Source organism: Triticum aestivum, chromosome 7D, assembly GCF_018294505.1.
Source record: "Triticum aestivum cultivar Chinese Spring chromosome 7D, IWGSC CS RefSeq v2.1, whole genome shotgun sequence".
Lineage (NCBI taxonomy): Eukaryota > Viridiplantae > Streptophyta > Magnoliopsida > Poales > Poaceae > Triticum > Triticum aestivum.
The window spans coordinates 198,892,950-198,965,038 of record NC_057814.1 but is presented as its reverse complement, the minus strand read 5'-3'; the positions used below and the strand labels follow the sequence as shown (position 1 = coordinate 198,965,038).

General features: G+C 45.5%; 2 protein-coding genes across 4 annotated transcripts; one reads left to right on the top strand and one right to left on the bottom strand.

The window, feature by feature from the left end:
* The first annotated feature begins 43,580 nt into the window (after positions 1 to 43,580).
* Positions 43,581 to 45,043, top strand: LOC123169940 (peroxidase 5). The gene is made up of 2 exons (XM_044587788.1): positions 43,581 to 43,919; positions 44,015 to 45,043. Exons 1-2 carry the CDS (start codon positions 43,686 to 43,688, stop codon positions 44,900 to 44,902), a joined length of 1,122 nt encoding a protein of 373 aa, XP_044443723.1. The 5' UTR covers positions 43,581 to 43,685; the 3' UTR covers positions 44,903 to 45,043.
* Positions 45,044 to 45,197: 154 nt separating this feature from the next.
* Positions 45,198 to 49,612, bottom strand: LOC123169939 (protein POOR HOMOLOGOUS SYNAPSIS 1). Of its 3 annotated transcripts, none has more exons than XM_044587785.1 (10): positions 49,214 to 49,612; positions 48,131 to 48,247; positions 47,848 to 47,913; positions 46,889 to 46,995; positions 46,618 to 46,793; positions 46,346 to 46,536; positions 46,168 to 46,195; positions 45,975 to 46,096; positions 45,849 to 45,876; positions 45,198 to 45,642 (listed from the first exon to the last, which is right to left on the bottom strand). In XM_044587785.1, the coding sequence occupies exons 1-10, from the start codon at positions 49,517 to 49,519 to the stop codon at positions 45,578 to 45,580; spliced, it is 1,206 nt and encodes a 401-aa protein (XP_044443720.1). In that variant the 5' UTR covers positions 49,520 to 49,612; the 3' UTR covers positions 45,198 to 45,577. The 3 variants fall into 3 exon arrangements, with proteins under 3 accessions (XP_044443720.1, XP_044443721.1, XP_044443722.1); XM_044587786.1 differs by having other exon boundaries at positions 45,975 to 46,078; XM_044587787.1 differs by having other exon boundaries at positions 46,346 to 46,515.
* Between the last annotated feature and the right edge of the window lie 22,477 nt (positions 49,613 to 72,089).

Below are 72,089 nucleotides of genomic sequence, written 5' to 3'. Positions count from 1 at the left end.
TTGAACCCACTGAGCCTTCTCGCTTCGTTGGAGGATCTTTCGTTGCCTTCTCTATGAAATCTGGTCCCAGCGGTTGTACCGCGGACACCAGCGGTAGTACCGCTCAAGAGCTACAAGCGGCAGTACCGCCTGGAGCTCTCAGCCGTAGTACCGCTGCTGTTCGGCGCTCCTACCGCCTCGACTCGGGAGTGTCGCCTCTCGTGTCGGGTTTTGCGGCACTGGCAGCGGCAGTAGAGGCGGTAGTACCGCTCGTAAGCGGTAGTACCGCCCTTACCACCGCTGTTAGTACCGCCCTGGGTCCTGATCCTACTCCGCCTCTGGCATTCCTCAGTCTGCGCGGTAGTACCGTGAGGGGGAGCGGTAGTACCGCTGACCACAGCAGTAGTACTGCTGCCCCCAGCGGTAGTACCGCTCTGTGCGGGGCTGAGCGGGGGTAACGGTTGGATTGTTTCCCTCCTTATAAAAGGAGGTCTTCTTCTCCAAGTTGACTTACCTCTTTCCCCCAAGCTCCATTGTTGCTCCAAAGCTCATTTTCGCCCGATCTCTCTCCCTAGCCAATCAAACTTGTTGATTCTTTGGGAATTGGTTGAGAAGGCCCAGATCTACACTTCCACCAAGAGAAATTTGATTCCCCCACTAATCCCTTGCGGATCTTGTTACTCTTGGGTGTTTGAGCACCCTAGACGGTTGAGGTCACCTCGAAGCCATATTCCATTGTGGTGAAGCTCCGTGGTTTCGTTGGGAGCCTCCAATTCAGTTGTGGAAAGAGCCCCAACCTTGTTTGTAAAGGTCCGGTCGCCGCCTCCAAGGGCACCAATAGTGGAATCACGGCATCTCACATTGTGTGAGGGCGTGAGGAGAATATGGTGGCCCTAGTGGCTTCTTGGGGAGCATTGTGCCTCCACACCGCTCCAACGGAGATGTACTTCCCCTCAAAAGGAAGGAACTTCGGTAACACATCCTCGTCTTCACCGGCTCCACTCTTGGTTATCTCGTACCTTTACTTGTGCAAGCTTATTGTGTTGCATCTCTTGCTTGCTTGTGTGCTTGTTGTTGTTGCATCATATAGGTTGCTCACCTAGTTGCATATCTAGACAACCTACTTTGATGCAAAGTTTAAATTGGTAAAGAAAAGCTAAAAATTGTTAGTTGCCTATTCAGCCCCCCTCTAGTCAACTATATCGATCCTTTTAGTTGGGCATATCCGTTGAGGAGGATGACTAGGTGGATGAAGAGGCCAACAATAAACCGAATGGGAACAATATTGCAAACGAGAGAAATAGGAGAAATGCATTCGGTGGCACATACAAAGAAGAACTTGTGACCATAATTGAGGCCAAGAAGGTGTTGGCGGTCGAACACAAAGAAGACAAGACGACAAGGTGTAATGAGCTCAAGATGCTAGAGGACAAGAAATCAAAGTCCAAGTTGGCGGCCGAAGAGAGAAAGTTGAAGGCAGAGGAGCGTAGACTTGCACTTGAGGAGGAGAAGCTTCGGGATGCCAAGTCAAAGATCGTGCTATCATGTTCATGAACCCAACCACAATGTATGAAATCGCATGAAAGTATTGGGAGCTCACTGGTGGGGAGATCTTGACCGAAACGGAGGTCTCTCTTTAGAATGGTGGCGGTCGTGAGGATGGTGGTGGTCGTGGTTATGTGAGCAGAGAGGATGGTGGTGGTGATGATGGTGGGCATGTATATGGTGGTGGTGGTGATTTCTTCGGCAAGGATGGTGTTTGAGTTTGTGCTCGTGCTCGTGCATGTCAATGGTTGGCCTCAATCCACAATATAAAACATGCTATCTTGTGGTGTTTGGATCAAACTTGACCGATGAAGTGATGCCTTTTGGATGAATTATGCAGGTTTTAATTTGAATATCTCGATCCGTGAAACAATATGTCTATGAATGGTTAATATGTTATGCATGATTATTTTCAAAATTTTGAATGCTTAATGATATATTGTGTAAGTGTTTGAAGTTCATGTGGCTAGGATAAAAACCTTATGCTTTTTTTACTCCGCCAAGTTTAGGGGATCGACTACGTCTGACCACCTATAGAGGAGTAAAATATTACTCCACTAACTTTACTCGGCGGTTTACTCCTCTATTTTTGAAGGGATCGTCTAGAGGTGTAAGTGCATCTAGTGCCCCTTAGTGATTTTGGTGTATTGAAGACTTATAGGTTAAGGGACTAATGCGTTTGTGAGTGTACACAGATCTATAAGTCTATGAGGAGTTTGATAATTACAGAGAAAGTCGACCCCTAAAAATGAAGTTCTTCAACTGAAGACTTTGGATTTCTGAAGACTTTCTGAAGACTTTGAAAGTGAAGAAATTGGTGTGACCTTGAAGACTTGGTATTCATTTGAGGATTATATGAAGCGTGAAGACTTTTGTTTTCGTAGTTTCATTTTCTCTTTCTTGAGTCATAGGAAACACCGTACTGTTAAAGGGGGTCGAGGAAATACTAAGGAAAATTTTCCATGTGATGCTCAACTCAAAATCCTACACCTACCAATCCCTTCGAGTGAAGCCATTAGAAATCTCATACAGTTCAGTCATATTCTTCAGTGACAGAGACGAAGTTCTTCTGGTCTCTGAGGAATTTGTTCTGAATGAGGAGTTAGGAATTCGCCAGTGCGGATTGCCTACACAGTGAGGAACATGATAGCCCTGAGGAATTTGAACCTCAAATTTCTGACCGTTGCTGTGCTATGCGCCAGCTGTCCCAAAATATCTACCCACCTAACGGTCATATCATTGAAGGGCATTTATGTCTTATCGTGCGGGCTGCTCCCTAGGCTATAAATAGCCGCCCCCTACAACCACTAGCTGGTTGGCTGCTCCGAGAGAAACTGACACTTGTCATTTGAGAGCGTCCCATCCTCCGAGGACTTTGAGCGAAAATCATCAAGTGGGGAAAAACCCCAAACCCAAACACCTACAAACCCAAAGTGATTGAGCATCACTAAAGAGATTGATCCTGTGTGGATCCGACGCTTGTTACCTTTGAAGACTGTGCTTCTTCCAGACGGTTAGGCGTGATGGTCTAGAGCATCCAAGAGGAAATTGTGGATCGCCCAGTGACCGAGTTTGTGAAGGTTTGGAAGTCACCTGAAGACTTACCACGAGTGATTGGACGAGGTTTGTGTGACCTTAGTTCGAGGAGAATACGGTGATGACTGTGTGTCCGGGACTGGGTGTCCTCAGGTTTAAATACCTAGCCGCTCCAACCAGACGTACAACTGAGACAGCAGTTGGAACTGGTCTACCAAATCATTGTCTTCACCAAGCCAACTGGTTCCATTTCCTCAACTTTTTCATTTCCTCAATCCTGTGTTGTGCAATTGTTCATATCTGCGTTTGAAGACTTTGACTGAAGACTTTCTCAATTTCCTCAGTTCAATTTCCTCAGTCTGTTTGTCTTCATCCTGTGTTATCCTGTGCTTACGCTTTCTGTACTCTGTGCTTGTTTTCATTTCATCATGATGAATATTCTTGTGCTTTGCTATGCATACTTGTGAGTACTTATTCCGCTGCAAGTAGTTCTTCGCTAAGGAATTTCCTCACCCACAAATTCCTCAGTGAAGAATTTATAAAAATCGCCTATTCACCCCCCTCTAGTCAATATAACACACTTTCAATTGGTATCAGAGCAAGGTACTCCCTTGTTCTGTGTGATTTTGGTTTAACCGCTTGGAGTTTTAGTTATGTCGACCGCAGGTATGATCAAGGTCTCTGCTGGGTGTCCTACCTTCGATGGGACGGACTACCCCTACTGGAAGAATAAGATGCGAATGCATCTTGAGGCAATTGATAATGATCTCTGGTATGTTGTGGAAAAATGTGTTCCCTCTGTCTCACCCTCACTGAACGCTGCCGATGTGAAGAGATTCAAGCAACTCGATTCTCAAGCGAAGAATATTATATGTGGCCATCTGAGCAAAGGACAGTATGGAAGAGTGAGTGCTTTGGAAACTGCTAAGCTTATCTGGGATAGGTTGTCCAAAGTAAATGAAGGAGTCTCAACACAGCGTGACTCTCGAGTTGATGTTCTTCGCAATCTCTTCAACCGCTTCAAAAGACTCGACAATGAGAATGTTCAACAAACCTTCGATCGCCTCACTGACATCTCAAATGAGCTTCAAGCACTTGGTGCCACTGACATCACCGACCACGAGGTGGTGAAGAAATTGCTGAGATCGCTTGATTCCTCATTTGATACTCTGGCCTTGATGATACAAGAGAGTGCTGATTACAAGTCACTTGATCCCGCTGATATCCTCGAAAGGCTAAACACTCATGAGTTCCAGCTTGCTGAAAAGAGAGATCTCTATGGTTCGAGCTATGGCAGATCACGTGCACTGAAGGCCAAGGCAGTTTCTGAGTCTGAAGATGAAGACTCTGAAAGCAGTCTTGGTGATCCTGAAGAACTGAGCCATGATCTAGCATTGCTTGTGAAGAAATTCCAGAAGCTCTCAAGACATGGTCGCTTTGGAAGACCCTCAAGGAGCAATGATTCCTCATCCAGTGACTACAAGAAGAGGCTTTGTCACAAATGCAAGAAACCAGGACACTACATTCAAGACTGTCCCCAGTGGGAAAAGGAATCAAAGAAGAAGAAATACAAGGATTACAGTTCTGATGATACGAAGAAAAAGAAGAAATCCTCAAAATCTTCATCATCAAAATCCTCAAAGTCTTCATCTCACAAGAAGAGTAGCTCCAAGAAGGCTCGAGCATTCATTGGCAAGGAAATGGACTCTGAGGCTGAATCTGAAGAAAATCAGGAAGAGGAGGCATCTGAGGATTCCGAATCCGGTGTGGCAAGCCTAGCCCTCGCTACTGCATTCGTCAGCAAGTCTATCTTCAACTCTGAAGAAAATGACCTCACCAACAAGGCTGATGAAGGCAATGATGACTACGCTCCCACCTATTGCTTCATGGCAAAGGGTGCCAAGGTACTCAAATATGCCTCATCTGAATCAAGTGAAAATGAATCTGATGAAAACCTTAAGCCTAGCTATTCTAAACTTGCTAAGATTGCTGTGAAACAACAAAGGGCCCTTGAAAAGGTTCAAAACATGCTAGACAAGAGTGATGATATGTTGGGTGAAGAAATGGATCACACTAAAACCTTGACTGAAAATCTTCAGAGACTTCAGACTAGGTATGACAACCTTCAAGGTCATCATAACACTCTTATCTGATCATGAGAAGCTTTCTTATGAATTTCTTCAAAGAAAGCAAGATCTTGAGAAACTAAGAATGAGTTATGAAGATCTTCAGAAGGAGCGCGATTCATTACTTGCTCAACAAATCAGCGCTGCTCAGGAAGAATTTGTTCCTCCATGTTTGAAATGCATTGAACGTGAATCTGCTAATTCTTCACCTGAATGTTCAAATGCTTCTAATGCTACAAATTCTTCAACTGTCTCTGCTATCACTAATTCCTCATCTGAGGACATTGCTAGTATCACTGACGATGCAGGGCTGAAGGAATTGTACATGACAGGCATGTACAAAAGCCTCAAAGGGCATCAGACTCTTTGTGATGTGCTTAAAAAGCAGATCCTCAACAGGAACCCTAGAAAAGAGGGTATTGCCTTTGAGAGGAAACTCAATGCTGATGGTACATATTGGAAGCTTGAGCAGTACCCCAAAACCTCATGGGTTGCTGCAAAGGGACCTCTAGTTGATCCATCTAATTTATCTGGCTTTACATGTGAATCTTCTCATTCTTCTGATGAGTCATTTGACTCCAACTATAAACTGTTCAAAAATCAGAATGGTGAAGTATTTGCTAGATATGTTGGCACTAACTGCAGGAACGGTTCCCCTATGAAGAAAATCTGGGTTCCTAAAAGGTGCCTTGAAAGTCTTCAGGTGAATGTCCTCATGACACCACCTGTGAGGAATAGGAACCCCAGATCAAATTCTTCATATGGACCAAATTCTTCATATGGATCCAAGTCCTCATACGACCAAATTCCTCACATGGATCAAATTCCTCAAAAGGATCAAAGTCCTCATATGAACATCATTGTGATAACAACTCTGTTTCGCAGGGAAGAGCCAAGGGCTATGAATATGAGCATTATTCTTCTAATCATTATGTTCATAAGTCCTCGAAGAATTTCTCTGCTTATTCATATACTTACCCTAACTCCTATTATGTGAAACAAAATGGATTGGCTTCTATGCCACCTTTCTCTTACGGAGCTCGCAGAGTGATGAACTCTTTGCCACCCCTTCAGATGTGGGTGGTGAAGAAAAAGAACTAATCTCTTATGCAGGGTCAGGTCTCCAGACGTACTTTAACGTCTGAAGAATTTGCTGGGGACCTAACAAAGTGCCTGAAAGGACGCAGGCTAATCATGAAGAAATGAACTTTCATTTCTCACGTCCTCATACTGCTTTATCTTTTCTATTGCTTGATTAAATTGATCTGATGAATTGATGTCACATTCTTCACTGATGAAGTATATGAAGTTCGTAAGCTGCACTAATTCATCTGCAGGATGATCAACCCAAAGCCACTGAGTGGGTCCTCGATAGTGGATGTACAAATCACATGACTGGTGACAAGAATCTATTAATTGATGCTCCCTTATCACCATCGCATCTGAAGCATATCATCTTCGTTGACAAAGGCAAAAGACAGGTATTGGGTCTAGGTAAGGTTGCTATCACAAAGGATCAACACATGGACAAAGTCATGCTTGTCGAGTCCTTAGGATACAACCCATGTCTGTCTCAATGCTTTGTGATCTTGATATGGTAGTTGTCTTTGGCAAGTATTGTTGTGTTGTGGTTACGGAAGCTGACAATTCCAAAGTCTTCGAAGGCTTTAGGAGAGGAGACTTGTATATTGTTGATTTCTCTACAGGACCGCAACCAGCCGTGTGCCTACATGCAAAAGCTTCAGAAGGATGGCTATGGCATTGACGACTTGGTCATGTAGCCATGAGGAATTTGCACACGCTTGCGAAGAAGAAGCATGTCATTGGCATTGAAAATGTCAAATTCCTCAAGGATCACCTATGTGGAGCTTGTGAAGCTGGAAAGATGACCAAGGCTAAGCATCCAGCAAAGACTATCATGACCACTACTCGACCATTCGAATTGCTTCACATGGATCTCTTCGGTCCAAACCATTACCCAGCTGTCACAAATGATGAATCTCTCTATGGGCTTGTTATTGTTGATGATTACTCTCGTTAGAGATGGGAACACATTGTTACTTACAAACATGAAGTGCAGGAAGTCTTCAAACGATTTTCCTCAAGGGCTTCAACCAACTTTGGTGTGAAGATCAAGCACATCAGAATTGACAATGGAACTGAGTTCAAGAATTCTGGTCTTGATGACTATCTTGATGAACTTGGTATTACTCATGAGTTATCTGCTCCTTATACTCCTCAGCAGAATGGCGTCGTGGAGCGCAAGAACAGAACTCTTGTTGAGATGGCTCGCACTATGCTTGATGAGTATAAGACGCCTCGTCACTTCTGGATTGAGGCAATTTATACTGCGTGCCACATCATCAACATGGTATATCTTCACAAATTCTTCAAGAAGACTGCCTATGAACTCCTCACTGACAAGAAACCTAATGTGAGTTATTTCAAAGTCTTCGGTGCTAAACGTTGGATTAGAGATCCTCATCACAATGCTTAATTTGCACCGAAAGCACATGAAGGTTTTATGCTTGGTTACGGAAAGGACTCGCACACCTACAGAGTCTTCAAACACCGTTCTTCACAAGGTTGTTGAAACTATAGATGTGTGGTTCGAGGAAACTAATGGCTCGCAAAGAGAGCACCTACCCTCTGTGATAGATGAACCAGCACCTGAGGAAACTATCAAGTTCAAGGCTACTGAGGATGTCATTCCTACCGAAGAATCTGCTGAAGAATTCATTCCAGAACATGAAGAGCGTCAAGCTAATGCACCGGAAGTAATTGCTGAAGAAAATGCTGCTGAAGAAAATGCTGATCAAATTCAACGACGACAACCTACTCATCCTCGCGTTGCAAAAGAAGTGCAAGTTGAGAAGATCATCAATGACATTGAAGCACCAGGTCCTCTCACACGCTCAAAAGCTTCACATTTATCTAACTTTTGTGGGCACTATACTTTTGTCTCTACTCAGAGCCCACTAAGGTAGATGAAGCATTTCTGGAGCCTGAATGGATTCAGGCCATGCAAGAAGAATTACATTAGTTCAAGCTCAACAACGTTTGGGAACTGGTCAATCGTCCAGATCCTCGCAAACACAATATCATTGGCACAAAGTGGATCTACCGTAACAAGCAAGATGAAAATGGCCTTGTGGTGAGGAATAAGGCACGGCTAGTAGCTCAAGGCTACACACAGGTTGAAGGAATTGATTTCGATGAAACTTTTGCACCTGTTGCTAGACTTGAAGCTATTCGCATATTACTTGCTTATGTTAACCATCATGATATCACCTTATATCAAATGGATGTGAAAGTGCATTCCTCAATGGTAAGCTTGAGGAAGAAGTATATGTTGCTCAACCCCCAGGTTTTGAAGATCGTAAGCATCCTGACAAAGTCTTCAGACTAAATAAGGCCCTCTATGGCCTCAAGCAGGCCCCTCGGGCGTGGTATGATACTTTGAAGGAATTCCTCATGAAGAAAGGTTTCAAACCCGGTTCGCTCGACCCTACTCTTTTCACTAAATCATATGATGATGAATTTTTTGTATGCCAAATATATGTTGATGACATCATCTTTGGCTGTATTGACCAACGTTATAGTGATGAATTTGCCTATATGATGAGTGAAGAATATCAAATGTCTATGATGGGAGAGTTGAAATTCTTCTTAGGTCTTCAAATTCGTCAACAACGCAATGGCATATTCATATCTCAGGAGAAATGCCTCAAGGATGTACTGAGGAAATTCGGCATGCAAGATTGCAAAGGCGTCAAAATTCCTATGCCCACAAATGGCCATCTATGCACTGATGAAAATGGTATTGACTTTGATCAAAAGGTATACCGCTCCATGATTGGTTCTTTATTGTACTTATGTGCATCTAGGCCAGATATTATGCTCAGTGTTTGCATGTGTGCCCGATTTCAAGCTACACCGAAGGAATCACACCATAAGGCTGTGAAGCATATTCTTCGATATCTAGCTCACACACCAACACTAGGATTATGGTACCCCAAGGGCTCGGCTTTTGATCTCGTTGGATATTCTGACTCTGACTATGCTCGTGATCGTGTGGATCGCAAGTCAACATCTGGTACATGTCATTTCCTCGGACGATCTTTGGTCTGTTGGTCCTCGAAGAAACAGAACGGCGTATCAGTGTCTACTGCTGAAGCTGAATACATTGCTGCTGGTTCTTGTTGTGCTCAATTGTTGTGGATGAAGCAAACCCTCAAGGACTACCGCATCAACGTGAAGAATGTGCCTCTCTTCTGTGACAATGAGAGTGCCATCAAGATTGCTCACAACCCAGTTCAGCACTCGAAGACAAAGCACATTCAGATTCGTCATCATTTTCTTCGCGATCATGTGTTGAAGGGCGAAATTTCTATTGAGCATGTGAATACTGAAGAATAGCTAGCCGATATCTTTACAAAGCCCTTGGATGAGAAGAGATTTAGCAAGTTGCGGTGTGAGCTAAATATCTTAGAATCTTCGAATGTTCTTGGAAAAGGACACTCATCCTAACACTTATGCAAAATTGATGACTTAGATGTGCAACACATGAAGAAACGTTTTTCTTCAATCAATGAAGAATAACACTCTAAGTGTGAAGAAATTAATGAAGAATTTGATTCTCAGAACCCTACGACAATTGTATGCGGTGTCTGAAATCATCATTCTTATACGGTGGGTCACGCCACCACAAAAGTTGAAAATCTTCAACTTGAGTTTTTCCTCAGTTTTGAAATTCCTCAGTTGTTCATATTCTTCAACTTTGCAAAATCTTCACTGTTTCCGTCGTTTCTCTTCATTGGCTATATAGATATATATGAGTTTATGTCCTCAACAGCATTCACTTATGGCTAATTCTTCAAGTTGCTATTTCTGCTAAGTGAATGTGATCGGACCCTTCCCCCTCTATGCTATACTCTACCCAATCTATTCACAAATTCTTCATGTGCGTTCTATTTGAAACTCATTCAAAATCTTCACTGTGTCCTTGTCAGTTGAAGAATTTGCGAACGGAACTTTGAACTTATCTTATCCAAATTTTCGGCTTTGCCGCTCAAACCGTTCCGCTTCCCACGATATACTTATCTATTCACCCACGATCTAACACGATCTCCACCTCTCAGTACGTGGGTGACACATGTCATGCGAATGAGAAGGGTCAGGGGCACGTTCGTCCAATTTCTTCGGGCGAACCGTTTTTCACCGTGGCTATAAATACCCCCTCTCCCCTTCCTCACTTCTTTTACTCCGCTCGACCTCTCTCCAGCTCGAGCTTCTCAAACCCTAGCGCCGCCGCTACATCATCATCGCCGGTGAGGAAGAGCTTCACTGCCTCGACCTCGTCGCCGCCGTACTCACGCCGGCCGCGGAAATCTTCACTCCGCCACCGCCGTAGCCGTCTTCCTCTGCCAAGTTAGGGCGTGGAAGATCTGCACAGACGAGCTTCACTTCTCCACATCCCAGTTCGTCGTGTTCTTCGTTCAGGGTAATTAAAAGTTACTTTTACTGCCCACATTGATTCAAATGTTTACTACAAAATCTTCAAAGGTGTTTTTTCTTCAAATCCTCACACACTAAACACCTCACATGTCATCTGCTCTTGATTCATTTCTCTAAGCATCACTTTTCTTCAAGATTCCTTAATTGTGTGGATCTTCGATCTATACAACTCTGAAACCTAAGACAAAGAACGCTTAGTGAAATTCTTCAAGACTCATCTGGTCAAATTCCTCAATCTTGTTCTTATTGAAAAACCTTCTGAGAACGCATATGACCTCTCCAAATTTCTCGCAACTATACTTTGTTCACAGGTACTCATGTCCGCTGCTGAATCACTAGGTTCTCATCAACTTAACTCATTTGCAGCGTTGCTTGAAGAAAAGTTGCATACTTCATCAGAGAGTTCAATTGTTCAAATTCCTCAGCTGAAGAAAATGGCTACTAAAAAGAGGCCACAGAAAGGAGGAAAGAAGCCTGAGGTCAATACTGCCTTTGAAATCCCTGAGGACATTTATGCTGGGTACTGCACACCCCCTGAGGAAGATAAAAATCAGCGCAAGGTGCACATTCAGAGGATAGAAAGGAGATGGGCAAAAGAGTGGAGGGAGTACAGGTATGTGACTCCAAAATACATGAAGAAATTCGCTGTTACTCCTCCATGTTCAAGACCTCCATTGGCACCTGGCCAAGAGGCAGATCCCACTAGCATCAAGCGCGGTGAGGATTTTCCTGAAGAATGGGCCAAGCGCCAAGCCAAGTTGGCCAAACAGGCAAAAGATGCAGTGAAGAAATTCAACGAAGATTCCACTGCTGCTGCTGCTGAGGCCTCTGTACGGCCGAAGAAATCCATGGCAAAGAAGCCTGCGCACAAGCCAAGTGCCTCTTCGTCTCAGCCCTCACGGCCAATTCCTCAAGCCGCTCCTGCTCCTCCAAAGTCCTCAGCTGCTCCGACAAAATCCTCAGCACCTGTGCATCTTGCCACGTGCCAAAGGACTACTGGCATCTCTATTGCCTCAGGAGCTTCAGCTAGTTCGTCAGCTGCACCAAAGTCTTCAACAGGACCCTCTCTGCTGAAGACAAAGACAACTGCTGGACGAGGCTCTCGCCCAAGTCCTCAGAAGAAGCAGGTCGCCTTCCAAGTACCGTCTGATGAAGACGAAGCTGATGATGAAGAACTTGCTGAAATCATCAGAGACAGGCAAGTCAGGGCCGCTAGAGCCAAGGGCACAGAAGTGCCACTGCTTTTGGATCCAAAGCTGATCCTCGACTATATTGATCTCTGGCACAAGGTCCCAAACACTCCTATGCCTGATTTCAAGTTGACACCTGGCCAAAGTCACATGCTGACCCATTTCATCAGCGAAGAAAAATGGAAATACGAGAAGGCCAGGCAACTCAAGAAAGCACAGTACAGGAAGGAGAAGTTCCTGAAGAACAACGTTGTCTCTATGACAACTGATGAACTTGTAAAGCTCCAGTCTGAAATCAAAGTCCTCGGCAATGATTTCAACGCTTACTATGCTGATTGGAAAGGAGCCAAGGTCAGGTTCGTCAATCTGACGAAGACACTCACTTCAAGTGCCGCTTCTCCTGTGCATATTGAAGTCACTCAGGCTGAAGCATCTGCTCAGCAAACTGAAGAACATGCCAGCACCACTGATGACAATCAGGCTGCTGAAGATAATGTGAGTTCCAGGGCACCCACTAGCGGTGCACCTGAAGAAAATGAAGAGGTCAGGGCAACTGCATCAGTTGTGCCTGAAGAAACCGAACCAAATTCCTCTGCTCCTCCTGCGCCTACCCCAACTCCGATCCTTCCATCTGCATCAGATGTGAAGAAGACCAAGGCTGCAGAGCGTGCAACAGTGAAGAAAAGGAAAGCATCAGCTTCTTCAGATTCTTGTGCTCCGAAGAAAATGAAGCCTATGACCAGCTCTTTTGAAAACCCGATTGATGCTGTTCCAATCTCAACCATGCCATCAAAGGACCTTGTTCCTTTTGGTGAAGAATATGTGATCCCTAGCGGATCTGATGAAGAAACTCCTTCTTCTGCTACGTCAGAGCAGATGGATGAAGAAATTGAAGTGGATGAAATCTCTTCAACCCCAGTGGTTTCCTCGCCTGTGCCTCATTTTACTGCTGAAGAGGCTGGCGTTGAAGAAATTGAAGATGAAGATGTGGACATTGGCTGTACCACACCTGTGATGAATGATGACTTTTGGGAAAGTCAGCACCCCAATTCTCCACTCTTCACTCCACTACAGCAAATTCCTTAGTCCCCAGTCACTACAGTTCAAATGGGATCTGATGAAGCTCATGAAGACATTCCAACCGCTAGTGCTGAAGAAACTGAAAATGAAGAATTCAAGAACCAGGCTGCCACTGAAGAGGAAGCAGAAATTCCTCAGCCTGAAGAACCTGAGATTGTGATTCCTGAGGTTGTGATGCAACTCACTGACACTCCTCTGCCCAAACCAAAGGATCCTTTCTCCAGGAAGCAAAAATTCAAGACTGATGCCTTCTTTGGCGAGCATGTATTCTTCACTGATTACAACCCCTATGACTCTGCTCGCATAAGGAAGAGGCGTTTCTGGACTGCCAGCCAGGCAAATTTCTATTCCTCAGTGCTGTTCGACAAAGACAAAGTCTTCGATCATGAGCACATTCCTCACGTGGACATGGAATCTCTGCCGTGCTTCGTGCCAGTCCTCAGTGTTCTTCACGACGCTGGACTGTTAAATTTCTGCACTGACATCTGTGATTGGAATGAAGAACTTATTCTTCAATTCTATGCAACACTGCACATCACCGGCAACTTTGAAGATGTGAATTCATGGGTGCTGGACTGGATGTCTGAAAACACTCACTACAAGGCACCAGCTACTGAATTGCTTCATGCCTTACCTCTCAGTCCGCCCCTTGAAGTTGCTTGTTGCGTCTACAATGAATCTGAGCTAACCGATCACTACATGCAAGTGCTGATGAAGCCTTTGAAGCCAGGTCAGACCTCAAGAACAAAATTCCTTGTGGAGGAATTGTTGTATGTGCCTCGGACTGTCTATCGCATTCTGATGAAGACATTGAGTCCAATCAAGGGCCACGACTCAAATGAAGAAGAAGTCGTTGGCATCATGAAGAATCTGCTTTTCAATATCATTCATGGCATTCCCATCAACTTCCATGATTTCTTCATGAGGACTCTGGCTAATGTCGCCATGTCACCATTTGCGTTGAAGCCTTATGCACCATGGATTATGAGATTCATCAGGACAAGGTCTTCACTCAACTATAAAGCTGATACACTGAACCATTGCAGCTACTTGCCCCCAATTGAAGTCCTCAAACGGACTTTTTCCTCAGCTGATGAAAAGGGCAAGGCTACTGCTGTAATTGATGAAGGCAGTCGTCCATTGGATGGACAATTTCGCAAGGTTGCATCCTACTCCACCAATGATGACTCTGCCACCCATGACTCTGCCGCCAACGCACCCAAGCAAAATCCTCAAGCCACAACACCCTGGGTGATGACTGACCGTGAGCTACTCCTCAGTCTTCACCAGAAGGTTGATCGCAATCATAAATGGGTCAAGCGTCAGTTTGGTTCAATTCTTCACAACCTGACTGCTACCTACAATGCAGTGAAGAAAACCACTACTACCTTCATGAAATCCTCAACCGCACCTGGGCTGTTCTGTCTCAAGTCTATAGTGAAGAAGATCTGAAGAAAATGGGTCTCAAGGACGATCTTGACTGGGCTGCACCTCCTCCGAAGAAGTACAAGAAGGTCAAGGTTCCTCCCTTGCTGGCCAGCTCCTATTCTTCATCACGTGACACTGATGAAAATGAAGATTTGGATGACACTGCGGCAGGCCCTACTCCAACAACCGACCCCAACAACGCTGACGCTCCTTCATCACCTTGATATTCTTCAGGGGCGTTAGTCCTCATTTTCGACCCTTTTGGTCATTTGATGACAAAGGGGGAGAAAATTGAGTTAGTCTTCAAGCGGGTCTATTATATCGGCGTTTTTTTCTAAGTTGCAACTCTCGTTCTTTTGAAGACTTTGCTGGATCGACTTGTAAACTTAAACTCTATGGTGACCTGATACTTTTGTTGTTTCTTCTGCATGCTTATTCCTCATTAATGTTATCTCATGCATGCTGAATTACATCAATCACCATATTTCATCATGCATTTCAAATTCTCCATATATTATGTCAAATGCGTGTATGAATTACAAGATATAGCGGGAGATCTCCATGATTCAACTCTTCAAGTGTGCATTGCTTCAAAAGCAAATTCCTCACTATGCACATCTTCAGGGGGGGTTCTTCTATATCTTGCAATCAAATTCCTCAATATCAGTATTTACACTTCATATGTTTATCCCCGTTGAAAACTTAACCTATATTGTCATCAATCACCAAAAAGGGGGAGATTGTAAGTGCATCTAGTGCCCCTTTGTGATTTTGGTGTATTGAAGACTTATAGGTTAAGGGACTAATGCGTTTGTGAGTGTACACAGATCTATAAGTCTATGAGGAGTTTGATAATTAAAGAGAAAGTCAACCCCTAAAAATGAAGTTCTTCGACTGAAGACTTTGGATTTCTGAAGACTTTCTGAAGACTTTGAAAGTGAAGAAATTGGTGTGACCTTGAAGACTTGGTATTCATTTGAGGAATATGAAGCGTGAAGACTTTTATTTTTTTAGTTTCATTTTCTCTTTCTTGAGTCATAGGAAACACCGTACTGTTAAAGGGGGTCGAGGAAATACTAAGGAAAAAATTTCCATGTGATGCTCAACTCAAAATCCTACACCTACCAATCCCTTCGAGTGAAGCCATTGGAAATCTCATACAGTTCAGTCATATTCTTCAGTGACAGAGACGAAGTTCTTCTGGTCTCTGAGGAATTTGTTCTGACTGAGGAGTTAGGAATTCGCCAGTGCGGATTGCCTACACAGTGAGGAACATGATAGCCCTGAGGAATTTGAACCTCAAATTTCCGACCGTTGCTGTGCTATGTGCCAGCTGTCCCGAAATATCTACCCACCTAACGGTCAAATCATTGAAGGGCATTTATGTCTTATCATGCGGCTGCTCCCTAGGCTATAAATAGCCGCCCCCTACAACCACTAGCTGGTTGGCTGCTCCGAGAGAAACTGACACTTGTCATTTGAGAGCGTCCCATCCTCTGAGGACTTTGAGCGAAAATCATCAAGTGAGGAAAAACCCCAAACCCAAACACCTACAAACCCAAAGTGATTGAGCATCACTGAAGAGATTGATCCTACTTGGATCCGACGCTTGTTACCTTTGAAGACTGTGCTTCTTCCAGACGGTTAGGCGTCATGGTCTAGAGCATCCAAGAGGAAATTGTGGATCGCCGACTGACCGAATTTGTGAAGGTTTCGAAGTCACCTGAAGACTTACCACGAGTGATTGGACGAGGTCTGTGTGACCTTAGTTCAATGAGAATATGGTGAGGACTGTGTGTCCGGGACTGGGTGTCCTCAGGTTTAAATACCTAGCCGCTCCAACTAGACGTACAACTGAGACAATAGTTGGAACTGGTCTACCAAATCATTGTCTTCACCAAGCCAACTGGTTCCATTTCCTCAACTTTTTCATTTCCTCAGTCCTGTGTTGTGCAATTGTTCATATCTGTGTTTGAAGACTTTGACTGAAGACTTTCTCAATTTCCTCAGTCTGTCTGTCTTCATCCTGTGTTATCCTGTGTTTACGCTTTCTGTACTCTATGCTTGTTTCCATTTCATCATGATGACTATGCTTGTGCTCTGCTATGCATACTTGTGAGTACTTATTCCGCTACAAGTAGTTCTTCGCTAAGGAATTTCCTCACCCACAAATTCCTCGGTGAAGAATTTATAAAAATCGCCTATTCACCCCCCTCTAGTCGATATAACGCACTTTCAAGAGGTGCTCTTAGACATGTACTGACATGTCAATCCTCGGTACTAATACTGGTTCCACGCATATCCCATGCTCTTCGATCATCCATCCACAACTTTTACGCTTGGTCATCCATTTACAACTGCAGAAGTTCAAATTTCCTATAAGGGATTGATCCTCACTAACTAATTTTGTTGCGCACGTAGCTCTCCATGTTATTTTTTTTGAAGAAATAATAATTTTTGTTGCCGATTCTAGATCTATGGTTTCATTTCTACTCTATGAACCTGTCACCTATTTGCTCAATTGCGCATCCCTCTACCATCCCATGTGCTTCCACTTCTGGTAAATGACTCCACTCCACTTATTCCAAACTCTCCTTTGCTCATCGTCTTCTTACTCCAAATTCTTCACCTTCCATGTCATCCACAACTCAATGCCATTGGCCACACTTCCCTACCTATGCATCTACTACTTTGAGCAAGAAATTCAGAGGAGCAACAATGCGTAAATCCATCAACAAGAAGTCGAGGTTTCGTCACATCTCTTCCTTGCTCTCTAGCGCCATAGGTGTCACATTCTTATCCTCACCTGCTTGCTGCATGAAGAATATATATGTACCCTGGTAGTCAGGTGATACATCTCTAACATATCTATAATTTATGAAGTATCCATGCTATATTTACATGAGTTCTACATGGTTTTGATGCACTTCTATACTATTTTTATGGACTAACATTTTAATCTAGTGCCTAGTGCCAGTTCTTGTTTTTGGTTTTTACAGAAAAACCATATCAAACGAAGTCCAAATACGACAAAACTTTTTGACCTTTTTTTGTAACATCAGAGACCCCGGAAGCTTCGAGGAACGACCAGAAGACCCACGAGGTGGCGACAAGTTCACATGGCGCGCCCTATGAGGACGGGAGTGCCACCTGAGCTTGTGGGTCCCTCATAACTCCTTTTGGCCTGATTCCGACGCTGAAAAATCCTATAAATTGAGAAACCCCCAGAAAGATACCTAGAACTTTTACTCTGCCGCTACAAGCCTCTGTTTTGAAGCGATCTCATCTAGAGGCCTTTTTAGGCACACTGTCGGAGGGGGAAGCCACCATGGAGGCCATCTTCATCATCCTTGATGCCTCCATGGATGATGCATGCATGAGTACTTCATCCTCAGGGCTGAGGGTTTGTACTAGTAGCTATATATGTGTTTGATCTCTCTCTCTCTCTAGTGTTCTTGATTTGGCACGATCTTGATGTATCATGAGTTTTATCAATATAGTTGGATCACATGATGTTCACCTCCCTCTCTTATATTCGTGATGAATTGAGTCTTACTCTTTGAGGTTTCTTTATGTTGGATTGAATATTTTGTATTTGAGATCACATGGTGCACGTCTCACTCGCAGATACTTGTGGTGATATTGGGCTACCTAGTTGACATTAGAGTTGATTGATGTGTATCATATGGTGTTGTCGTAGTATGATCTCTAGAACTATTCATGACACTTTGGGCGGTAAGGGAGTCCTGGATAAGGGGGTCCTCGGGCATCCGGGCTATGTGACATGGGACGGACTGATGGGCCGTGAAGATACAAGATAGAAGGCTTTCCCCCGTGTCCGGATGGGACTCTCCGTTGCGTGGATAGCAGGCTTGGCGGCCAGATGTGTAGTTTCCTTTCTCTGTAAACCGACTTTGTACAACCCTAGCCCCCTCCGGTGTCTATATAAACCGGAGGGGTTAGTCCGTAGAGGCTATCACAAATCCTAAAGGCTAGACATCTAGGGTTTAGCCATTACGATCTCGAGGTAGATCAACTCTTGTAACCCCGATACTCATGAAAGTCAATCAAGCAGGATGTAAGTGCATCTAGTGCCCCTTAGTGATTTTGGTGTATTGGAGACTTATAGGTTAAGGAACTAATGCGTTTGTGAGTGTACACAGGACTATAAGTCTATGAGGAGTTTGATATTTACAGAGAAAGTCGACCCCTAAAAATGAAGTTCTTCGACCGAAGACTTTGGATTTCTGAAGACTTTCTGAAGACTTTGAAAGTGAAGAAATTGGTGTGACCTTGAAGACTAGGTATCCATTCGAGGAACATGAAGCGTGAAGACTTTTGTTTTCGTAGTTTCATTTTCTCTTTCTTGAGTCATAGGAAACACCGTACTGTTAAAGGGGGTCGAGGAAATACTAAGGAAAATTTTCCATGTGATGCTCAACTCAAAATCCTACACCTACCAACCCCTTCGAGTGAAGCCATTGGAAATCTCATACAGTTCAGTCATATTCTTCAGTGACAAAGACGAAGTTCTTCTGGTCTCTGAGGAATTTGTTCTGACTGAGGAGTTAGGAATTCGCCAGTGCGGATTGCCTACACAGTGAGGAACATGATAGCCCTGAGGAATTTGAGCCACAAATATCCGACCGTTGCTGTGCTACGCGCCAGCTGTCCCAAAATATCTACCCACCTAACGGTCATATCATTGAAGGGCATTTATGTCTTATCATGTCGGGCTGCTCCCTAGGCTATAAATAGCCGCCCCCTACAACCACTAGCTGGTTGGATGCTCCGAGAAAAAACTGACACTTGTCATTTGAGAGCATCCCATCCTCCGAGGACTTTGAGCGAAAATCATCGAGTGAGGAAAACCCAAACCCAAACACCTACAAACCCAAAGTGATGGAGCATCACTGAAGAGATTGATCCTGCGTGGATCCGACGCTTGTTACCTTTGAAGACTGTGCTTCTTCCAGACGGTTAGACGTCATGGTCTAGAGCATCCAAGAGGAATTGTGGATCGCCGAGTGACCGAGTTTGTGAAGGTTTGGAAGTCACCTGAAGACTTACCACGAGTGATTGGGTGAGGTCTGTGTGACCTTAGCTCAAGGAGAATACGGTGAGGACTGTGTGTCCGGGACTGTGTGTCCTCAGGTTTAAATACCTGGCCGCTCCAACCAGACGTACAACTGAGAGAGCAGTTGGAACTGGTCTACCAAATCATTGTCTTCACCAAGCTTACTGGTTCTATTTCCTCAACTCTTTCATTTCCTCATAACTGTGTTGTGTGCTTGTTCATATCTGTTTGAAGACTTTGACTAAAGACTTTCTCAATTTTCTCAGTTCAATTTCTTCAGTCTGTTTGTCTTCATCCTGTGCTATCATGTGTTTACGCTTTCTGTACTCTGTGCTTGTCTTCATTTCATCATGATGACCATGCTTGTGTTCTGCTATGTTTACTTTTGAGTACTTATTCCGCTGCAAGTAGTTCTTCGCTAAGGAATTTCCTCACCCACAAATTCCTTAGTGAAGAATTCATAAAAATCGCCTATTCACCCCACTCTAGTCGATATAACGCACTTTCAATTGGTATCAGAGCAAGGTACTCCCTTGTTCTGTGTGATTTTGGTTTAACCGCCTGGAGTTTTAGTTATGTCGACCACAGGAATGAAGACTGTGTCATGCCCCATCTTCGACGGTCACGAGTATCCCAAGTGGAAGGCCGTGATGAAGAAGCGCCTCATGGCGATGAACAGCGAGCTGTGGACCGTCACTGAGATTGGTCTGACCGATCTGTGCAAGATGGCGGAAGCTGATGACATTCGCAAGTACACTCTTCTCAACCTCACGGCGAAGGACGTCATCTGCTCCTGTCTGTCTCAAAATCAGTTCAGGAATATCATGCATCTCGATCATGCGAAGCTTATCTGGGACCGTCTCTCTAAGGTCTATGAAGGTCATCGAACCCATCATGATCCTTGGTTCGAGGACTTCAAGGATTCTCTCAAAGCAATGACATTCGAACCAGAATCATCATCTTATACACCATGCCTTATGGCAAAAGATGCAAAGGTAACTGAATGCTATCTATCTGAATCCAGTGATGATGAATCTGGTGATGAATTTGGACCCAGCTATGTCAAACTTGCTTCCCTTGCCACTAAACAACAAAGAGCTTTGGAAAAAGTTCAATACATGCTAAATAAGAGTGATGATATGTTGGGTGAAGAAATGGATCAGTCGAAAGCTTTGGCTGAGAGTCTTCAGAGACTTCAGTCTAAGTTTGACACCCTTCAAGGTCATCATAACACTCTCTTATCTGATCGTGAGAAGCTTTCTTATGAATTTCTTCAAAGAAAGTAAGAACTTGAAAAGCTAAGAGTGAGTTATGAAGATCTTCAGAAGGAGCGCGATTCATTACTTGCTCAACAAATCAGCGCTGCTCAGGAAGAATTTGTTCCTCCATGTTTGAAATGCATTGAACGTGAATCTGCTAATTCTTCACCTGAATGTTCAAATGCTTCTAATGCTACAAATTCTTCAACTGTATCTGCTATTACTAGTTCCTCATCTGAGGACATTGCTCGTATCACTGATGATGCAGGGCTGAAGGAATTGTACATGACAGGCATGTACAAAAGCCTCAAAGGGCATCAGACTCTATGTGAAGTGCTTAAAAAGCAGATCCTCAACAGGAACCCTAGGAAATAGGGTATTGCCTTTGAGAGGAAACTCAATGCTGATGGTACATATTGGAAGCCTGAGCAGTACCCCAAAACCTCATGGGTTGCTGCAAAGGGACCTCCAGTAGATCCATCTAATCTATCTGGCTTTACATGTGATTCTCCTCATTCTTTTGATGAGTCAATTGACTCCAACTATAAACTATTCAAAAATCAGAGTGGTGAAGTATTTGCTAGACATGTTGGTACTAACTGCAGGAACGGTTCCCCTATGAAGAAAATCTGGGTTCCCGAAAGGTGCCTTGAAAGTCTTCAGGTGAATGTCCTCATGACTCCACCTGTGAAGAATAGGAACCCCAGATCAAACTCTTCATATGGACCAAACTCTTCATATGGATCCAAGTCCTCATACGGACCAAATTCCTCACGTGGATCATATTCCTCAAAAGGATCAAAGTCCTCATATGATTATCATCCTGCTAACAACTCTGTTTCGCAGGGAAGAGCTAAGGGCTATGAATATGAGCATTATTCTTCTAACCATTATGTTCATAAGTCCTCGAAGAATTTCTCTGCTTATTCATATGCTTATCCTAACTCCTCTTATGTGAAACGAAATGGATTAGCTTCTATGCCACCTTTCTCATATGGAGCTCACAGAGTGATGAACTCTTTGCCACCCCTTCATATGTGGGTGGTGAAGAAAAAGAATTAATCTCTTCTGCAGGGTCAGGTCTCCAGACGTGCGTAAACGTCTGAAGAATTTGCTGGAGACCTGAGATTGCTGAAAGGACGCAGGCTAATCATGAAGAAATGAACTTTCATTTCTCACATCCTCATACTGCTTTATCTGTTTTGTTGCTTGATGAAATTGATCTGATGAATTGATGTCATATCCTTCACTGATGAAGTATATGAAGTTCGTAAGTTGCACTAATTCATCTGCAGGATGATCAACCCAAAGCCAATGAGTGGGTCCTCGATAGTGGATGTACAAATCACATGACTGGTGACAAGAATCTATTGATTGATGCTCCCTTATCTCCATCACATCTGAAGCATATCATCTTCGCTGACAATGGCAAAAGTCAGGTATTGGGTCTAGGTAAGGTTGCGATCTCAAAGGATCGACACATGGACAAAGTCATGCTTGTCGAGTCCTTAGGATACAACCTCATGTCTGTCTCAATGCTTTGTGATCTTGATATGGTTGTTGTCTTTGGCAAGTATCGTTGTGTTGTGATCATGGAAGCTGACAATTCCAAAGTCTTCGAAGGCTTTAGGAGAGGAGACTTGTATATTGTTGATTTCTCTACAGGACCACAACCAGCCGTATGCCTACTTGCAAAAGCTTCAGAAGGCTGGCTATGGCATCGACGACTTGGTCATGCAGGCATGAGGAATTTGCACACGCTTGCGAAGAAGAAGCATGTCATTGGCATTGAGAATGTCAAATTCCTCAAGGATCACTTATGCGGAGCCTGTGAAGCTGGAAAGATGACCAAGGCCAAGCATCCAACGAAGACTATCATGACTACTACTTGACCATTTGAATTGCTTCACATGGATCTTTTTGGTCCTAATCATTATTCTGTAGTTTCAATTGAAGCATCTCAATATGGCTTTGTTATTGTTGATGATTATTCTCGTTACACATGGGTACACATTGTTACTTACAAACATGAAGTGCAGGAAGTCTTCAAACGATTTTCCTCAAGGGCTTCAACCAACTTTGGTGTGAAGATCAAGCACATCGGAAGTGACAACGGAACTGAGTTCAAGAATTCTGGTCTTGATGACTATCTTGATGAACTTGGTATTACTCATGAGTTATCTGCTCCTTATACTCCTCAGCAAAATGGCGTCGTGGAGCGCAAGAACAGAACTCTTGCTGAGATGGCTCGCACTATGCTTGATGAATACAAAACGCCTCATCGTTTTTGGATTGATGCAATTGATACTGCATGCCACATCATCAACAGAGTATATCTTCACAAATTCTTCAAGAAGACTGCCTATGAACTCCTCACTGACAAGAAACCCAATGTAAGTTATTTCAAAGTCTTCGGTGCTAAATGCTGGATTAGAGATCCTCATCACAACTCTAAATTTGCACCGAAAGCACATGAAGGTTTTATGCTTGGTTACGAAAAGGACTCGCACACCTACAGAGTCTTCAACAACGTTCTTCACAAGGTTGTCGAAACTGTAGATGTGCGGTTCGATGAAACTAATGGCTCGCAAAGAGAGCACCTACCTTCTGTGATAGATGAACCAGCACCTGAGGAAACTATCAAGTTCAAGGCTACTGAGGATGTCATTCTGACCGAAGAATCTGCTGAAGAGTTCATTCTAGAACGTGAAAAACGTCGAGTTGATGCACCTGAAGAAAATGGTGCTGAGGAAAATGGTCCTGAAGAAAATGCTGATCAAATTCCTCGATGACAACCAGCTCATCCTCGCGTTGCAAAAGAAGTGCAAATTGAGAAGATTATCGATGACATTGAAGCACCAGGTCCTCTCACACGCTCAAGAGCTTCACATTCATCTAACTTTTGTGGGCACTTTGCTTTCGTGTCTATCACAGAGCCCGCTAAGGTAGATGAAGCATTTTTGGAACCTGAGTGGATTCAAGCTATGCAAGAAGAATTACATCAGTTCGAGCTCAACAATGTCTGGGAACTGGTCAAACGTCCAGATCCTCGCAAGCACAATATCATTGGCACAAAGTGGATTTACCGCAACAAGCAAGATGAAAATGGCCTTGTGGTGAGGAATAAGGCACGACTTGTAGATCAAGGCTACACACAGGTTGAAGGAATTGATTTCGATGAAACTTTTGCACCTGTTGCTAGACTTGAGGCTATTCGCATATTACTTGCTTATGCTAACCATCATGATATCACTTTATATCAAATGGATGTGAAAAGTGCATTCCTCAATGGTAAGCTTCAGGAAGAAGTATATGTTGCTCAACCCCCGGGTTTTGAAGATCCAATGCATCCTGACAAAGTATGATACTTTGAAGAAATTCCTCATGAAGAAAGGCTTCAAACCCGGTTCACTTGATCCTACTCTTTTCACTAAGTCTTATGATGGTGAATTATTTGTGTGCCAAATATATGTTGATGATATTATCTTTGGCTGTACTGACCAACGTTACACTAACGAATTTGGTTATATGATGAGAGAGGAATATGAAATGTCTATGATGGGAGAATTGAAATTCTTCTTAGGTCTTCAAATTCGTCAACAGCACAATGGCATATTCAAATCTCAGGAGAAATACCTCAAGGATGTACTGAGGAAATTCGGTATGCAAGATTGCAAAGGGGTCAAAATTCCTATGCCCACAAATGGCCATCTGTGCACTGATGAAAATGGTATTGACTTCGATCAAAAGGTATACCGCTCCATGATTGGCTCTTTATTGTATTTATGTGCATCTAGAACAGATATTATGCTTAATGTTTGCATGTGTGCCCGATTTCAAGCTACACCGAAGGAATCACACCATAAGGCTATGAAGCATATTCTTCGATATCTAGCTCACACACCAACACTTGGATTATGGTACCCCAAGGGCTCGGCTTTTGATCAAATTGGATATTCTGACTCTGACTATGCTAGTGATCGTGTGGACCGCAAGTCAACATCAGGCACGTGCCATTTCCTCGGACGATCTCTGGTCTGTTGGTCCTCGAAGAAACAGAACTGCGTATCACTGTCTACTGCTGAAGCTGAGTACATTACTGCTGGTTCTTGCTATGCTCAATTGCTGTGGATGAAGCAAACTCTCATGGACTACGGCGTCAACGTGAAAAATGTGCCTCTCCTCTGTGACAATGAGAGTGCCATCAAGATTGCTCACAACCCAGTTCAGCACTCGAAGACAAAGCACATTCAGATTCGTCATCATTTTCTTCGTGATCATGTGTGGAAGGGCGACATTTCTATTGAGCATGTGAAGACTGAAGAACAGCTAGCCGATATTCTCACAAAGCCCTTGGATGAGAAGAGATTTAGCAAGTTGCGATGTGAGCTAAATATATCTTAGAATCTTTGAATGTTCTTTGAAAAGGACACTCATCCTAACACTTATGCAAAAATTGATGACTTAGATGTGCAACACATGAAGAAAGGTTTTTCTTCAATCAATGAAGAATAACACTCTAAGTGTGAAGAAATTAACGAAGAATTTGATTCTCAGAGCCCTACGACAATTGTACGCAGTGTCTGAAATCATCATTCTTATACGGTGGGTCACACCACCACCAAAAGTTGAAAATCTTCAATTTAAGTTTTTCCTCAGTTTTGAAATTCTTCAGTTGTTCATGTTCTTCAACTAAGCATTGTCTTCACTGTTTCTGTCGTTTTTCTTCATTGGTTATATATATATATATGAGTTTATGTCCTCTACAGCATTCACTTATTGCTATTTCTTCAAGTTGCTATTTCTGCTAAGTGAATGTGATCGGACCATTCCCCCTCTATGCTAAACTCAACCCAATCTATTCACAAATTCTTCATGTGCGTTTTATTTGAAACTCGTTCAAAATCTTCACTGTGTCCTTGTCAGCTGAAGAATTTGTGAACGGAAATTTTGACTTATCTTATCTAAATTTTCGGCTTTGCCGCTCAAACCGTTCTGCATCCCACGAAAACACTTATCTATTCACCCACGATCTCCACTTCTCAGTACGTGGGTGACACATGTCAAGTGAATGAGAAGGGTCAGGGGCACGTTCGTCCAATTTCTTCGGGCGAACAGTTTTTCACCGTGGCTATAAATACCCCTTCCCTTTGTCACTTCTCCTTTACTCCTCTCGACCTCACTCCGGCTCGAGCTTCTCAAACCCTAGCACCGCCGCTACTTCATCGTCTCCAGTGAGGAAGAGCTTCACTGCCTCGACCTCTTCGCCGTCGTACTCGCGCCGGCCGCGGATTTCTTCCCTCCGCCGCCGCCGTAGCTGTCTTCCTCCGCCGAGTTAGGGCGTGGAAGATCTGAGCTGACGAACTTCACATCTATATTTCCCAGTTCGTCGTGTTCTTCGTCCAGGGTAATTAAAAGTTACTTTTACTGCCCTCTTTGATTCAAATGATTTCTACAAAATCTTCAAAGGTGTTTTTCTTCAAATCTTCACACACTAAACACCTCACATGTCATCTGTTCTTGATTCATTTCTCTAAGCTACGTTTTTCTTCAAGATTCCTCAATTGTGTGGATTCTCAATCTATACAACTCTGGAACCTAAGACAAAGAACGCTTAGTGAAATTCTTCAAGACTCATCTGGTCAAATTCCTCAAACTTGTTCTTTTTACAAAACCTTCTGAGAACGCATATGACCTCTCCAAATTCCTCGCAACTATACTCTGTTCACAGGTACTCATGCCCGCTGCTGAATCACTAGGTTCTCATCAACTTAACTCATTTGCAGCGTTCCTCGAAGAAAAGTTGCATACTTCTTCAGAGAATTCCATTGTTCAAATTCCTCATCTGAAGAAAATGGCTGATGGAAAGAAGCCACAAAAGGGAGGAAAGAGGCCTGAGATCAATACTGCGTTTGAAATCCCTGATGACATATATAAGGATTACTGCACTCCTGATGAGGCTAAGTTTGGAAAAGAGGACAAAAATCAGCGTAAGGTGCGCATACAGAGGATAGAAAGGAGATGGGCTAGAGAGTGGGGGAGTACAGGTATGTTACTCCCAAATACATGAAGGAATTCGCTCTAAATCCTCCATGCCTAAGACCTCCATTGGCACCTGGCCAAGAAGCAGATCCCACCAGCCTCAAGCACGGTGAGGACTATCCTGATGAATGGGCCAAGCGCCAGGCCAAGTTGGCCAGACAAGCAAGAGAAGCAGTGAGGAAATTCAATGAAGACGCTGCTGCTGCTCCTGCCACTGCTGAGGCCTCTGCTGTCAAGCCGAAGAAGGCCATGGCAAAGAAGCCTGCTTATAAGTCAAGTGCTTCGACTTCAATGCCCTCACGGCCAAGTTCCTCAGCAATGCCCTCACGGCCAGATTCCTCAAAGCCCTCACGGCCAACTCCTCAAACTGCTCCTGCTCCTCCAAAGTCTTCAGCTCCTCCGCCAAAGTCTTCGGCTGCTCCGACCAAATCCTCAGCACCTGTGCATCTCGCCACGTGCCAAAGGACAGCAGGCATATCTATTGCCTCAGGAGCCTCTGCAAGTTCCTCAGCTTCTCCAAGTTCCTCACCTGGCCCCTCTCTGCTGAAGAAAAAGTCTGCTGCTGGACGAGGTCCTCGACCAAGTCCTCACAAGAAGCAGGTCGCCTTCCAAGTGCCCTCTGATGATGATGAGGCTGATGATGAAGAACTAGCCGAAATCATCAGGGACAGGCAGCACCGGGCCGCTAGCGCCAAGGGCAGTGTTGTGCCTCTTTTGCTGGATCCGAAGAAGATCCTGGATTACATTGATCTGTGGCACAAAGATCCAAACACTCCCTTGCCAGAACTGAATCTCTCTCCTGGTCAAAGTCATATGTTGTCAGCTTTCATTGCTGAAGAAAAATGGAAGTTTGAGAAGGCCAGGCAGCTGAAGAAAGCTCAGTACAGGAAGGAGCACTTCCTGAAGAAAAACGTTGTCTCTATGACAACTGACGAACTTGCGAAGATCCAGTCTGAAATCAATGTCCTCAGCGATGATTTCAACGCTTACTATGTTGATTGGCAAGGAGCCAAGGTCAGGTTTGTAAAACTGACTGAAAAATTCACTACCAAGGTTGCAGCTTCATCGCAACTAGAAATTCCTCAAGCTGAAGCATCTGCTCAACCGACAGAAGAGCACGCCAGCACCGCTGATGAAAATCAGGCTGCTGAAGAAAATGTGAGTTCCAGAGCTGATGACTGCATTCCAGCCGCTGAAGATATTACAAGGGCAACATCTAGTGTTGCGAATGAAAAACAAGCCAGGCCATCTGAAGGTTTAGTTGATGTGCCTGAAGAAACTGATAATGCCAGGGCAACTGCATCAGCTGTGCCTGAAGAAAATGCACCAAATTCCTCTGCTCCTCCTGCGCCTACCCCAACTCCGATCCTTCCATCTGCATCAGATGTGAAGAAGACCAAGGCTGCAGAGCGTGCAGCGGTGAGGAAAAGGAAAGCATCAGATTCTTCAGCTCCGAAGAAGATGAAGAAATTGACCAGCTCATTTGAAAATCCAATTGATGTTGTTCCTATTTCCAGCATGCTATCAAAGGAACTTGTACCTTTCGATGGAGAATATGTGATCCCTAGCGGATCTGATGAAGGCATTCCCTCTGCTACTTCCTCAGAGCAGATGGATGAAGAAATTGAAGCGGACGCAATCCCTTCAACTCCAATTGTCTCCTCGCCCATGCCTTAGTTCACTGCTGAAGAGGTCGACGTTGAGGAATTGGATGAACAAAGTTCTGACGTGGACATTGGGAGTACTACTCCATTGATGAATGATGAATTTTGGGAAAGTCGGCATCCCAACTCTCCTCTGTTCACGCCATTGAAGCAAATCCCTTAGTCCCCAGCACATACTGTTCCATTGGGATCTGAAGAAACTCATCCCACTTCGCCTGTTCATGAAGAAATTCCAGCCACTAGTGCTGAAGAAACTGCTGCTGCTGAATCATTGAAGACGCAGACTGCCATTGAAGAGGAACCAGAAATTCCTCAGCCTGAAGAACCTGAGATTGCGATTCCTGCGGTTGTGATGCAACTGACTGACACTCCTCAACTCAAGCCAAAGGATCCATTCTCCAGGAAGCAAAAATTCAAGACTGATGATTTCTTCGGCGAGCATGTATTCTTCACAGATTACAACCCCTATGACTCTGCTCGCATTAGGAAGAGGCATTTCTGGACTGCCAGCCAGGCAAATTTCTATTCCTCAGTGCTGTTTAACAAAGACAAAGTCTTCGATCATGAGCACATTCCTCACGTGGATATGGAATCTCTGCCGTGCTTCGTGCCAGTCCTCAGTGTTCTTCACAACGTTGGACTGTTAAATTTCTGCACTGATATCTGTGATTGGAATGAAGAACTCATTCTTCAATTTTATGCAACGCTGCACATCACCGGAGACTCTGAAGATGTGAACTCCTGGGTGCTGGACTGGATGTCTGAAAATATTCACTATAAGACACCAGCTACTGAATTGCTTCGTGCTTTGCCTCTCAGTCCTCCCCATGAAGCTGCTCGTTGCGTCTACAGTGAGCCTGAGCTTACAGATCACTATATGCAAGTGCTGATGAAGCCATTGAAGCCAGGTCAGGCCCCAAGAACAAAATTCCTCGTGAAGGAATTGCTCTATGTGCCCAGAACAGTCTATCGCATTTTGACGAAGACATTGAGTCCTATCAAAGGCCATGACTCGAATGAAGAAGAAGTCGTTGGTATCATGAAGAATCTGCTTTTCAATATCATGCATGGCGTTCCCGTCAACATCCATGATTTCTTCATGAGGACTCTGGCCAATGTCGCAATGTCACCGTTTGAGTTGAAGCCTTATGCTCCATGGATTATGAGATTCATCGGAACAAGGTCTTCACTCAACTACAAAGCTAATACACTGAACCATTGCAGCTACTTGCCCCCGATTGAAGTCCTCAAATGGATATTTTCCTCAGCTGATGACAAGGGCAAGGCCGCTGCTGTTCTTGATGAAGGCATTCGTCCATTGGATGGTCAATTTCGCAAAGCTGCATCTTACTCCACCAATGATGACTCTGCCACTCATGACTCTGCCGCCAACGCAACCAAGCCAAATCCTCAAGGCACAGCTCCTAGGGTGATGACTGATCGTGAGCTTCTCCTCAGTCTTCACCAGAAGGTTGATCGAAATCACAAATGGGTCAAGCGTCAGTTTGGTTCAATTCTTCACAACATGACTGCTACCCACAATGCAGTGAAGAAAAACCATTACTACCTCCATGAAACCTTCAACCATACTTGGGCTGTTCTGTCTCACATCTACAGCAAAGAAGATCTGAAGAACATGGGCCTCAAGGAAGATTTTGACTGGTCTGCTCCTCCACAGAAGAAATACAAGAAGGTCAAGGTTCCTTCTTTGGTGGCCAGTTCGTATTCTTCATCACACGACACCGATGAGTATGAAGACTTGGACGACACTGCGGCCGGCCCTCCATCAACAAACTACCCCAACAACGCTGGCACTCCTTCATCAACTTGATATTCTTCAGGGGCGTTAGTCCTCATTTTCGATCCTTTTGGTCATTCAATGACAAAGGGGGAGAAATTTGAGTTAGTCTTCAAGCGGGCCTATCTATATGGGCATTTTTCTGCTAAGTTACAACTCTCGTTCTTCTGATGACTTTGCTGGATTGAGTTGTAAACTTAAACTCTATGGTGGTCTGATACTTTTGCTGTGTTTTTCTGCATGCTTATTCCTCATTAATGTTAATGCACGGATGCTGAATTACATCAGTCACCATATTTCATCATGCATTTCAAATTCTTCATATTATATGTCAAATGCGTGTATGAATTACAAGATATAGGGGGAATCTCCATGATTCTATTCTTCAAGTGTGCATTGCTTCAAAAGCAAATTCCTCACTATGCACATCTTCAGGGGGAATTCTTCTATATCTTGCAATAAAATTCCTGAATATCAGTATTTACACCTCATATGTTTATCCCCGTTGAAAACTTAACCTATATTGTCATCAATCACCAAAAAGGGGGAGATTGTAAGTGCATCTAGTGCCCCTTAGTGATTTTGGTGTACTGAAGACTTATAGGTTAAGGAACTAATGCGTTTGTGAGTGTACATAGGACTATAAGTCTATGAGGAGTTTGATATTTACAGAGAAAGTCGACCCCTAAAAATGAATTTCTTCGACCGAAGACTTTGGATTTCTGAAGACTTTCTGAAGACTTTGAAAGTGAAGAAATTGGTGTGACCTTGAAGACTAGGAATCCATTCGAGGAACATGAAGCGTGAAGACTTTTGTTTTCATAGTTTCATTTTCTCTTTCTTGAGTCATAGGAAACACTGTACTGTTAAAGGGGGTCGAGGAAATACTAAGGAAAAATTTCCATGTGATGCTCAACTCAAAATCCTACACCTACCAACCCCTTCGAGTGAAGCCATTGGAAATCCCATACAGTTCAGTCATATTCTTCAGTGACAGAGACGAAGTTCTTCTGGTCTCTGAGGAATTTGTTCTGACTGAGGAGTTAGGAATTCGCAAGTGCGGATTGCCTACACAGTGAGGAACATGATAGCCCTGAGGAGTTTGAGCCTCAAATATCCGACCGTTGTTGTGCTACACGCCAGCTGTCCCAAAATATCTACCCACCTAACGGTCATATCATTGAAGGGCATTTATGTCCGTTCATGTCGGGCTGCTCCCTAGGCTATAAATAGTCGCCCCCTACAACCACTAGCTGGTTGGCTGCTCCGAGAGAAACTGACACTTGTCATTTGAGAGCATCCCATCCTCCGAGGACTTTGAGCGAAAATCATCGAGTGAGGAAAACCCAAACCCAAACACCTACAAACCCAAAGTGATTGAGCATCACTGAAGAGATTGATCCTGCGTGGATCCGACGCTTGTTACCTTTGAAGACTGTGCTTCTTCCAGACGGTTAGGCGTCATGGTCTAGAGCATCCAAGAGGAATTGTGGATCGCTGAGTGACCGAGTTTGTGAAGGTTTTGAAGTCACCTGAAGACTTACCACGAGTGATTGGGCGAGGTCTGTGTGACCTTAGCTCAAGGAGAATACGGTGAGGATTGTGTGTCCTCAGGTTTAAATACCTAGCTGCTCCAACCAGACGTACAACTGAGACAGCAGTTGGAACTGGTCTACCAAATCATTGTCTTCACCAAGCTTACTGGTTCTATTTCCTCAACTCTTTCATTTCCTCATAACTATGTTGTGTGCTTGTTCATATCTGTTTGAAGACTTTGACTGAAGACTTTCTCAATTTCCTCAGTTCAATTTCTTCAATCTGTTTGTCTTCATCCTGTGCTATCCTGTGTTTACGCTTTCTGTACTCTGTGCTTGTCTTCATTTCATCATGATGACCATGCTTGTGTTCTGCTATGTTTACTTTTGAGTACTTATTCTGCTGCAAGTAGTTCTTCTCTAAGGAATTTCCTCACCCGCAAATTCCTCAATGAAGAATTCATAAAAATCGCCTATTCACCCCCCCTCTAGTCGATATAACGCACTTTCACAGGAAGTAGGGTATTACCTCCATTAAGGGGGCCCGAACTGAAGGAAATATGCCCTAGAGGCAATAATAAAGTTATTATTTATTTCCTTATATCATGATAAATGTTTATTATTCATGCTAGAATTGTATTAACCGGAAACATGATACATGTGTGAATACATAGACAAACAGAGTGTCACTAGTATGCCTCTACTTGACTAGCTCGTTGATCAAAGATGGTTATGTTTCCTAGCCATAGATATGAGTTGTCATTTGATTAACGGGATCACATCATTAGGAGAATGATGTGATTGACTTGACCCATTCCGTTAGCTTAGCACTCGATCGTTTAGTATGTTGCTATTGCTTTCTTCATGACTTATACATGTTCCTATGACTATGAGATTATGCAACTCCCGTTTACCGGAGGAACACTTTGTGTGCTACCAAACGTCACAATGTAACTGGGTGATTATAAAGGTGCTCTACAGGTGTCTCCGAAGGTACTTGTTGGGTTGGCATATTTCGAGATTAGGATTTGTCACTCCGATTGTCGGAGAGGTATCTCTGGGCCCTCTCGGTAATGCACATCACTTAAGCCTTGCAAGCATTGCAACTAATGAGTTTGTTGCGAGATGATGTATTATGGAACGAGTAAAGAGACTTGCCGGTAACGAGATTGAACTAGGTATTAAGATACGAACGATCGAATCTCGGGCAAGTAACATACCGATGACAAAGGGAACAACGTATGTTGTTATGCGGTTTGACCGATAAAGATCTTCGTAGAATATGTGGGAGCCAATATGGGCATCCAGGTCCCGCTATTGGTTATTGACCGGAGACGTGTCTCGGTCATGTCTACATAGTTCTCGAACCCGTAGGGTCCGCACGCTTAACGTTACGATGGCAGTTTTATTATGAGTTTATGAGTTTTGATGTACCGAAGGAGTTCGGAGTCCCGGATGAGATCGGCGACATGACGAGGAGTCTCGAAATGGTCGAGACGTAAAGATCGATATATTGGACGACTATATTCGGACATCGGAAAGGTTCCGAGTGATTCAGGTATTTTTCGGAGTACCGGAGAGTTACGGGAATTCGTATTCGGCCTTAATGGGCCATACGGGAAAGGAGAGAAAGGCCTCAAAGGGTGGCCGCACCCCTCCCCATGGACTAGTCCGAATTGGACTAGGGAGGGGGGCACCCCCTTCCTTCCTTCTCCTTCTCCCTTCCCTTCTCCTACTCCAACAAGGAAAGGAGGAGTCCTACTCCCGGTGGGAGTAGGACTCCCCCCTTGGCGCGCCCTCCTCCTAGGCCGGCCGCCTCCCCCCTTGCTCCTTTATATACGGGGGCAGGGGGGCACCCCATAGATACAACAATTGATCTATTGATCTCTTAGCCGTGTGCGGTGCCCCCCTCCACCATATTACACCTCGATAATATCGTAGCGGTGCTTAGGCGAAGCCCTGCGTCGGTAGAACATCATCATCGTCACCACGCCGTCGCGCAGATGAAACTTTCCCTCAACACTCGGCTGGATCGGAGTTCGAGGGACGTCATCGAGCTGAACGTGTGCTGAACTCGGAGGTGCCGTGCGTTCGGTACTTGATCGGTCGGATCGTGAAGACGTACGACTACATCAACCGCGTTGTGTTAACGCTTCTGCTTTCGGTCTACGAGGGTACATGGACACCACTCTCCCCTCTCGTTGCTATGCATCACCATGATCTTGCGTGTGCGTAGAAATTTTTGAAATTACTACGTTCCCCAACAGTGGTATCAGAGCCTGGTTTTATGCGTAGATGTCATATGCACGAGTAGAACACAAGTGAGTTGTGGGCGATACAAGTCATACTGCTTACCAGCATGTCATACTTTGGTTCGCCGGTATTGTTGGATGAAGCGGCCTGGACCGACATTACGCGTACGCTTACGCGAGACTGGTTCTACTGACGTGCTTTGCACATAGGTGGCTGGCGGGTGTCAGTTTCTCCAACTTTAGTTGAACCGAGTGTGGCTACGCCCGGTCCTTGCGAAGGTTAAAACAGCACCAACTTGACAAACTATCGTTGTGGTTTTGATGCGTAGGTAAGAACGGTTCTTGCTAAGCCCGTAGCAGCCACGTAGAACTTGCAACAACAAAGTAGAGGACGTCTAACTTGTTTTTGCAGGGCATGTTGTGATGTGATATGGTCAAAGCATGATGCTAAATTTATTGTATGAGATGACCATGTTTTGTAACCGAGTTATCGGCAACTGGCAGGAGCCATATGGTTGTCGCTTTATTGTATGCAATGCAATCGCCCTGTAATGCTTTACTTTATCACTAAGCGGTAGCGATAGTCGTAGAAGCATAAGATTGGCGAGACGACAACGATGCTACGATGGAGATCAAGGTGTCGCGCCGGTGATGCTGGTGATCATGACGGTGCTTCGGAGATGGAGATCACAAGCACAAGATGATGATGGCCATATCATATCACTTATATTGATTGCATGTGATGTTTATCTTTTATGCATCTTATCTTGCTTTGATTGACGGTAGCATTATAAGATGATCCCGCACTAAATTATCAAAGTATAAGTGTTCTCCCTGAGTATGCACCGTTGCGAAAGTTCTTCGTGCTGAGACACCACGTGATGATCGGGTGTGATAGGCTCTACGTTCAAATACAACGGGTGCAAAACAGTTGCACACGCGGAATACTCAGGTTAAACTTGACGAGCCTAGCATATAACAGATATGGCCTCGGAACACGGAGACCGAAAGGTCGAGCGTGAATCATATAGTAGATATGATCAACATAGTGATATTCACCGTTGAAACTACTCCATCTCACGTGATGATCGGACATGGTTTAGTTGATATGGATCATGTGATCACTTAGAGGATTAGAGGGATGTCTATCTAAGTGGGAGTTCTTAAGTAATATGATTAATTGAACTTGAATTTATCATGAACTTAGTACCTGATAGTATCTTGCTTATCTATGTTAATTGTAGATAGATGGCCCGTGCTGTTGTTCCCTTGAATTTTAATGTGTTCCTTGAGAAAGCAAAGTTGAAAGATGATGGTAGCAATTACACGGACTGGGTCCGTAACTTGAGGATTATCCTCATTGCTGCACAGAAGAATTATGTCCTGGAAGCACCGCTGGGTGCCAGGCCTGCTGCAGGAGCAACACCAGATGTTATGAACGTCTGGCAGAGCAAAGTTGATGACTACTCGATAGTTCAGTGTGCCATGCTTTACGGCTTAGAACCGGGTCTTCAACGACGTTTTGAACATCATGGAGCATATGAGATGTTCCAGGAGTTGAAGTTAATATTTCAAGCAAATGCCCGGATTGAGAGATATGAAGTCTCCAATAATTTCTATAGCTGCAAGATGGAAGAGAATAGTTCTGTCAGTGAGCATATACTCAAAATGTCTGGGTATAATAATCACTTGATTCAACTGGGAGTTAATCTTCCGGATGATAGCGTCATTGACAGAATTCTTCAATCACTGCCACCAAGCTACAAGAGCTTCGTGATGAACTATAACATGCAAGGGATGGATAAGACGATTCCCGAGCTCTTCGCAATGCTAAAGGCTGCGGAGGTAGAAATCAAAAAGGAGCATCAAGTGTTGATGGTCAATAAGACCACTAGTTTCAAGAAAAAGGGCAAAGGGAAGAAGAAGGGGAACTTCAATAAAAACAGCAAGCAAGTTGTTGTTCAGGAGAAGAAACCCAAGTCTAGACCTAAGCCTGAGACTGAGTGCTTCTACTGCAAGCAGACTGGTCACTGGAAGCGGAACTGCCCCAAGTATTTGGCGGATAAGAAGGATGGCAAGGTGAACAAAGGTATATGTGATATACATGTTATTGATGTGTACCTTACTAATGCTCGCAGTAGCACCTGGGTATTTGATACCGGTTCTGTTGCTAATATTTGCAACTCAAAACAGGGGCTACGGATTAAGCGAAGATTGGCTAAGGATGAGGTGACGATGCGCGTGGGAAATGGTTCCAAAGTCGATGTGATCGCGGTCGGCACGCTACCTCTACATCTACCTTCGGGATTAGTTTTAGACCTAAATAATTGTTATTTGGTGCCAGCGTTAAGCATGAACATTATATCTGGATCTTGTTTGATGCGAGACGGTTATTCATTTAAATCAGAGAATAATGGTTGTTCTATTTATATGAGTAATATCTTTTATGGTCATGCACCCTTGAAGAGTGGTCTATTTTTGTTGAATCTCGATAGTAGTGATACACATATTCATAATATTGAAGCCAAAAGATGCAGAGTTGATAATGATAGTGCAACTTATTTGTGGCACTGCCGTTTAGGTCATATCGGTGTAAAGCGCATGAAGAAACTCCATACTGATGGACTTTTGGAACCACTTGATTATGAATCACTTGGTACTTGCGAACCGTGCCTCATGGGCAAGATGACTAAAATACCGTTCTCCGGAACTATGGAGAGAGCAACAGATTTGTTAGAAATCATACATACAGATGTATGTGGTCTGATGAATATTGAGGCTCGTGGAGGATATCGTTATTTTCTCACCTTCACAGATGATTTGAGCAGATATGGGTATATCTACTTAATGAAACATAAGTCTGAAACATTTGAAAAGTTCAAAGAATTTCAGAGTGAAGTTGAAAATCATTGTAACAAGAAAATAAAATTTCTACAATCTGATCGTGGAGGAGGATATTTGAGTTATGAGTTTGGTCTTCATTTGAAACAATGCGGAATAGTTTCGCAACTCACGCCACCCGGAACACCACAACGTAATGGTGTGTCCGAACGTCGTAATCGTACTTTACTAGATATGGTGCGATCTATGATGTCTCTTACTGATTTACCGCTATCGTTTTGGGGTTATGCTTTAGAGACGGCTGCATTCACGTTAAATAGGGCACCATCAAAATCCGTTGAGACGACGCCTTATGAACTGTGGTTTGGCAAGAAACCAAAGTTGTCGTTTCTTAAAGTTTGGGGCTGCGATGCTTATGTGAAAAAACTTCAACCTGATAAGCACGAACCCAAATCAGAGAAATGTGTCTTCATAGGATACCCAAAGGAAACTGTTGGGTACACCTTCTATCACAGATCCGAAGGAAAAACTTTTGTTGCTAAATTTGGAATTTTTCAGGAGAAGGAGTTTCTCTCGAAAGAAGTGAGTGGGAGGAAAGTAGAACTTGATGAGGTAACTGTACCTGCTCCCTTATTGGAAAGTAGTTCATCACAGAAACCGGTTTCTGCGACGCCTACACCAATTAGTGAGGAAGTTAATGATGATGATCATGAAACTTCAGATCAAGTTATTACTGAACCTCGTAGGTCAACCAGAGTAAGATCTGCACCTGAGTGGTACGGCAATCCTGTTCTGGAGGTTATGTTACTAGACCATGACGAACCTACAAACTATGAAGAAGCGATGGTGAGCCCAGATTCCGCAAAATGGCTTGAGGCCATGAAATCCGAGATGGGATCCATGTATGAGAACAAAGTATGGACTTTGGTTGACTTGCCCGATGATCAGCAAGCCATTGAAAATAAATGGATCTTCAAGAAGAAGACTGACGCTGACGGTAATGTTACTGTCTATAAAGCTCGACTTGTTGCAAAAGGTTTTCGACAAGTTCAAGGGATTGACTACGATGAGACCTTCTCACCCGTAGCGATGCTTAAGTCTGTCTGAATCATGTTAGCAATTGCCGCATTTTATGATTATGAAATTTGGCAAATGGATGTCAAAACTGCATTCCTGGATGGATTTCTGGAAGAAGAATTGTATATGATGCAACGAGAAGGTTTTGTCGATCCAAAGGGAGCTAACAAAGTGTGCATGATCCAGCGATCCATTTATGGACTGGTGCAAGCCTCTCGGAGTTGGAATAAACGCTTTGATAGAGTGATCAAAGCATTTGGTTTTGTACAGACTTTTGGAGAAGCCTGTATTTACAAGAAAGTGAGTGGGAGCTCTGTAGCATTTCTGATATTATATGTGGATGACATATTGCTGATTGGAAATGATATAGAATTTCTGGATAGCATAAAGGGATACTTGAATAAGAGTTTTTCAATGAAAGACCTCGGTGAAGCTGCGTATATATAGGGCATCAAGATCTATAGAGATATATCAAGACGCTTAATTGGACTTTCACAAAGCACATACCTTGACAAAGTTTTGAAGAAGTTCAAAATGGATCAAGCAAAGAAAGGGTTCTTGCCTGTGTTACAAGGTGTGAAGTTGAGTAAGACTCAATGCCCGGCCACTGCAGAAGATAGAGAGAAGATGAAAGATGTCCCCTATGCTTCAGCCATAGGCTCTATCATGTATGCAATGCTGTGTACCAGACCTGATGTATGCCTTGCTATAAGTCTAGCAGGAAGGTACCAAAGTAATCCAGGAGTGGATCACTAGACAGCGGGCAAGAACATCCTGAAATACCTGAAAAGGACCAAGGATATGTTTCTCGTATATGGAGGTGACAAAGAGCTCATCGTAAATGGTTACGTTGATGCAAGCTTTAACACTGATCCGGACAATTCTAAATCGCAAACCGGATCCATGTTTACATTGAACGGTGGAGCTGTCAGTTGGTGCAGTTCTGAACAAAGCGTCATGGCGGGATCTACATGTGAAGCGGAGTACATAGCTGCTTCGGAAGCAGCAAATGAAGGAGTCTGGATGAAGGAGTTCATATCCGATCTAGGTGTCATATCTAGTGCATCGGGTCCAATGAAAATCTTTTGTGACAATACTGGTGCAATTGCCTTGGCAAAGGAATCCAGATTTCACAAGAGAACCAAGCACATCAAGAGACGCTTCAATTCCATCCGGGATTTAGTCCAGGTGGGAGACATAGAAATTTAGAAGATACATACGGATCTGAATGTTGCAGACCCGTTGACTAAGCCTCTTCCACGAGCAAAACATGATCAGCACCAAGGCTCCATGGGTGTAAGAATCATTACTGTGTAATCTAGATTATTGACTCTAGTGCAAGTGGGAGACTGAAGGAAATATGCCCTAGAGGCAATAATAAAGTTATTATTTATTTCCTTATATCATGATAAATGTTTATTATTCATGCTAGAATTGTATTAACCGGAAACATGATACATGTGTGAATACATAGACAAACAGAGTGTCACTAGTATGCCTCTACTTGACTAGCTCGTTGATCAAAGATGGTTATGTTTCCTAGCCATAGACATGAGTTGTCAGTTGATTAACGGGATCACATCATTAGGAGAATGATGTGATTGACTTGACCCATTCCGTTAGCTTAGCACTCGATCGTTTAGTATGTTGCTATTGCTTTCTTCATGACTTATACATGTTCCTATGACTATGAGATTATGCAACTCCCGTTTACCGGAGGAACACTTTGTGTGCTACCAAACGTCACAACGTAACTGGGTGATTATAAAGGTGCTCTACAGGTGTCTCCGAAGGTACTTGTTGGGTTGGCGTATTTCGAGATTAGGATTTGTCACTCCGATTGTCGGAGAGGTATCTCTGGGCCCTCTCGGTAATGCACATCACTTAAGCCTTGCAAGCATTGCAACTAATGAGTTTGTTGCGAGATGATGTATTACGGAACGAGTAAAGAGACTTGCCGGTAACGAGATTGAACTAGGTATTAAGATACGAACGATCGAATCTCGGGCAAGTAACATACCGATGACAAAGGGAACAACGTATGTTGTTATGCGGTTTGACCGATAAAGATCTTCGTAGAATATGTGGGAGCCAATATGGGCATCCAGGTCCCGCTATTGGTTATTGACCGGAGACGTGTCTCGGTCATGTCTACATAGTTCTCGAACCCGTAGGGTCCGCACGCTTAACGTTACGATGACGGTTTTATTATGAGTTTATGAGTTTTGATGTACCGAAGGAGTTCGGAGTCCCGGATGAGATCGGGGACATGACGAAGAGTCTCGAAATGGTCGAGACGTAAAGATCGATATATTGGACGACTATATTCGGACATCGGAAAGGTTTCGAGTGATTCGGGTATTTTTCGGAGTACCGGAGAGTTACGGGAATTCGTATTGGGCCTTAATGGGCCATACGGGAAAGGAGAGAAAGGCCTCAAAGGGTGGCCGCACCCCCCCCATGGACTAGTCCGAATTGGACTAGGGAGGGGGGCGCCCCCTTCTTTCCTTCTCCTTCTCCCTTCCCTTCTCCTACTCCAACAAGGAAAGGAGGAGTCCTACTCCCGGTGGGAGTAGGACTCCCCCCTTGGCGCGCCCTCCTCCTAGGCCGGCCGCCTCCCCCCTTGCTCCTTTATATACGGGGGCAGGGGGGCACCCCATAGATACAACAATTGATCTATTGATCTCTTAGCCGTGTGCGGTGCCGCCCTCCACCATATTACACCTCGATAATATCGTAGCGGTGCTTAGGCGAAGCCCTGCGTCGGTAGAACATCATCATCGTCACCACGCCGTCGTGCAGACGAAACTCTCCCTCAACACTCGGCTGGATCGGAGTTCGAGGGACGTCATCGAGCTGAACGTGTGCTGAACTCGGAGGTGCCGTGCATTCGGTACTTGATCGGTCAGATCGTGAAGACGTACGACTACATCAACCGCGTTGTGTTAACGCTTCTGCTTTCGGTCTACGAGGGTACGTGGACAACACTCTCCCCTCTCATTGCTATGCATCACCATGATCTTGCGTGCGCGTAGAAATTTTTGAAATTACTACGTTCCCCAACACGAACCTGGGTAAACATCGTGTCCCCCGTCTCCTATTACCTTCGATCCTCAGACGCACAGTTCGGGACCCCCTACCCGAGATCAGCCGGTTTTGACACCGACAGGCGGTTCATAAGATTGATTGGAAACACAACTTTGAGGTGGTTTACTACCTAAAGGATGTTATCCTACTTTCTTTGATAGGAATAGATACTTTGGAGTGATTCTTTGCCGCACTTTGAGGGATTGTTATGTGATTCAATTATGTTAATGATGTTGAGAGATTGCACTAGTGAAAATATGAACTCTAGGCCTTATTTCTAAGCATTGAGACAATGTTTTGCTCGCTTTTCCTACTTGCTATACCTTGCTGTTTTTAGTTGTTCAGATTATAAGAACATGTCTCTATCATCTATGTTACGCTTCTATTATCATTTCTTCACTGAACTAGTGCATCTATATAATTGACAACTATATTGGGTGTGTTGGGTACACAAGAGATTTCTTGTATTTGATTGCATGGTTGTTTGAAAGAGGCCATCTTCGTCATGCACCTCCCACGGATTGATAAACCTTAGGTCATCCACTTCACAAAAATGTGCTACTGCCCTATAAAACTATGCGCTTGAAGACCCAACAGAGTCTATTAGAATAAAGTTGCGTGACAGACATCACCGGCACCAGGCACTGATGCGTTTCAAACGTATTTATAATTTTTATTGTTCCATATGCTATTATATTATCACATATATATATATTTATAGCAATTTATATTATTTTCATGGACCAACCTATTATTTTAGTGCCCAGTGTCAGTTATTGTTTTCCGCTTTTTTTGGTTTTGCAGGAAATCAATATCTATGGAGGTCAAAATACGTTGCAGATTTAACATGATATTTTGGGCAAACGGAAACACAAGAAGCTTCGGGAGAGATTGAGACGAGTCACGAGGGACCCACAAGGATAGGTGGCGGGGCCAGGAGGTAACCACGCCCCTTGTCCATGTGGGGCCCACAAGCACCACCTTAGTCCAATCCCACCGCCTTAAATTCATATAAATACCGAAACCATCTGTCGTCGTAAGCCCTTGTTCTGAAGAGATCCTATCTGGAGCCCTCTGGAGCCCTATTCTGGAGCCTTGCCAGAGGAGAAGCCATTGTCAGAGCCATCTTCATCAACCTTGCTGCCTCCATGACCATGTGTAAGTAGTTCCTTTAGGAAGAGACAACCATTACGTTGGGTTTTCATGTCATTAATTCCTTAAGAGCGGCATGCAAGTCATATTTAATACGTCAACCAATGAAAATAGCATCATGTAAAATGAAAATCAATGATCGCGGGGAATGAGGAGCTCCTTCCGTGCATGGTGACTTACATATTTGGAATACTAAATTTTTATTTAACACCCTATGCACCTGGATGGAGGTAGTACTCGCTTTTTGTTTTGAGTCAACTAGCTATAGTACTAGGCTCTTGCATGCATGCGACCTTAAAAAGGTGGACTCGACTGGGTGGCCAAACGGCCCTTTAAGCTCGGACGGAGGTAGTAGTGTCTGGATTATGCAATGACATTGATCGAAAGAGCATTTTCTTGAGTTTCGGTTTCTCATTGATTATATTGTTATTTACCTTCACATTTTCTTCAAGGATCTTTGGATTGCTGAAGGTGTATTTCAATGAAGTCCCCAACAAGAATTCTACATAGTATTTTATTCAAACAAAGCACTTTCCAAAAAAAATCTTCACAATTTGGTCCCAGGCAGGGGGCGATGGCCCCCTACCTCCACACAGCTTTGTCAATGACGGTTAACTTGTTTATTGCGATAGGTTTAAATGCTCGGGAGTGGTAAGCCTATGCATGTGTTGCATATCACATTGAAGGCCTTGATTAAGGATTAACCCTGGTGCAAGCAAGTGATATTCTGACGATGAACACAACATCTTTTGCAGGTTGTTTTGCTAAATGATTGAAGCGCGGGTCCAATATGCCCTTGAGTAAATCATCATCTTGTGATTAAGAAATTGTTGGCAAAGAGGTTAGAAACTCAGGGGGATGCTTCCCCATCATGACTTCCAATGCAACAACAATGAACCTGTAAGCATTACACATCTCTGTTACCCTCATTGTGTGTGCAAATTCTGCAAGGAAACAACTAGAATTGTGACTATGCTAGAGTGGTCTTGCGGGCCAAAATCAATCTATTGGATTATTATGCTGATTGGGTCGATATGACGACTCTGCTAGAGTTGCTCTATCTTTGGTGAGAACAGAGAAATTTCGAAAAACCACTTAATGAGAAGAAATTTGTTGTGTTTTGACGTAGAGCTCTTGAATGCCTAAACCACCTTGATTTTCTGGGAGTGCATACAATTCCCCATCATTCTAGCCTAAACATTTTTGCATGTGGTTATCACATTGCGTAAACAGCATTCTGTTGTTTTTGGTAGCTGTCAAATATATCCAGGCTAGTTTGACCGTCCGTCGACGGGCCTATTCTTAGAACATCCTCCACAAAAAGCAAGTGGCCGGCTAAAGAATATGAGGCTTAAGTTGCTCGACCTCTCGAAACGAACACGCACTTAAGCTTCCACAGCCCCCCCTGCTGCCAGCAAAAATGCAGCTCATTCCGTCGAGCCATCTCCTCTAGCTCGCCTCACCTCTTCTCCCTTGTGCTGCTTGAACCGGCCGGCCGGCATGTCGCGGCTCTCGATGGCGACGCTGCTCCTAGTCTCCCTTTTGCTGGCGACGGCCCCGCGCCTCGCCGTCGTCGAGGCGGTCGTCGTCGAAGGCCTGACGGTGGGGTTCTACAACAGGACGTGCCCGGAGGCCGAGCAGGTGGTCCGCGACGTGGTGACGAACGACTACGGCATGGACCACACCATCGCCCCGGGCCTCATCCGCATCTTCTTCCACGACTGCTTCATCACGGTATGCATGCATGATCGGTGATCACCACGCCCACGAGCCATGCCAGCCAATGCAGAATGTTTCTTAATTATCACGGCCGGTGTGCTTTGGTGTAGGGGTGCGACGCGTCCATCCTGCTGGACGAGTCTCCGTCGGGCGACGTCCCGGAGAAGGAGTCGTCGGCGAACGGGTTCACCCTGCACGGCCTGCAGACGATCGACGTGGCCAAGGCGAGCCTCGAGGCCATGTGCCCGCGCACGGTGTCGTGCTCCGACATCCTGTCGTTCGCGGCGCGCGATGCGGCGGTGGCGGCGGGGCTGCCGAGCTACGAGGTGCCCGCCGGGCGGCGCGACGGCACGCACTCCCGGATGGACGACCTGCCGGGCAACTTCCCGGTGCCGGGGCACACGGTGCCGCGGCTGACGGAGCTGTTCGCGAGCCGGGGCCTGTCGCAGCAGGACCTGGTGACGCTCTCCGGCGCGCACTCCATCGGGGGCGCGCACTGCTTCATGTTCTCCAACCGCATCTACGGCTTCTCCAAGACGGCGGACATCGACCCGTCGCTGGACCCGGCGTTCGCGCAGCGGCTGCGGAAGATTTGCCCGCGGCCCAAGCCGGACGACATCCCGCAGCAGGCGCCCAAGGTGAACTTCGACGAGCGCACCGGGGAGAAGCTGGACAACGCCTACTACCAGGAGCTGCTGGCGCGGCGGAGCCTGCTGACCTCGGACAACACGCTGGCGCTGGACCCGCAGACGAGGCCGCTGGTGGAGCAGTACGCCAAGGACGACGCGCTGTTCCAGCAGAGGTTCGGGGAGGCGATGCAGAAGGTGAGCAAGCTGGACGTGATCGTCAAGAAGAACAAGGGGCAGATCAGGCGGGACTGCCGGATGGTGAACAAGGCCAGGGGGGTCCGCTGGATGCCCATCCACTTTCTCAAGCCCCCCAAGCACCCCATGCTCCAGATGATCAACTGGTTCATCCGTGGCTTCCAGCAGGACTAACTTGCCTTTGCCATCCATATCCATCTCCTCTCCTCTCCTACTCCTACTCCTAGACGGACCAGCCTGCTGCTCCACCTCTATATATACCCACTCCAGCGCAGCTGACAAGTTTAAGTTTCACTGGTGCATTTGATTTGCATTGCTCGCCATTTTATTATTATTACCGTCTTCGGTCTAATGATGAATATGGCTTGAGCCAATCATGTACTCATATATGTCGTGCTTGTGCCGTTTGCACGTTTACTTATCAGCTTGGAATAAGATGTACGTTCACCCAAACCGAATAAACCATCCCTTTGGTACTGATAACAAATATTGCGTGACTTGTTATTCAACTAGTACTTCTACCGTTTTATCCATACTACAATGCTATTATCAATGACCCTTGATCTTATATCATTATGCATGTACTGCATGATTTGCTATTTTCGTACCATCTGTTCTCACGCAGCAGCATAGGCATAACACAATACACCAATGTACATAACACATAATGATGCACAATATATAAGCCCCGCTAAGTTCCTATCCATGCGTACGTGACTACTTTGCTAGGATTAGAAGCAGCAATTCAGGAACCACCGAGTGAACTAGCACCGCATTCTCCATTTCAATTTCCAGCGGAGCAGGGAAAACAGAGGCTTCACACGGCAATGAGGAGGTTTGCCTATATATCTAGGAGTAGAGTGACAAGTCCACACCCAGTTCATCAATGACTCTCTCAAGCTTGGACAGCATATCTAGGAAAGGCAAAGCACAAAATCAATACAACACAGGGCGGTGAAGCGAGGATTCTATGCAGTGGTAATACAATTCATCGCATGGGTTTCCAAATGAGGATTCTATGTAGTGGTGATGAAAATTCTGAGAAAAATGATTTTATGTTTTCCCTTTTGTTTATCTTAATACTTTACTAGTACTGCAAGAAGAGGGGTAGAAAGCGTACCATGGAATGACTCATCAGCCATATATGTCTGCAAAAGTAAAACAATAAACATAAGATAACTGTATGTTGGATTAAGAGGGAAAAACTAGCGGAGCAACTTGGAGATTCTCGATGAGAACAAAATACCTTTATCCTTGCCATAATATCACTTGTTGATTTACTAGTATCAATTTCTTTTGTTGACTTGCTAGTATCAGTTTCTTTATCAGCAGTATTTTCATTACTGGCAACTGCCATTGAAGGAAATACTGTATACTTGTCAGAAAAAATGGAAACGTCAAGACACATAAGCGGCAAATGAAGCTGAAATTTTTTGTACCATCATGACAAGTATCTTGTGTGAACACCTGCAAAAGTTACAAATATAAAGAACATTACTTAAGTAGATTTTTTTTGCAGTATTTAAAAAGACGAGACTAGAGGGGCCAGAATCGCTTGGCTTATTGTTATAGGATGGTCAAAAGAACATAAAATTTGCAGTATTTAGCATACATTACCTCTTGAGGACGGTCAGTTCCACTCAGTTGATGCCGGTCCTCCGCATCTGATCCGGCATGCACTACCTCTTGAGGATGGTCAGTTTGATGCAGGTCCTCCGCATCTGATCCGCCATACATTACCTCTTGAGGATGGTCAGTTTCAGCCAGTTGATGCAGGTCCACTGCATCTGATCCGTACATGCACAATGCTTTCATGCATAAACCAAGAAAAATCAAAAATAAATAAAATGTGCTTTAAGTATAACCTAATCAAACAGGAATTCACTAACCATGTTCAGTCTCAGTTGACAAATTTGTCAGCATTTCAGTGAAACTAAGAGGGAAACCAGAGTTGATATTGTCAATGTTGGAAGTAAAGAGAGGTTCAGAAACAGACAGGTCTGGTTCCTCATGGTAGCATAATGCTGGTGCCTCTGTCCTGTGATCTGAAGCTGGCTCCTCGAAGCTTGAAGCATCATCAGGCCCATGCATTACAGCATAATGTTATCACAGAGACTATGTCGTGCAGCATATAAACCCAAAACAGCTCTAGTGTTTCACCTGTGGGGAAGTTCATTGGAAGCAATATATTCTGATCGTGATGATGAATCTTCACATATGTAGTCGCATCCAGATGATGTGATATCCATGGTGTCACCTAAGCATTCCTTTTAACCAACAACAGAAATTAATTTAGTGCTTGCCAAAGCTCACAAAGCAAAAGCGAAACTAGTGAAGATCTTCCTTTCTCTGTATACTAAAATATATTCTATAACTAGCATGAATGGCCAATTTCACAACTGCAGTAGTGGCGTTGCACCCCTGCAATTTAAGTTGTGCAGAAATGCTAAGTGATAACTATCACCACTGCAATTTCTTATTTTCATAAAAAGTAATCTGGGCGCAGGAGCAAATGTAGTGAAGTTAAACTGAGCTGGAGTGCCAAAAGCACCTACATGGTTCCATCCAGCACTGTAACAATATGTAGCCATGTGCGCATATTACATTAGGGATGTACATTCAACATTAGTGAAGAATGGATACACCCATCAAATATTGGTTGTACATAACTCAGAAAAGGTAGCACAAATTCGGTAAATACTAAGGAATTTTTCAAAAGATTGCTTGTCCGCACATAATTATATGTACTGTTGATCAACAACTGCCTGCTGTCCTTTGCATAAGACTAGCTTTATTTGGTAGTTGGCATAAAAAAATTGATATGATCAAGAGGTTTCATTACGCGCATAAGAAAACCTATGTTCCCCAGATTGATATTACATTTTTATTTCTCAGTACAAGCTCACACAAAGAATAAGCAACTACACTTAAAAGATGTCATAATGATATCTCCAACTTTCCATTCTGAATACAAGTATACAGCATGTGTAATACTGTATTACAATTTACAAGTGACCATGGAAAGAGCCGGTAAGAAAAGATGGCATAAGAAGTCCCAAGACTCCACATAACGTCATAGCCTCACATGGTTAGGATATCAGAAAGACAGGAAATTCCACCTTCACGCAATTTAAGAACGACTCCATATCACCGAGCTGTGGAAAACGTAGAGCAAACTTCTGTATCTGCAGCGAGAGTAACTGATGTGATCATGACTGTACACATATTTTTGTTATTAAGAATGTGAAAATGCCATGTGCATAAACATCATATGAACACAACCTCCATCTGTTCTGAATACTTTCAAATTTGTAGGTAAGTCAGTGAAGTCACCAAGTCAGTGCAGTACAGCACTCAACTAAGCAAGTCAGCAGAATCACATTTGAGTTATACAAGACTTGCCTGCTTGGATTTATCACAAAAGCTCACAAAGACCACCCTGCTCCCACTTCCTGGGCATTGTCCCCCACATGTGAGCTGAGGCCATGAGAAGTTGAGGATAGACACAAAGTGCTCCTCCTGTGCCACAAGCAAAGGCGACAATGCTAACTAGTTAACTTCTGTAGAATAATAAACATAACAATAAACGTGCAATTTAGAAGAAATTGTTGAAGAACTAGGATCCCCACCCTAGCTACAAAACAAAAGCATTTTCACAAAACTTTGCAGGTTCTCAAGGTTATCCCACATATACACGTGGGACTTCTTTTCAGAATTATTTACAACACCCACTGAGATAAAAAGAACATCAAGTTAATTTTCTCTGCCTAAAGGCCATGAAAGCATGGCATACCCTGAAGCATATGCATATTATAATTATTACAGTAAATACCTAAAGACCAAATGCCCGAAAAATTGGTACAAAATGATGGTATGGCAGGACTCAATATAGAAATCTGACCAAAGAACAAATGTGTTTATGCAGAACAATTCAAATGATCCACAAACTTACTATAAATAACAACATTATGAACACACAGAAACATCAATATCCCTGACGCCTCACCTCATGTCTGAACACTAATACAGCATTCACCATTTCTTTGCAGATTAGAGAGGTACAGTGCGTGCATGGGGAAAAAATAAATATAAAAAAAATACTAGGATGATAACGAGCCTTGTTTTTACACTTGTTGATTGCATGAAAACATGAATGGATTCCACCTACACAGTGGAGTACAATACACAAATATCAGGGCATCAGGTCCTCTTTCAAAATCCACACCATCACAATCCACGATCACTTCAACGAAACGAAATCAGAGTGCGTGTAGTATCATATCCCAGCACATCCTCACAAGTTCATGAAGCAAATGAATTCAGAGCACATGTAACACGACTCGTCAAAACTACAACCAATCCGTCCAATCCCCAAGTTCCTTCACAAACAAGCGAGCACAACTAATCGCGTTCACCAAACACATAACACCAAGCAGCCACGCAGATAAGAAGAGGGGAAGGGAAGGGAAGGGAGACGGTACGGACGAAGACGACGCCGACGACGGAGACGGTGAGGACTGGGGCCGCGGAGGGGTGGCTGGAGCGGGAGACGCGAAGAGCGGCAGGGGTGGCGGCGGGGAGCCAGGCGCCGGGACGGCAATCCGTGGCGCTGGTGACGTAACGGACGCCGGGCGGCGGCGGCGGCGGCGGCGTCGAGGTGTCGCGCAGGGGGGAAGCGAAGTAGCGGGCGAACTCCACCTCCCATTCCTGCCTCCGCCCCTGGCCCTCCGCGGCGTCAGAGCGCGAGGTGAGCCGCGCCCAGCCGTCGTCGCCGGCGCCCACCGCCACCATGGCGCGACGCCGATGCCGAGGTAGTATTTCCGTATCTGCCGCTTTGCTTTGGGGTTTTTGTAGCGCCTTTCGGTGTGCAATGGTGTGAGTGGATGTAGCAGCTGCTATGCCTCGTAACGGCTAGCTCATGAAAGAAAGAGAAAAGTAAAGGGAACGGCTATGGAAGAATTGCCTGAATTCAGAATTTGGTTCAGTGAGTTTTGATTCGCCGTTGATTTGTGATCCAACGGACAGATAACATTCATGTATTATTGAAATCGACTAACCCCAATTCAATTTCAGTTGATTTTTCTTAAAATAGTCCAACTCAGCCTAGCCATACAAACATGATAGAAGTCCACCCATCAAAACACTACTTGGGTTTTGATCCTAAAAGAAAAGACACTACTTGGGTTGGACAAAAACACATGCTCGTTAACCCGATAGCAACAATAGAAAGGCTACCTTCTGTCGAGGTACAACAATCTATGGGACCGACAACGACCCCTTTGCGGTTCGACTATGGATCGACGAACATAAAGAGCAAAATGAACAATCAACACAAGGGATTTACCTAGGTTCGAGTCACCGTGAGGTGTAAGACCATACTCCTATTTTGGTGGATTGATTGTGTATGAGCTAAGTTACAGAGGAGCGTATCCAGTTGGATATGAGTGATCATGAGTTATTGTTGTTGACATCACCCTTGAGATGAATAAGTTGGGAGGCAAAATTATGTGTGTGTTTGGTTTGTGCCCAAGGTTGCCCCACCAAAGCATCGGCTAGCCAAAATTTTGGTTGAGGTTTCGGTTGCCCATGATTTGGCTAACATTGGCAAGAAAAATGAACTAGAGTTGGCTAGAGTTCATTGCATGCCAAAAAATTGGCAACCATCCAAACAAAGACCAATCTTTGGCTCATGACCAAAATTTTGGTAAGGTGCACTTTGGCCACAATCCAAACACACCCTATAAGCCCCTATCTTTCTATGTGTCTGGCTGAAACTTTTTGCTCCATATATATGTTGTGAGTGTTAGCAATCATAGACAACTAAATGATGGTTGAGTATGTGAACTTGCGAAAAAAGCTCCGACATGAGAACCTTCCTGAAAATATGATGAATCGTAATTGCATTGTTGACTTAGAACATAGTTTGTTAGTTTTCAATAAAGTTTATGCCATATACTTCGTTGTTGTGATGAATACTTGCTCATGAGAAGTTTTATGATAGTAAACGTTGTTGCTATAATAATGATCATGATGCTACTATGTTCGTATTTTGTTTTTATGGACACCTCTCTCTCTCTCTCTCTCTCTCTCTCTCTCTCCAAACGTGTGGTCATGATTTTTGATATCGGCTTTCTCTTGAGGGCAAAGAAGGTCTAAGCTTGGGGGAGTTGATACATCCATTTTGCATCATGTTTTCCTACTGTTACTTATAGTGTTTTTAATCAATATAATACTTTGTGGAGTAATTCTAATGTCTTTTCTCCCATAATATGCAAGGTTTAAACGAACAGGGAGATTGCCGGCAGCTAGAATTCAGAACCTTAAAAAGCTATGTCAGAGATACATATTCTACACATCTCCAAATGAGCTGAAATTTTACGGAGATTTACCTTGGAATAAATAAAAAATACTGGTGGAAAGAAGTACCAGAGGGGTCCACCCAGGTGCCCACAAGGCACCAGGGCGTGCCTCCCCCCAGGAGCGCCCTGGTGGCTTGTGGGGCCACTGGCCAGCCTTCGGTGCCCATCTTCTGGTATATAAGCACATTTGCCCTAGAAAAAAAATAAGGAGAGGACTTCCGAGACGGAGCACCGTTGTCTCGAGGCGGAACTTGGGCAGGAGCACTTTTGCTCTCCAGCGGAGCGATTCCGCTGGGGATACTTCCCTCCGGGAGGGGGAAATCAAAGCCATCATCATCACCAACAACCCTCTCACTGTGGGAGGATCAATCTTCATCAACATCTTCACCAGCACCATCTCATCTCAAACTCTAGTTCATCTCTTGTATTCAATCTTTGTATCAAAACCTTATATTGGTACCTGTGGGTTGCTAGTAGTGTTGACTACATCTTGTAGTTGATGCTAGTTGGTTTATTTGGTGGAAGATCATATGTTCAGATCTATTATGTTATTCAATACCCCTCTGATCTTGAGCATGAATATGTTGTGTGAGTAGTTACTTTTGTTCTCGAGGACATGGGAGAAGTCTTGTCATAAGTAATCATGTGAATTTGGTATTCGTTTGATATTTTTGATGATATGTATGTCGTTGATTCCCTTAGTGGTGTTATGTGAACGTCGACCACATGACACTTCACCATCTTTAGGCCTAAGGGAATGCATTGCGGAGTAGTAATTAGATGATGGGTTGCTAGAGTGACAGAAGCTTAAACCCTTGTTCATGCGCTATTCCGTAAGGGACTGATTTGGATCCATATGTTTAATGTTGCGGTTAGATTTATCTCAATTCTTCTTTCGTAGTTGCGGATGCTAGCGAGAGGGGTTAATTATAAGTGGGAAGCTTGTTCAAGTAAGAACAACACCCAAGCACCGATCCACCCACATATCAAATTATCAAAGTAGCGAACGCAAATCAAACAAACATGATGAAAGTGACTAGATGAAATTCCCGTGTGTCCTCAAGAACGCTTAGTTTATTATAAGAGATCGTTCCGGCCTATCCTTTGCTACAAAAAGGATTGGGCTACCTTGCTGCACCTTTGTTACCGTTACTATTATTTGCTCGTTACAAATTACCTTGCTATCAAACTATCTATTGCCGATAATTCCAGTACTTGTAGATAATACCTTGCTGAAAACCGCTTGCCATTTCCTTCTGCTCCTCGTTGGGTTCGACACTCTTACTTATTGAAAGGACTACAATAGATCCCCTATACTTGTGGGTCATCACTTGCCGGACTCTACATTGCAATCGACCTTGGTATCAGAAAGTTGATCATCAGAGGCGACTCGCAGTTGGTGGTGAAGCAAGTGAACAACAACTACCAAAGCCCGTTGATGGAGGCATATGTGGATGAAGTGAGGAAATTGGAAGCACACTTTGAGGATCTGCAGGCCGAGCATGTTCCTCGTGCCGAGAACAACATTGTCGATGACGTGTCGAAGCGTGCCGCCAAGAAATTACCTATGGAACTAGGTACCTTTGTGATCCTTCTGATCAGCCTTCAGTTGTACCATCGATGAGGCCAGACAAGAGGAGAAAGTTGAATTCTGGCGAGAAGTTTCTGGTAGAGCTTCCTACAGTCGCCGGGAAGGGAGTTGCCGGGAAAAACCAGACGCTTGTCAGTGAGCAGTAGGCTCCGGTAGGGCATGAGGCCCTTGCCATCGAGGCAAGCGTTCCTGCGGCAGATGATATGCCTTTAGTACTTGTCGTCGAGCCATAGGCTTCGGCATGGGCACAACAGATCGTCCATTACCTTCAGACATGTCAACTTCCCGATGAACAAAAAGAAGCTGAGAAAGTAGCCCGCCAATCAAGTATGTATCAGTTTGCTGATAGCATTCTATACAGAAAGAGGGCGAATGGGGTGAAATTGAAGTACATCTTCCCGTAAGATGGGCAGAAGCTGGTGGCAGAGATACATGAAGGGGGGTGTGCTACTTGTGAGCTGCATTGGGATTTCCCTAAAGAGGAGAGGATGATGCAGTACAGTAGAGATACGTATTTCCCTCGGTTATGAAACCAAGGTTATCAATCCAGTAGGACAACCAAGCAACACTGTTAGGACCGAGAGTATATCGACTAGGGGGGGTGAATGGGAGATTAAAAAATTCTTACGAATGTTTTGAAATGATCCCAAACACATTAGCGGAAATAAGATTCGGTAGATAAAAATTCAAACAAGCATACTATTGAGGAACAAAACCTTCTATGTAGGATGCAATAATGGTCCGAGCATAGTATACAATAGGCTTGATGATAACAGTGGTAACGTAGTATGCCAACAGAAATAATATCATGACAGCGAGCTAGACATGAACTGCGATGGATAATATCAAGGCAAAACTATAATGAGGTAAAAGATCACAACACAGAAAAAATAACAAGAACTAAGATGGAATACCAAAATGATGAGAGTGCAACACTGCAGGTTACGAATGATAACTGATGCAGCAACCGTAGAGCCGAAAGATATACGACAGAGAATAATAGATCAGATAAACTATCGTCACAGAGCACAAATGAGAACTACCGAAAGTAATGCAGTGAAGTAAATTGAACCAGTGGTGCTCGATGGTGACAGAGAGATTTGGTAGACCGGTTCACCCTTCTGCCAAAGGGCTATGTCTGGTTGGAGGGGCTGTGACTTAACACGGAAGATAAACTCTTTTCACCCTATTCTCCTTCAACTCAAAGCTGATCAGACTTCAGTTGATTTCACTCATGGTGGATACTTGCCGGCGATCTCCAAACCTTCGGTCGACCTTCGCGAACCACAATCATTCTTGGTTGCTGAAGACCTAGCTCGGTGAAGACAATAACTCTTGAACACTCGAGCCGAAACCTATCTGTCTAGAGAGTGCACAACTGAGTAATAGGTACAAGAACTCTAACTCAAAACTACTGTGATGCTCAACCACTGTCTAAGTCTGGGCTCTTGATTTTTATCTTGGTGGATCTTAAACTCAAATCACTCGGAGAGGGGGTGCTCAAATCAATATTCTCAGAAATCTTAAGCGGAGCAGCCACCGGACAAAGCCGGTGCGGGGTGGCTATTTATAGCCGCAGCCTTCCCTGATGGGAAATGACCAAATATGACATCGGGAGAAGCCAATGGCCGAATTGCATGAGTCCAACAGTCGGATTTTGAGCACAACGGTAACATTACTTGTAGAGCAAGTAATGCCAAATCCTCAGTCTGAAAGATATCTCGTGCAGCATGAAGAACAATGTCTACCGTTGTGAGGTAATCATTCGGAGCATAAAGAGATTTCTCTCGCATCTTTCATTGGTTTTGGGCTAAGCATCACAGCGGATCTAAGCTTCGAGAACCTATACCCATGTTAATAGTACGGAGGTCCTTTGACTCAAATGAACGAAAGAAGAACAACGAAAAGAATACTACGTCTTCAATGTGTCTTCGACTTCCGTTCGCTGCAGTCAATTTCTTTAGACGACAATACCAAACCAATTGATTAGCTTCAGCAGTAAACTTTCGAGGGGTTAATTCTTTCTCATCAATCTTCTCGTCTACATATCTTCACTAGATGTAGCTCGTTCTTCTCTGCAACGCATATATACTTCAGTGAAGTTCCTCGAACTTAGCATCGGAGGCAACATTCTCCTCGGTTTTGTATGGACTATTTCTCTTTGTATGCATTAGCAAACAAATCAGCCCATACCTATTTCTATCAAGAATCTCCAAAATACAGGAAGGCAGATATTGCACCAACAATCTCCCCCTTTTTGGACGATTGTTGGTAAAACAGAACACATCGAAGGATAGATAATGAATGGAATGTAATGCGAAGGATAATGAAAGACGAGAGATAAATACGAAGATAAAACACGCCCCATGAAGATATGCATCATTTGAGTGTGTAGTTAAATCTGAAGGAAGCGACGTGAATCTTCGTATGAGTGTCATTGATTTATGATTTCATCCTTGACTTCTTTCAATGCACTCGACAGTGTCTGAAATAATTCCTATCACACAATCTTTGAAATGAATTAGATGTAATGAATACTTTGAAATGGTTTGTGACGAAGTATATGTCGTGAAGGTTTTCTCATAACACATTTTGAATTCACACGAGATGTAAATTCCCTACAAGATAGATACTCGAGAATTGTCAAAGCAAGGGAAATAAATGATATTGCTCGTAGGAGTTAAGTTTTAGACGAAGTTTTCCTGCAACAAAGTCGATACGAAGAATATATGTGAGGAAAAACACTTTGTTAGTCATATAGATAAATCTCAAGAGTGAAGATGACTTTCTTTGCCTGCAATGTTAGATAACGAGATATAATAGTCATAGCATATCCAACCAAAAATACATAAAGTTTCAAGGAGTAAAATATCTCTGATTAGAGAAGCTTGATTTTCTATCCTCCTCAAAATAATTTCTTATTTTCCCTGCAAGATTGATAATTTTCAAGGATAATAATTGCTAGGGAATAATCTTTCGATAGCACCTGCAAACAAATAGTTGGAAGCAAACAACATTGCAGGGGGTTATTAACATTACATGGCGACCGAGTATTTCAACACCACAGGCGGTGCGTTAAGTTCAACAAGCAAATTGTTTGAGGAAAACCAAAGCGTTCGACTACGAAAAGCAAATGGCGAATAAAAACACCCTGCAAGAAACCATGTACATCTATCACTCAATGTACTTCTCCCCCCTTTTTGTCAACAAGTGTCAAAAGGAAAGAGAAAACATACGAGGCACTACTCGTCCAGAGTGTCCTCGGAATAATAATTTGCATTGCTTGACGAATTAGAATCCGCAGAGCGAGGGATAGTCGAAGCAGAAGTAGGTGTAGCGGCACGGGTTCTTGAGGAAATGGTGCGATGAACATCTGGCTTGTAGATGAGTGTCCCAGCTGTGTCTTCAATTTCATCATCTGGTCCAACAAACAACAGGTCAGTTGATGCAGAATGCCGAGGGAGCTCGAGGATTTGCCTTCGGATGCGAGGAACAACAAATAATTCCAGGTATTCATATTCCTTCATGATACCCTTGGCAGCCAGCTGCTTGCGAGAATAATGCTGCCTTAGAAGAGTACAAAAGCGCTTCTTTGCTTCCTTCTCATGCAGAAGGGTTTGTCAAGCATAATTATGAAACAAGTTCAATTCAGTCATCAACTCCAACTTTTCTTTTCGACCGAGCTCGATGTGAATTTCTAGTGCTTGTTGTGTGTGAATGAAAATCTCATACGGAGATGGATTTTCTTCACGAGGGATTTCAACCTTAGCCTTCTTAACCTTTGGAGCATTCTCAGATGCAGAAGTAGTCACTACAAAAAAAGACACATCCGTGACAGTTTGGCCCGAACAATTTTTTTCTGTCATGCTTATGACACTTCTACGACGATAATTATGACAAAACCACATATCATCATAGATGTGGCAGGCCCCTACTTCTATGACAAAAAATCATGACAGAAAATGGGCTTTTCATCCTGGGCGGACCGGGGACGCACCTGCATGACATTCTTTGGGCCATCCATGACGGAAAAAATCATGGTAGAAGCGAGGGTGAGGAAAATATTGGGAGTTCCCGGTTAAGGTAGGTGGTCGGGGCCGAGCAATGCATGGAGGTTTGCGCATTCCTCTTGTACACGTACGCACGTGTGCGCGCGAGGTGTTGGGCTCTAACTGGACCCGAGCGAGGCGTTCACTTACTGAACCCGAGCGATTGCACTAGCTACGTTACTGAACCCGAGAGATCGATCCCTTGGCTGTTAACTGAACCCGAGCGATTCCTTCGCTACTGCCGCTAACTGAAACCGATCGAACTTGCTGCCTCTTGATGAACAATGACCATTGTTGGGGGTTAGATGAATAGTTCCCGGTGGGGTTGGATGAACAGGACCCCGTGGTAGTATAGGCCATTGCCGCTGGATGAAGAGGACCCCGTGGAGGGATGGTTGAACAGTAGCCGGTGGAGGCTGGGTGAATAGTAGCCCATGGATGAACAGTAGCTGGTGGAGGCAGGAGGAAGACGCGGTGGATGAACAGTAGCAGGTGGAGGCCTGAGGAAGTTGACGGTGGATGAACAGTAGCAGCTGGGGGCTGGAGGAAGTCCACGGTGGATGAACAGTAGCCCGTGAAGGCTGGAGCGAGGCATTAGATGGTGGATGAACAGTAGCCCGTGGAGTCCCGTTTTGCGGTACGCCACACCCCTCTCAATGAACAGGACCCCATTTCGACCGTAGGCGCTCCAACACAAGTCCGTTTCCTCCGCTTTGCAGTACGCCACACCCCTCCTGATCAACACGACCCTGTTTCAACCGTAGGCACTCGAACAGAAGGCCGTTTCCTCTGTTCTGTGATACACTAGACCCCGTTTAGGCTGTTCCGTCCAAGTCGGTTGGCTCCCGATGAACACGACGCATTCCGTTGCCTCCCGATGAACACGACGTAGTTTCTCCGTTTTGTCCCAGCCGGTTGGCTGGCGATTAACAGGACACCGTTGCTGCCGTCCACTGCCGTTCCATGTAAACGAGTCCTGGCCCTACGTATGCACGAGTAGGCGTTCGAGACCCCGCCCGTATGTACGTACGTGGCCGTATTTTTGGCATCTTGCTGTACATATGTGCACACGGTTTAGACTGGACTGCCTGAACTACTACATTGGGGGCTCTACTACTACATGTTTCACTGCTTGCTCGGCCACGAGTCATCATTGCAGAGACACCGATCAACCAGTATGTACGTATCGTTGGCGACCAGCCAAACAACACTATGTACGCCTCAACCGTGTGGGTCCCCGCAGGCAGGGAGGATAAGGAGGCACTTCTTTGCGTGCGAAGATATAGCTGGTGGGTCCCAGCTGTCAGCGGGAGGAATCATTTTTTGCGCATAATATGGAGGCACTTCCTTGTGTCTGAAGATGTAGCTGGTGGGTCCAGCTCTCAGCGTCACTGCGTACAGTCGTCTTCTGATGGCTGTCATTCGTTGACCACGTTGACCACGCCGCGCCAAGAGCACCAAGGCGTGGACAACGGCGAGGCCTAGGAAGGGATCGATGCGGAGCCGGGGAAGACGCGGCAGTGGATGCCCACGCGGAGGGGAGTATGATGGTTGAGTGCTTCGGCTGCGGTGTGAGGTTGCCGTCGCCGGAGAAAACAGGAGGTGTGGGTGAGTAGAGGGATGGCATGGCCAGCGGCGGTAGCACAGCCAGCGACGGGAGGCAGTAGCAAGCGGTCTAGCCGGCGCTGGTTTCGGCGGCTGGAGCAAGAAGATCAGAGATTGAAGGAGCAACGCGGACGTTGGATGTTAATCCAACGGTCACTGCTGCTAGAATCGTTTGTTGACTAGGTTAACAAAGCCCTGCGTACGTGTTAACTTAGTAGGCCCACAAGTCATCCTCCGAATCAGGTGGGTCCGAGCTAGCAGGGGAGGAATCATTTTTCTTGCGCGTAATAAGGAGGCACTTCCTTCCGTGTGAAGATGTAGCTCATGGGTCCCAGCTGTCATGGGTTTTTTTTTGCGTAATAAGAATGAACATCCTTGCATGCGAAGATTAATAAGGAGGCACTAGCTTGCGTGCGAAGATATAGCTGGTGGTTCCTAGCTGTCAGACTCTTGACGTACTCCATGTTGGCTCTCGTTGTTGACCACACATCATCGAGCGGACCACGATGGTGGATGACGGCGAGGCCTAAGATGGGAACGATCTGGAGTCGTGGAACAAGGGGCGCTGGAGTCCCTGGCGGAGGGGAGTACAAGGGACTGGTTCAGCTGTCGGGTGAGGCTGCCTTCGCTGGAGAATAACAGAAGGTGTGGGTGAGTACAGGTATGACCTAGCCACCATTGGGAGTAGGGTGGGGCGGCGAGGCCTGCGCGGCAGCATAGCCCGCCACGGGAGGCAGGTGCAGGCGCTCCAGCTGGCGATGGTTTTGGCGGCTGGAGCAAGAGCAACTAGCACTACAAAAAAAAGACACATCCGTGACATTTTGGGCCGAACGAAATTTTTTCTGTCATACTTATGACACTTCTATGAAGATAATTGTGACAAAACCCGGTATCTTCACAGATGTGGTGGGCTCCTACTTCTATGACAAAAAATCATGACAGAAAATGGGCTTTTCGTCCTCGGCGGGCCGGAGACGCAGCTGCATGACATTCTTTAGGCCGTCCATGACGGAAAAAACCATGGTAGAAGCGAGGGCGAGGAAAATATTAGGGTGTTCCCGGTTACGGTGGGTGGTCGGGGCCGAGCGATGCGTGTTTCTCTCGTACACGCACGCATGTGGGTGCGAGGCGTTGGGCTCTAACTAAACCCGAGCGAGGCGTTGGGCTCTAACTGAACCCGCGATTGCACTGCAGGCTACGCGTTACTAAACCTGAGCGATCGATCGATGGCTGTTAATGAACCCGATCGAGCTATTCCTTCGCTACTGCTGCTAATTGAAGCCGATCGATCCTGCCTCTGGATGAACAGTGAGCGTTGCTGGGGGGTTTGGATGAACAGTTCCCGGTGGGGGTGGATGAACAAGACCCCGTGGTGTTGCCTCTGGATGAACAGGACCCCGATCGATCGAGCCGGTTGGGGCTGGATGAACAGGACCCCGTGGAGGGCTGGATGAACAGGACCACCCCGTGGAGGGCTGGATGAACAGGACCACCCCGTGGAGGGCTGAATAGTAGACGGTGGAGGGCTGGTGAACAATAGCCCGTCGAGGGGTGGTTGAACAGGAGCCCGTGGAGAGGGCTGGTTGAACAGTAGCCGGTGGAGTAGCGCGCGGTGGAGGCTGGATGAACAGGAGCCCGTGGATGAACAGTCGTACGTGGAGGCTGGAGGAGGTCGACGGTGGATGAATAGTAGCCCGTGGAGGTTGGAGGGGGTCGACGGTGCAGATGAACAGTATCCCGTGGAGTCCCGTTTTGCGGTATGCCACACCCCTCCCGATGAATAGGACCCCCGTTTCGACCGTAGCGCTCCAACACAAGTCCGTTTCCTTCGTTTTGCGGTACGCCACACCCCTCCCGATCAACAGGACCCCCGTTTCGACCGTAGGAGGTCCGTTTTCTCCGTTTAGCGGTACGCTAGACCCCTCCCGATGAACAGGATCCTGTTTCGAACGTGGCCGGTCGAACACAAGGCTGTTTCCTCCGTTCTACGGTACGCCATGCCTCATTTCCATCGGCTGTTCCGTCCAAGCCCTCCCGATGAACACGACGACCCATTCTGTTCCGACCCAACCGGTTGGCTCCCCATTAACACGACGACGACGCAATTTCTCCGTTCCGACCCAGCCATGCACACGAGCCTTGGTCGTACGTACGCGCGAGTAGGCATTCGAGACCCCGCCCGTATGTATGTACGTGGCCGTATTTACTTTCTTGCACCCTGGCCGCTGTACGTACGTGTACATGCTACGTGCGCGCCTCTACTACGACACGTGCGCGCCTCTACATCGACCAGTATGTACGTACACGTTCGCGACCAGAATGACAACGCTACTTACGCTTCGACCAGGTGGGTCCCGACTGTCACGCACTTCCTTGCATGCAAAGATGTAGCTGGTGGGTCCCAGCAGTCAGGGGGGCGAATCGCTTTTTTTTTGCCCGGGCGCACTTCCTTGCATGCGAAGATGTAGCTGGTAGGTCCCAACAGTAAGGGGGAAACGTTTTTTTTCGCGAAATACAGTTGCCCGTCCGGTGGGTCCCTACTGTCAGGTGGAGAAATAATTATTTTGCGCATAATAAGGAGGCACTTCCTTGCGGCCGCCGTGGACCGAGCTGTCAGCCTCTCCACAGTACTCTTCCGATGGAAGTCGTTCCTTGACCACGTTGACCACACCGCGCCGAGAGCACCAGGGCGGTGGACGACGAGGAGGCCTAGGAAGGGGACGACATGGAGCCGGGGAAGACGCGACAGTGGAAGCCCGCGCGGAGAGGAGTACAAGGGTTCACTGGTTCGGCTGCGGTGTGAGGCTGCCGTCGTCGCAGGGCCTAGCCAGCGGTGGGAATAGTAGGGGCGGTGAGGCCTCCGCGGCAACACAGCCGGCCACGGGAGGCAGGAGCATGCGGCACGACCGGCGCTGCTTTGGGTGGCTGGAGCAAGAAGACCAGAGGTTGAAGAAGCACTACGGCCGTTGGATGGACATCGTACGATCACTGGAGCTAGAATCATTCATATTGACTAAGTTGACAAAGCACTCCGTCCCCGTCAACTTAGTAGGCCCACAAGTCAGCCTCCCACCAAGGTGGGTCCCAACTAGCAAGGGGAGTATTCATTTTTTTGTGCGTAATAAGGAGGCACTTCCGGTGTGTCCGAGCTGACAGCGGGGGGAACATTTTTTTTTGCGAAATACGGTGGCCCATCCGGTGGGTCCCAGCAGTCAGGGGGAAACGTTTTTTGCCAAATACGGTGGCCCGTCCGGTGGGTCCCTGCTATTAGGTGGAGGAATAATTATTTTCCGCGTAATAAGGAGGCACTTCCTTGTGGCTGCCGTGGACCCAGCTGTCAGCCTCTCCACGTACAGTACTCTTCCGATGGAAGTTGTTCCTTGACCACGTTGACCACGCCGCGCCGAGAGCGCCAGGGCGGTGGACGACGACGAGGCCTAGGAAGGGAACGATGCGGAGCCGGGGAAGACGCGGCAGTGGATGCTCACGCGGAGAGGAGTATGAGGGTTCACTGGTTCGGCTGTGGTGTGAGGCTGCCGTCGCCGCAGAATAACAGGGGGTGTGGGTGAGTAGAGGGATGCCCTGGCCAGCGGTGGGAGTAGTAGGGGGCGGTGAGGCCTGCGCGGCAGCACAGCCGGCCACGGGAGGCAGGAGCAGGCGGCACGACCGGCGCTGCTTTGGGCGGCTGGAGCAAGAAGACCAGAGGTTGAAGAAGCACGACGGCCGTTGGATGGACATCGTACGGTCACTGCAGCTAGAATCGTTTATATTGACTAAGTTGACAAAGCCCTTGGTACGCGTCAACTTAGTAGGCCCACAGGTCAGCTTCCGAAACGGTGCGCCCCAGATGTCAGGGGGAGGAATCATTTTTTGGGCGGGTGAAGCTAGAATATCCGAGATTGAAGAAGAAGCACGGCATCCGTTGGATGGACATCCAACGGCCACTGCTGCTAGAACCGTGTGTTGACTATAAGTTGACAAAGCCTTGCATACGCGTCAACTCTCTTTTTTTAGGGGACGCGTCAACTTAGTAAGGCCACAAGTGTGTGGCAGAGAACTTATAGCCCATTTGAGATTTGTAAGAATGTGCAGCCAATTTTTGAATTCTAATGGAATTTACTACAGCCCATTTACAGTTTGTTAAAAGTACAGCCCATTTCAACCAACCGTTCAAAACAGAATTCAATAAAATTTCCCACATTTTGATGGGATCCGAAATATTTTTATCCCGAAATTTCTAGTCAGATTAAATACAATTTCAATATAAATTTATATTACGTAAAAATCCAACGAAACATTGCGCTCGCAACAATTAATGAAATTAAAATTTTCAATATCCAAAAATAATATTTTATAAAGTAATTACGTGTTTGGTGCATTTTTTATAGTTACTGCCCAGTTTTTATAATTACATCCCATTTATTATTTCTTAAAGCCCATTTTCTTGTTAAGCCTAATGCATCCCTCCTAGGAAAGATTTGCAGCCCAGCGGGGCGGAGAATAACAACTTGACCTTGCCTGGGTATTCCTAAAAAAAGTATAGCTGGGCTAGCCATTTTCAGCTTGAAAAAAAATTAATATCTGGGCTGGATATCTGGCCTGGGCTAGATGGGCCACAGCCTGCCCAGTTAATACGTGCAGCGATGTTTTCGTTGTTGTTCAGAGGAGAAAAATTAATATCTGGGCTAAACACCGCTCAAGAAAAACTCTGTAGTGCTCACACCTCAAAAACACAAATACTGCTCGAGCTGCTTGGTCCCAGCTGTCGGCCGCTTCTTGTGCAATTCTCTCGTTTATTGACTACATAGGTTGACAATGGTGTGGGACCGTGATGTCAGGAAACCAGGAGGAAGCAAATTTTTTTATAGTTTTATATACTAATAAGGAGGCACTTGCGTACGTGCGGCTATGGCCCTGGTGGGCCCCCACTATCATCCTCTCCAAGTAAAGTCATCTCCTCATCCTCATGTCCGTTGACCATGTTGACAACGCGAGACGGCGGCGCCACGACGAGCGCAACAACTCGAAGGACGATGGAGAGGGCCTCGCGGGCCCTACGGATGGTCTGATACAGCGCCCGCTGCTCATTCGGGAAGCCAGGATCATAGGGCCACATGTCCGTGACGGCATTGTCGTTCGCTTGTTCACCGGTGCTCGTTGAGGAGACGGAGGTTGCAGCACAGGTCCTCCTGCGCTGGTAGCTCTTCCGCCATTAGGGCGTCGAAGTGCGGCCGCACCTGCTCTATGGTGAACACGGCATGAACCGGCTTGGACAGTGGCGCCGGCTCCTGGTCGGAAGCTACGTCCATCGTCTGATTGTCGTCGCTCAGCTCGGCGAGCTAGCTGGCGAGCCAGCATGTCCGGCTGCTGGACCGACCCGCTGCCAAGCACGAGTCTGACTGCCCTGGCCCACCCAGACCGCCTCCCTCGCCCGCGCGCGCTTTCCGCCCGAAACGGTCAGCGCCGCCCGCCCCGCTTCCCGGTGCAGGCGATTGCTCCGCCTTCAAACGACACAAGTGCCGTCCATCCGTCCTTCTGCCGCCCACATTAATGATATGTGGTTGCCAAGGTGGCTACTCCGGCGCCACACGTCTGTCCCTCCGCCGCCCACCATTGCTATATAAACTGCTGCGCCGGCCATAGCCACAGTCATCCGCATCCGTTCCCTTTCTCCTGTCCACACCACTACTGCCCACCATGGCTTCCTCGCGCTCCAGCGCTCTTCGGGACGGGCGGACGACGGACCACAAGGAGATGGCAGCCATTGCTGCCGACTGGCTGGCCGGCAGGCAGCCGTAGGACGACGACGTCCCAATGGAGAACATGGTAGTCGATGATCCGGCGCCAACCCCCTCCTCCGCGCCATCCTCGCCGGTGCATTGCACCATGACCATCGGCGAGGCCCGTGCCCAATATATGGACACGGTGATGCAGAAGCGTGAGGAGCAGTTCCGGGAGGCGCAGGCCGACGCCGCCTACAACCACCATCTCCTCGAGGAGCACCTGCAGGCAGAGGAGCAGATTGCCGCGGAGCGGGCAGAGCAGGAGGCGCTGCTCGACTCGTACCGCTCCGCCCGTGAGGGCCGCCTCGAGCGCTGGCGGTACCGCATGAGGGTGGCGGAGCCTGCGGCCGCATACAAAGAGGGCGATGAAGCGGGCGAGGCGCTTTTTGGCAAGACCGAGGACGAGGCAGAGGACAATGCCGGCTCCGACGAGTCCCCGCTCCGCTGGCGTCGACGAGGCCCTGCTCTGCCGAGGCCCCGCGGCACCAACAACGAGGCAGAGGACACTGCCAGCTTCGCCGAGGCCCGACCCTGCCGGCAACGAGGGGGAGGATTTCCCCCGCTCCGCCGAGGCGCCGCTCGCCGGCAATGAGATAGAGGACATCGCCAGCTCCGCCGAGGCCCCGCCCCACTGCCAGCGAGGCCGCGCCACACAGAAAACGAGGAAGAGGAACACAGTAGGTCGCCGCCGCTCGGGTCCAAGTAAGGCCACCGCTGCTACCCTCCGGTTGAAGCCAAGCTAGGCGGGTTGACCACTGACGGCCGGTTAGCTTCTTGGCGGCGACGTGGAGTCGGAGAGCTATGTTGGAGAAGGACACTGCTTCTACTTAACTGCTGGTGCAGTTGGCTGATTGACACGTGGGCCCAACAGGCATCTGGGCCACATGTCAGTTACGCAACTGCACCTGTAGTTAAGTCACTGAAGCTTCTGTTCGGCTCAGCCGGACACAGGTGGGTAGCTTCGGTTAATTAATTATACCTCCAGCGCACCCCTTTTTAGTTGAAGAATGTATGAAATGTAATGAAATCCGGCATGTTTATATGAAATCCGACCGTGTATGAATGAATTTATTTCGATTAGTTCGAATTCTTGTATCACTGGCATTGGTTGAACATGCAAAACAATACGTACTAGCATTATTCCCAGGGTGATCACCTCGTTTGCAGCAGTTTCACATGTACTCCCTCCGGTCCTTTCTAGTCTGCATACAAGTTTTGTCTGCAGTCAAAGTATCTCTACTTTGACCAATCTTATAGAAAAAAGTATGCACTTTCACAATGTGCGAAGTAAAAAGGAACAGAAGGAGTACAAAGAGTTTGAGCAGCTTTTTAGCGTTCCTGTACATTGCAATCAAACACACAGGCCTGGCAATTCATAGAGAACATTCAAAACAATCGATGATTATGCATCTCAGCGATTCACATGTCAGAGCCAATATTTACTTCACAACTAAAGAATAAAGAAAAAATGGATCGACGCTGCTGACAGCAAAGGGCGTCCCATTCGAAAATATCAAACGCATGTCTTCTTGCTAAAATCAATGAGCAAAATTTGACAAGGTTTTCCCATTCCAAAATATCAAATGCCTACGATTGTGGAATGGGCAGGGTTTGCCATCAGTTTCGGACATTGACATGGCACCTCGTGCTAAATAAACCAGCTGTTCTTTTTGTGCAGTTCCACCAAAATCAACCAAATTCGCGCGTAGCTTGTACGATTTCACCCTTATATGTTGCAACGCCTTGAACTTATCGGCACCTCCTTTCTTGTGGTGGAAATGAATGATTCGATGTATTCATGAACATTTTGTGCAGTTCCCATTGAAATCAAGCCGAGCACCCCTGTTTGCACAAATACAAAAAAAGTGATTAGTACAAAGCAAACTGTACTATGAATTGACAGTTTAAACAGGCACCTACATGGTCCATGTAGAGCACACTTTTAGAAAAATGGAACTCACCGGAAAGAATCCTAGAACAACATTGTACTTGCGTATCATAGCAAGAAAATGGAGATTTGTCAGTCCTTCTGAGCTGAAGTTAGTTTGGTCTTGTGGGGAGTAATGTAACCATCCTTCAATTGCTCCTTCTGATGAGAAGATAGACATGGCTTCTTCATCATGGCATAATCGGAACTAGTCACTTCACGTACTCCATATTCTTCTTCAGAGGAGGATGATCCTGTTGTGCAAAGACAAGAGGACAAATAAATGCTAGCATCCCTATTTGCATGACAGTATCTAAACAATAGCACAACACCAATATAGATGACAAAGCTCAATCATATGGATGAAATCAGTGGGCGAGTACCAACCTTTGTCAGGAGGCTTATTGTGTAGAGCATACAGATGAAGCACTTCTCCGGAACCATCTGTTGCTATCTACTGTGGTGGCCATGCTTACTATATACTCCTCGATTAGTTTAATGTTTCCAACATCTTCTTGTGCAGTTCCACTAAAATATATGGTATCTTCAAAGAAGATCCCTGTTTGCACAAGTAGAGATGATTACGTATTACATTAAGAGTGGCATCAAATCAGTGGCAAAACAATTGCTCGTTCCATCCATAGCAATAAATTAAGATGAAAAACTATATCATTACTTGTGTCATCACAGTTCCAGTGCTTCATTACAGCACCGGGAGTTGATTTTGTTTTTCTTCCGCTTGTTCTTCCCCTTCATCACTTGGTTCAATAACAGACAAGCTTCGCCTTCAATGTAAGATTTGGCATGTCAATTAGGTTGCACAAGTATAGCACTAAACAATGACATTAATTTTCTGATGAAAGTGGCAAAATACAGGCCAACAATTGTGAAATATCCTTATCTTACCTCAATGGGATATTACGGTGCACATACAGATTGGAAGTCTTGTCTCCATTTGTGCAGTTCACTAAAATCAAGCAACATTACCGTACAAGTAGCACAACATATGAAAGCACACTGCAGAATCATGTGAAAGAAGGCTAGTACTGACCTCTCATGACGCGGAATTCAAACAACTCACAAGAAGAAGATCTGAACCAAATTTGCCAACACGGATAGGAAGTAAGATCTCCTCTTGTGCAGTTCCACTAAGATCAAGCAATCAAGCAACGTTGTCGGTGTGACATTTTGGTTGAACTGCACAAAACACTCTTAAAACAAAAGTGTTTTGTGCAGTGCAACAAAAGGTCACAATGGCAACGAGGTGAAGTAGATAACCCTGTTTACACAGAGGTGCAAAGGAAACAACTAGTGGTCAATAACGGTGGATGACACAGAAGCCAACAAAAAGAAGCATCTACCTTATCTAAATGGGAAAGAAAGCAAGACAGTAGCATTTCTCAAACGGTGGCATTGATTTATATTAACAGAGAGATTATATTAACAATAAAATTCGTTAAACATGTAATTTGCTTTTAACTGTGGCATTGCATCAATTTTCCAGCGGCATTATTAGAGGGTGTTTGTTTACAGGGACCTTTTGGTGGAGGGACTAAAAAACTCCGTGTCAGTCCCATCTAAACCAAACAGGAGGGACTTTTAGGGACTAAAAGTGGGCATTTGGGACTAAAGAAAGAAGACCCCGAGGGAGAGTCTTTTGGGACTTTTTCCAACAGTTGCCCCTGCCACGCATCGCACCTTGTCTATATTAGTTCATTACTAGGGGTAACATGGTCTTTTAGCATGTCATTTAATAACCTCTAGTCCATGTTTAGTCCCTGGAACCAAGCAGGTAGGGACTAGGGAGTTTTTAACCAAACAGGGCCTTAGATTAACAACAGCTAAAGAGTTGCACGGGACAGTGGACGCACCAGCACCATGTGCATCTACCGATGTACTGGGGTGATGCACAGTCTGTTGCAACAAAGAACAAACAACCAAGGAGCATATTTGTGTTGGTCCCAGTTTTGTTATCTTTAGACACCTTTCCCTATGTGAGCGCAGCAAATCTAGTCCTGCTCAAACTCTACAGCCTTGTCCCCCAAAACAAAAGATCAGTTCGTTACAGATGTGCGTACTGCGTTTGTCATTGTTTTCCCTTTTCGACCAACGTAGGTGCTGGATAGCCAGTCTGTACTAGTACTTTCCCCACTTCCTTTCCTCTTTGAACCACGTCCTAGATTTATGCTATACAACTTTCCCCACTACTTTCCCCCATTCCTGTCCTCTTTGAACCACGTCTTAGATTCATGCGATACAACTTTCCCCACTACTTTCCCCTTCCTTTCCTTTTTGAACCACGTCCTAGATTCATGCTATACAACTTTTCCCACTACTTTCCCCCATTCCTTTCCTCTTTGAACCACGTCCTAGATTCATGGTATACAACTTTCCCCACTACTTTCCTGTTTGATCCAACACCTAGATTCGAGTGCAGAAGCGGAAAAAGCCCACATGCAGCTAGAGCAATGCATGTGGAATAAGTAAATTATACCTTAAGGTTCTTGGGGTGTGGTTCGGTGGGCGACCGGAGGCCGTTCGACCCACACTATGTACGGCGGCGAAGAAGAAGGGGTCGGAGGCCCTCCCGCGCCGCCGCTGGGTGAAAGTGAACAGCTGCGCCGGTAGTGGATTCCCTCCCTCGCCGACGGCGACAGCGTTAAGCCTCCTTCCCTTCCCGGCGGACGGATCCTGCCGGCTCTTTGACCAGCAGTGAGGGGAGAGAGAGAGGCCAACGAAGTCTTGTTTAGATCTGGAGAGGGTGAGAGAGTGTGAAGAGAGCAACTACAAGCAGACCAGCAGTGAGGGAGAGAGAGAGGCCAACGAAGTCTTGTTTAGATCTGGAGAGGGTGAGAGAGTGTGAAGAGAGCAACTACAAGCGCTGAGGCTCCAGCGTGTATATATATACTGGAGAGAGTGTGAAGAGTGCAAACCCTAGAAAACAAGCACCGAGGCTGCAGCTTATACGTGATGAGGTGATTATACGGTCACTACGAGATCGTATAGCTCCGTATCCATCCATTTTGACCAGTCAAAGAATCCTCCTGGCACCGCCCCAGATCACTTTCTCTCTCTGTCATGCGGGGCCTACCTGTCATTGGGTGGAAGAAAGAAGTCGAACAAAAACAAAATTATGCTCAAGTGTAGTTATCGAACCCGAGACCTCAAGTTTGATGAGCGAACAGGCTAACCAGCTACACCACCCCCACGTTATGTTTAACGAGAGGAAAATAACCTTTAATACATTCCTGCATTCGTGTGACAAGCATGCCGTGTTTTTTTGCGTGGGAGTCATTGGGATTTAAAGCGGTGTATCTTACCTCACACATCTCGCTACTGCTCGTGAACACTGTCCAATTGATCCCTCTGTTCGCTCACGTACTATTTTGAGTGAATCTGTATTATAACATGCACACAATTTTGGGCACTTGTATTCGACCAAGTCAGTGTGCCACCGTATCTCGTACTACTCCCTCCGTCTAGGTGTGATAAGTCACGTTAGAAGGTGCAGCGGGACCAAGGTGCAAGCAGATATTTTTTTTCGAAATGTGTGCAAGCAGATTGGAGGAGAAGGAGAAACTTGACCGGTCCTTCCTCCAATCAAAGCCCTGATTCCTGTCTCTAAACGCAACAATTAATCACAACAACTAAGAGATGCCGTTTTAGCTACCATGCAGGGCCACATATTAACTCGCATGCATCAACGCGTAGTTGCGCTCCATGCATTGGGTTTCCGGGGGAGATAACAAGGCAGAGTAAGGAGCGTTTGGTTACATTGCTAGGCTGGTCATAGTGGTGAGTAACTTGTACTGGTAACATGCATATGTTACTAGTCTATGTTACTACTTTCATAGTAGGTAGTAACATATGGATGGTAACATGCAAGTCTTCATTAATTGAGATATAGACTCATTTTACCTCGGCTTGTGTGTGTGTGTGTGTTTAACAGCATGTGTGTGTTAGAGAGAGCGACACATCGACCTACTCCTACAGAGAGATGGTGTGTAGTGTACGATTTAGCCGCGAGAGTCGGTGCATCCTCTCGTTTCCGGGCGTCCGGTCGGGACAGGCGGGACAGCTGCCACGCCCGCTCCTGACCAGCCTGGCCCACCCAAAGCCCCTCCATCGCCCGCGCGCGCTTCCCGCCCGAAACGGTCAGCGCCGCTCCAAAGAATCGGTGCCGCATTCATGCCCGGGCAGAGCGGACGCGACCTCTCACTGGCGCCTGCGTTGAAGGGAGAAGCGGATTCAAGAGTGATGGTTGCTTCGTCCGTCCAACTTACTGCTGGGTCTATGTGATTTGACGGCTCATTGGTCATTATTACTGAGGTGGTAGGACTGCTGGATGTCCCACGCTTTCGGCGAAAGGAGGTACTACTAGATTACAATTTTCTCCATTCTCAGCGGAGGAGTGCGAGAGCAGTGAAAACACGCAGGCTCAGTGATTACATGGCCCACCTCACACTATCACCATATTTTCTGGGCACCTAGCGACACCTAACTCTTTACATAGTACTAGTATAGTACGTACTGTAATTTATCAGGGAGATAAATTTGTACAATGCTATGAAGCTTCCAGCTTCTGTTTCATGTATCTTGCGTCCAAGGTTGCCTGTTGCAACATTTCATCAAATACAAAGGAGACTAACATGCATGCTATTGCATCTCAATGATTGACAGATCATAGCCAATATGTACTCCCTCCGTTTCAAAATAAGTGTCTCAACTTTATGCAAACTTTAGTACAAAGTTGTACTACTACTAAAGTTGACACTTATTTTGGAACAGAGACAGCTAAAGAAAAAAGATCCATGCAGTCCCTAGCCCTTGAACCGTAAACCCTAACCAGGCTTTAATTTGCTGGCAACGTTGGAGCTTCCTAAGAAATGAAGTTTGCAACCCTTTGACCATCGGATCATTTTGTGCAGTTTCACCAAAATCGAGATGAGCATCCCTGTGGCAAAGAAATTGAAGAAGCGTGATTAGAATAAGATTACTGGGACTAGTTGATGAGACATAAACTCATCACAAATACAGTACGTAGAAGCCAGTAGAGGTATGTGCGGGGCAAAGAAGTAGAGAAATATCCACATGGAGTGATGTGGGCAGCTGGAGCAGTGGTGCAAGCCGGCTGTAAAGGGAGTTGTACCTGAGGGATGTCGGGACGTAGCTCAACCTAGAGGAGGGCGGCGGGAGGAGGCAACTGCCCACGTCGCGGCAGTGAGCAATGGACGAAGGCAACCTCACCGGCTTTGTGAGAGAGAACGGCGGGGACCCCTGATCGGGACGTGCCGACAGTGGGTTTTCGCCGTCGGCAACGGCGACCGCATCTACTCTAAGCATCCACCCCTTCCCCCGGCGGACGTGATCCGCCGGGATGTTAGAGATGTGGCCACAGTCGTTTTGTGCAAGAGAGTGTGAAAACTGAAGAGAGCAACCCCAACAAGCAACCGTGTAGGCTCGTCCTGCCTATGTATATAGTGGAGCGGATTCCTTTTCTCTCCATATGAACCTATTTATATTGCAGACGTGCCACTGAAGGAAAAAACTTTATTTATAAATGACACGGCACCTACTACTCGTTCTCCTATAAACCTTGCGCTTGGGATCTCCAAAATATTAACCTTGCGATTGGCTCTTCGCCTCTTCGGGAAGTCGAGCAATAATGGTACTGCAGTATATATCGTTCTGGCTATATGAGACCGAATGAATTGCTGCACATCCACCACGTGGGCAAGGGTCGAGGGGCAAGGGAGAGTGCGTACTATTACATCCGTTTCAATATGGACTACATACGGAGCAAAATGAGTGAATCTACACTCTAAAATACGTCTATATACATCAGTGTTTGGAGTATGTACTACTAGTTCATATTGAAATCTACTAAAGGACATATATATTCCAAACAATATGATAATCTCTCTAACGAAGGTAGTAGGGACAAGGAGTAAACGGAGGGAGTAGTAAAATTTTCTCCTCGTCCTGCGAGCCACCGCGCGCGTGGGCGAGGGAGCGGGCGTAAGGCGTACAGTACTACTACTAGTAAG

What these genes read in the sequence shown, in the direction of transcription:
- LOC123169940 (XM_044587788.1), top strand. Translation starts at nt 43,686, where the DNA reads ATGTCGCGGCTCTCGATGGCGACGCTGCTCCTAGTCTCCCTTTTGCTG. An exon ending in TCCACGACTGCTTCATCACG is followed by an intron (nt 43,920 to 44,014) that starts GTATGCATGCAT and finishes GCTTTGGTGTAG; the next exon opens with GGGTGCGACGCGTCCATCCT.
- LOC123169939 (XM_044587785.1), bottom strand. Translation starts at nt 49,519, where the DNA reads ATGGTGGCGGTGGGCGCCGGCGACGACGGCTGGGCGCGGCTCACCTCG. An exon ending in TCCAATGAACTTCCCCACAG is followed by an intron (nt 46,794 to 46,888) that starts GTGAAACACTAG and finishes TGATGCTTCAAG; the next exon opens with CTTCGAGGAGCCAGCTTCAG. An exon ending in ACAAGATACTTGTCATGATG is followed by an intron (nt 46,097 to 46,167) that starts GTACAAAAAATT and finishes ACAAGTATACAG; the next exon opens with TATTTCCTTCAATGGCAGTT.